The sequence below is a fragment of the Lathyrus oleraceus genome, chromosome 5, assembly GCF_024323335.1.
Source record: "Lathyrus oleraceus cultivar Zhongwan6 chromosome 5, CAAS_Psat_ZW6_1.0, whole genome shotgun sequence".
Classification (NCBI taxonomy): domain Eukaryota; kingdom Viridiplantae; phylum Streptophyta; class Magnoliopsida; order Fabales; family Fabaceae; genus Lathyrus; species Lathyrus oleraceus.
In genome coordinates this window covers 111,712,701-111,784,789 of record NC_066583.1, presented here as the reverse complement: position 1 = coordinate 111,784,789, position 72,089 = coordinate 111,712,701, and positions in this window count along the sequence as shown.

Below are 72,089 nucleotides of genomic sequence, written 5' to 3'. Positions count from 1 at the left end.
CAAGATAGGGGCTGCTTTAGAGGAAAAGGTCAAGAGAGGGCTGATTGAAATACTGCAAGAATATGTGGATGTATTCGCATGGTCGTATCAAGATATGCCTGATTCGGATACAGATATTGTGGTGCACAGGCTACCTCTTAGAGAAGATTGTCCTTTGGTAAAGCAGAAGCTTCGCAGAACTAGTCCTGATATGGTTGTCAAGATCAAAGAGGAGGTTCAGAAACAGTTGGATGCAGGTTTTCTAGCAGTTACCAATTATCCCCCTTGGGTGGCCAACATCGTACCCGTGCCGAAGAAGGATGGTAAAGTCAGGATGTGTGTCGATTACCGAGATTTAAACAGAGCCAGTCCAAAAGATGACTTCCCATTACCTCACATTGATGCATTGGTCGATAACACTGCTCAGTACTCGGTTTTCTCTTTCATGGATGGATTTTATGGCTATAATCAGATCAAGATGGCGCCAGAAGACATGGAGAAGACGACATTCATTACACCTTGGAGCACGTTCTGTTATAAGGTAATGCCATTTGGGTTGAAGAACGTCGGTGCTACCTACCAAAGAGTTATGACGACTCTCTTTCATGACATGATGCACCAAGAAATTTAAGTGTACGTGGATGATATGATTACGAAGTCTCAGACAGAAGAGGAGCACTTGGTAAACTTGCAAAAGTTGTTTGAAAGATTGTGAAAGTTCAAACTAAGGCTGAATCCAAACAAGTGTACATTTGGAGTGAGATCTGGAAAGCTGTTAGGTTTCATTGTCAGTGAGAAAGGGATTGAGGTTGATCCAGCAAAAGTAAAAGCTATTCAAGAAATGCCTGAACCAAGAACGGAAAAGCAGGTTCGTGGGTTTTTAGGGAGGCTGAACTACATTGCACGGATCATATCTCACCTAACAGCTACGTGTGAACCGATATTTAAATTGCTAAGAAAAGATCAAGCAATCAGGTGGAACAATGATTGTCAAAAAGCTTTTGATAAGATAAAATAATATTTGCAGAAACCTCCAATTCTTATACCTCCAGTTCCTGGGAGGCCTCTGATAATGTACCTTTCAGTAACAGAGAATTCGATGGGGTGTGTATTGGGACAGCATGACGAGTCTGGTCGAAAAGAGCATGCAATATACTACCTTAGCAAAAAGTTTACCGACTGTGAAACAAGATATTCACTGCTCGAGAAAACTTGTTGCGCTCTGGCATGGGCTGCTCGCCGACTAAGACAGTATATGTTGAACCATACTACCTTGTTGATTTCTAAGATGGACCCGGTAAAGTATATCTTTGAAAAGCCGGCTCTTACCGGACGAGTGGCTCGTTGGCAGATGATTTTGACAGAGTATGATATCCAGTACACGTTGCAAAAGGCCATCAAGGTTAGTATTCTGTCTGATTACCTTGTTGAGCAACCAATTGATGACTATCAGCCGATGATGTTTGAATTCCCCGATGAAGATATCATGTACTTACAGATGAAAGATTGTGAAGAGCCTCTTGTCGAGGAAGGACCGGATCCCGATGATAAGTGGACACTGATGTTTGATGGGGCGGTAAATGTGAATGGAAATGGTGTTGGGGCAGTACTCATTAATCCTAAAGGTGCACACATACCTTTTTCCGCCATATTGACTTTTGAAGTAACCAACAACGAAGCTGAGTATGAGGCCTGTATCATGGGGATTGAGGAAGCCATCGATCTAAGGATCAAAACTATGGACATTTATGGAGATTCTGCTCTAGTGATTAACCAAGTCAATGGAGACTGGAATACTCATCAGCCGCATTTGATTCCTTATAGAGATTACACCAGAAGGATCCTGACTTTCTTTAAGACAGTAAAGTTGAATCATGTACCCCGAGATGAAAATCAAATGGCTGATGCCTTTGCCACATTGTCTTCCATGATCAAAGTTCATTGGCAAAATCATGTGCCACACGTTGTTGTGAATCGACTCGAGAGGCCCGCGTATGTGTTTGCAGCCGAGTCTGTTATTGATGAGAAGCCGTGGTTTTATGATATTAAGAATTTCCTCAAAAGCCAAGAGTATCCTGAAAGAGCGTCAAAGAATGAAAAGAAGACACTGAGAAGGCTAGCTGGAAGCTTTTACTTGAACAAAGATGATGTGTTGTACAAGAGGAAATTTGACATGGTTCTGCTCAGATGCGTGGTTAGACACGAAGAAGACATGTTAATGCAGGAAGTACACGAGGGATCTTTCGGTACCCATGTTGGTGGTCACGCAATGGCCAAGAAGTTGTTAAGAGCCGGTTATTACTGGATAACCATGGAATCTGATTGTTTCAAATACGCTCGGAAGTGCCACAAATGTCAGATCTATGCAGATAGAGTGCATGTACCACCAAACCCTCTGAATATTATGAATTCTCCTTGGCCATTCGCGATGTGGGACATCGATATGATTGGAAAGATTGAACCTACTGCTTCCAATGGACATCGCTTCATCCTAGTCGCGATTGATTACTTTACCAAGTGGGTGGAAGCAGCTTCCTATGCCAATGTTACCAAACAAGTGGTTGCTCGATTCATTAAGAAAGAAATTATCTGTCGTTATGGGGTTCCTGAGAGAATCATCACTAACAATGGTTCGAATCTCAATAACAGGATGATGAAAGAGCTTTGCAAAGACTTTAAGATCGAACACCACAATTCTTCTCCTTACAGACCAAAGATGAATGGTGTTGTAGAGGCGGCAAACAAGAACATTAAGAAGATTGTGCAAAAGATGGTTGTGACGTACAAGGATTGGCATGAGATGTTGCCTTTCGCTTTGCATGGGTACCGTACATCAGTGCGTACGTCAACCGGGGCAACTCCGTTTTCACTTGTGTATGGCATGGAGACAGTCTTACCAGTGTAAGTTGAAATCCCTTCTTTGAGGGTGATGATGGATGTAAAACTTGACGAGGCTGAGTGGGTTCAAGCCAGGTTTGATGAGTTAAATTTAATTGAGGAAAAGCGATTAGCAGCTGTGTGCCATGGACAACTATATCAGAGAAGGATGAAGAAGGCCTTTGATCAGAAAGTGCGTCCTCGAAGCTATCAGATAGGTGACTTAGTTTTGAAGAGGATCCTTCCTCCCGGTACAGATAACAGGGGCAAGTGGACTCTGAATTATGAAGGTTCATATGTTATTAAAAAGGTCTTTTCGGGTGGAGCCTTGATGCTTACAACTATGGATGGTGAAGATTTTCCATCTCCTGTGAATTCAGATGTGTAGCACCTCAAATTTGCACCTATCATTATACATACATTTTCATATTAGGTCATAGCATATCATGATCCATTGCATAACATTTGCATTGTCTTTCAGTTGCCTCAAGAGCAAGCAATCAAGAACTAGGTCAAACTAATCTCCTGATCAGTCAATCAAGCAAGCAAAAGAATTTTTCATTGAACAAAGGCCTTGGGGTTTGTCCAACAAGTTCACATGACTTGGAGGTCTATTTGAAGTGTTTTGGTCAAGGGTTGAGGGCTCAGAGGTCAGCAGTTCATGCCCAGACAGTCAAAAGTCAAAGAAAGTCAACTGTCAGTCAAAGCAGTGGATGGTGGTCATTCTTGCGGAATTTGGGCACCATGGTCAATAATCAAGAGTTCATATAACTTGGGACATCATTTGAAGTCAAATTCTCAAGGAATTAGGGTTTGGAATTCATCAGTCAATGCATAATCAGACAAAAACCCTAATAGTCAACTGTTGGTCAACTGTCCATTTAATCAGTGATTGGATGATTGGAATTGGTTTGTGAGAGTTCATTCATGTCCAAATAGTCATCATGCATCATGCCAAACACCATCATGGAAGAATTTGAAGCCAGATCATGAATTTCCCAAAATGGAAACTGGGCCTGTAACTGAAACTTACCAAAAATGGAAAGTTTTGATCCTCAAACTTACATTGTGATACAAGCCTCAAATGAATTTTTGCCCAACATGAAAGTTGAAGATCTTGTTCTCCCATTTCCAAAAAGTCCTAGAACTCTCAATTCCCATGTGTGGTTGGCAAGTTATGATCGAATCGATTTTAGAAAATCTTGAACTTCAAAGGGCCATATCTCCCAAACCGTTTGGCCAAATTTGGTGGGGTTTTTTTCCTACAAACCACATTTTTCATCCTCTTTCCAAAAATATAAATTTCATGACCCAAAACTTTACCAATCAAAATGGCATTTTTTGACCTTTTTCATTTAAATGTAAGTTTGACCAAGAGTTGACTTTTTGACTCAAACATTTTTTCAGCATTTGGCCAATTGGAACAGCTCATAAATATCATTTTAAGTGTGTTTGCAAAGCCAAATTATGCAGAACATGTGAATCTTGTTTGGTTGCTTGAATTACAAGAAAAGTACCATTGCACCATGCTTGTCCTTGCTTTCCACAACCATGCCTTGGTACCTTCAAACAGCAATTATGCAGCAAGTTTTCTGCCATAGTAAACCTCATTATGCAGCCATACTCCAACATTACACAAAGCCATGCTTGCTTGCTTGATTTTGGAGAAAAAGTACACTAAGCAACCACATCCATCCATACCTCCACACTTTACTGTGTACTATGACAGCAGAAACCCTGCAGCATCCAACAAAAACCAACATTTTCCCTGCTACAGCAAAGAGAACAAAACTAACACCTTCTCTCAAAAACTAACCTAAGCTACTGGCTTTGCAAAAAGTTCCCTGTCCAACATAACAGCTCCATACCATGCCTTGCCACCAAAAAACAACAGTTAATAGCAGGTTTTGAAAATATATTTTTCTGTCATGTTAAAGATCCAACAGCCACAAACCAAGGGAATCTCTCAAAAAAAAGAACTGACCACACTGTCAAGAACCCCTAAGAAAAACCTGGCTTTTGGCTCAACATCATATCTTCTTCACTTTCTGGCCTGGCATTGGCAGCAGCTTCAAGAACACTTTTCACTCATTCTCCAAAACCTCTCACTTTGCCTTGCTTCTTTCTGTCGAAAAATTGCAGCAACATCCCACAGCAGACTTGGCTTGGTATTTCTATGTTTCAACCAAAAAACTACACCTTCCTGTCATGATGGGCCCTGCTAATCTGCAACACACAAGCACACGATACTGCAGCAGGAGATAGAAAGCCTTGGCAATTTCTCAAAACAATACTTCCATACCATACTTGTGCTGTCACATGGCAGATTACTTCATCCATCATTTTCTGTCATACACACACACATAGAACAAGAACAACCCTTGGCATTTTTTGGTTCTTTCTTCTAAAAAGTCTGCCAACACAACCAACAGTAAGAGCATCACACAAAAACCATTTTGGCCTAGCAGCAAAATTGGACTTCACTTTTTCTGTCAAAGAGAGTGAACAAGTAGCAGTAAAGGACCATACCCTCTCACACCTCATCCTGCTGTACAATTCAAAAGGACTATACCTCTACACAGCAGATGGTGGAAACGCATCCTGGGCCATTTTAGACAAGGAGGTGATCAAAACTTCCAAAGAATACAAAAAAACTGCTAAGAGCCAACAGCAGAAGTAACAGCAGCATCACAAGATTTTTGGCATTAGGCTTTGGCTGTCAAAAAACTGAATAACCTCAAAACAGACCAAACACTCTTCATTCACTCTCAAAAAGCCTACCTAAACCTTGCCTTGCCTTGTGTGTTAACATCCTGCCTAACTCTAAACACTGCCTTGCCAGCCATGATAGTTTTGTCATCTCTATTCCGCATCATTTCCAAGCTTTGCCAACATAGCCAACAAGCCACAAACCTTTTGGCCAAACAGTGAAAAGGAGCCACGCTGTCAAAATCCTGCAGCATCAAAAGTCAACATCCTGCAGCAAACACCATTGGCATTTTTCTCCTCAAAATTCCCTGTCACCATACCCTGCAGCAGAAGAAAAGCATGGCATTTTGATCTTTGTGAAAAAAGGAGCAGACCAACCAATCCTTCATTTCACCTTGCTCTCACTTGGCCTTGGGATTCTTCAAACTGGCTGTCAACAAAAACTTGGCTATGACCTAACATCAGACCCCTCCCTCATTTTCTGTCATGAGCCAACCAAACCAACATGACAGGACCTAACCTCATTCACTCATGCTGAACCTGAGTAGCATTCTCAAACCTATTTGCCTTGCCTGTTCAAAAAACTGTCTTGCCAATACAGCCACCTTGCCCTTGCCTTGCATTTTCTGCCCAAGTTTCCAAGTAATTCAAACCTAGCATACCACAAAAAGAACCTTCACTGAACTTCCAACCAGAAAATCCTTGGCCATTTCTTCACAAACCTGCCACAAGCCAACATGACCAACTGCACTCACCCTCATCTTGCATCTCATTTCTCCTGTCCCAAGGCAAAGCAACCAAACCTGCCATACCATAGAGCAGTACCCAACAGCATGGCTTGACTTGGATACAACCCAAAACCTCACCTGCTGTCATCTTTTGAATCACAATTACCTTGCCACGACTAGCATAACATGAACCAGCCAACAATACCAACTTTTCACATTCCACTCAGCATTGTGAACCAGCAATAACCTTCATTGCTTTTGTCATATTGCAGCAAAAAACCAGAGAGGATTCATTCATTTTTCACTTGGCATTCATTCATTCATTTTTCACTTGGCAACTGTTTTCACCATACCTCCATGGCAATTTGTACTGTCACATGAGGATTACTACAGCCAAGCATCCAACAGCAAGGGAACCTTGCCTGACTGCACATCAAAAGACCTCATTTGGCATTTTACAAGAGAAAAAAACCTGAGCTTTGCATTTTGTGCTGAAACACCCTGCAGCAAGAAAACCACTTGCATTTTTTCCAAAACCTGTCACAGCATAACACTGCAGCAAGCATTTCTTTGGCCATGTCCAAAACACACCTGTCATGAAACCAACTGCCAGCAGCACCTAGCCACTACATTCACCATAAATTCTTGGCCATTCCTCAAAATAACCTAACCAACAAAAACTCACCTCACTTGCAAAACCTGTCAAAACTGAAAAGCACCAAACCTGGCCTTTGCACCTTCCTAATCCAGTCACCATTTTGAAAGTAGCAGCAACACCAACAGCCAATTTCATCTCATTCTCTAAAAATCCATCTTTGCATTTTTCAACTTGGACAGTCCATGATCTAAACACTTCCAAGATGTCTTGAGCCATACCATCATCATTATCCATCATTGGCAAGCTGAAGGCACATCTGTTTTGGCAAGGCATCACAAAACAACACCAAGAACACAGACTGCCCTCCAAATTGGTAAGTTTTCAACTTCCACCATTTCTAAAATTGTTACATGTTCTGAATAGTTTTTTCAATGCTGAGTATCATGTTGTTTTCCTTTTTGAAAATGATTGCCTGTCCATGAAGAAATGATGAGATAAAGTTTGATGTTTGAAAATGTTTCTTGTGATCTCTTGTTGTATAGTTCAAATTGATGAAATTAGGGTTTGGATTGTTGTTGTATGGTGTTTGATGTTTACAATGATGTGCTCAATTGACATTTTTGGGAAGAATTGAGAAATCACAATTTTTGGATAAGAACCCTAATCCCAATTTGCCCAGAATTGCTCCCATTTTCGTGTTACTGTGCCATCCCCCCACTGGCCAATGAAAACATTTCATTTTGTGCCCAAAACGACTGTGTTTGGTTAAGTGAATCAGAAAATTACAAAAATGCCATTTTCTCAATATAAATTCAATTAATTTCTTCACTTTGATTACCAATCTTCCAAAATTCACAACTTGCTCATTGTTGGTCCAAATTGAGTGGGATTTTTGTGTTGTGCTCATCATGATCTCTACTTTTTTATCATTATTTTTCCAGAATTTTTGGATGGATGGTTTTTAAATGGCCTTAGGGTTTGTGACATGTGACCAAATTTTGTACACTTTGCCAAATCAATTGTGAAATGATGAGAATGTATCCAATGGCTCTCAAATTTTTTGTGCTTAAACTAGACACCTTCATGGTGATTTTGGTATAAAGTTTGTGGATTTCCCATTTGTGGTTTGCTGGTTATGATTTTTTGAAGTCATGTGTTACATTTGGTGCCATACCATGATCATGCATTTTCCCTAATTTTGTTCACATGCTTCCTTACGTCCAAATGACCCCAAATTTTGCATGAACTTACTCTTGTATGTCTAGTTGACTTGTGAATTTTCTTGGATTTATTTGAACAATTTTCCATTTGTTTGAGATTTTTCTTCCCTGCCTAGTCAAATGTGGACTTTGTGTGACGCATGTTCCCATTTCATTTGTGAAATTCTCATACTTTATTAGATGGACATGAAATTTGATATGTGATAACTAGACATCTCAAACTTGGCATTGGTGTTAATCTCATTCATTTCTCATCTGTTTTCAATTTGATATGATTTTTGAAGTTGACCCATGCTTGTTGACTTTCTTTGTGCATGCTTGAATTTGGTTTGACATCATGATTTTCATTGACTGCCTTCCTCTCATCCAAATGGGATGAAATTTGACATGCTTACCATGCTATATGTTAGGTTTGATCATGATTTATTTGGTGATTTTTGGAAAATGTTTAGATTGCTTTTGATGCAAGTCTTTCTGTTGATTTCTATGAGCTTCTGTTTGCCATGTTTTGACCTAAATGGTTCATGAAATGATGATGATGATTGATATGAGTGTGAGACCAATTGGTTTTGTTTCCTAATTGTTTGAACATGATTTTGGATACCTAACCCTGGCTGTTTTGACTTTCTCATTCACTTTTGACCCTAGGCTTGCCCTAGTGGTCCTGCTACTCACCTTTGAGTTTGTGTTTTCAGGATGACCATCAAATGACCATTAAGACCAATTCTTTTGACTGAGCTTACCCAAGTATCATTGCCTAACCTCTTTGTTTTGTAGGTGGCTTGGCTCACATGCCTTAAGCCTTGTGCCTTGCACATCCATGTGCCTCCAATTGACTGTTGGTTTCTATTTCTGTTTGTTTTGTTGCATACTAACATCTGCTTGACTGTTTCAGGTGTTTTAGTTGCTTAGTTCCTTGTGAACTTTTTGCTTTGCTTTGCTTGTATAAGCAATTTGCATTAAGGTATGTCTTTTTTACTTCATGTAGTCTGGAAGACCTGGCTTGTTACTTGGCCAGGCAACTGTCTGAAGTCCTCCTTAAGAGGCAATGTTTGTGGTTGTTTACTTTTGTCCTTGCATAGAGTCAAAGACCTCCTAAGTGAAGAGGCAATTGGTGGAAGGTAGGGATATGCAATCTATCCCCCACTATTCAGTGTGTCATCTGCTTTGCTCACACCACTGTGTTGATGCATTGCGGATACAAACCCAAGATCTTGTACAAACTGTACAGTTGAGTCAGTTTTAAATGTGTAGAAGGGTTCCCACTTTCTGAACCCACACATTCTTGTCTTGAGCTCTCCCAGACCAGGGATAAGAGCTGTGAGGTCTCATCCTCACTTCATCCTTTCATCTGCTTCACCTTAGCCCCTCAATGGCAAGGTTAAGAGCAACATTCACCCAGTTCCAGAGGTTTGTTTGTTGAGGTTGATATGACCCCTTGACTAAAACCTAACCCTTGTTTGAGCCACTTGTTTGTGTATAGCGTGTGCTATCTGTGCTTGTAGGATTGTTTGACTTGCTTCCTGTGCAAGTTAGGATTAGTTTAGACTTGCTTCCTGTGCAAGTTAGGTTTTGCTTGGCTTGCTTCCAGTGCAAGTTAAGTGTGTGTGGTTTGCTTCCTGTGTGAGCCATACTTAGGATAGGTTGGCCCTTGTGCCACTTAGCTAGAAACCATAACTTAGGGTTGATTCTGCATGATAACATCTAGGCTCGAGTCGTAGTCTCCCTAGTTGTGTCTCCCTCTGTTATCTGGTTAGGTTAGTCCTTTATCCCTGCGTAGGGGAACTACATCGCCCTGATCTTCATACCAGATGAAGTATGTAGGCAGGAGATTGAGCTGATCTCTCCGGGCGCCTTTTCTTTCTTTTGTGTGAGTTGTTTGACAGTTGCTAGGCTCGAGTGCCTGACTCCTTAGCAATTTGTTGTCTGTCTGTTTGAGTGTGTGCTTGACAGTTATAGGCTCGAGTCCCCGACTCCCTATTAACTTGTTATGTTGTTGCGTGCTTGGAAGCTGATATAAGTCCCTCGAGTGGCATTTGGGTTCCAGTGTGTGTGTGTTTTGGTTCGGATGCTGATGTAAGTCCAGTGATTGGCATTCAGGCTCCATGTTTGCCTCCTTGTGTGTGTTTTTGGTTCGGATGCTGATGTAAGCCCATTGATTGGCATTCGGGCTCCACGTTCGCCTTTGCCTGTGTTTGTTTGTGTGCGTGTCAGCCGAGCTACGAATGCTCTGATTCTTCTCTCGTCCGAGAAGATACGTATGCATAGGATGCGATATCCTAGCGAGCATGTGTCGTTTCCCCAGTCCGAACTACTTGGACTCTGATGTCTATGCCTGATAGACTAAGTAGGCCCAGGATGCGACATCCTGCCGAGTCAGTTTCAGTCAGTCTCTTGCGTTTCCTTCAGCCAGTGTGTGTGAGTATTTGAGCAGTGTTTAGCAACCAATATTCCTTCCTTTTGTGCGTGGATCCCGTAGAGTACTACGGATGCGTAGGGGTGCTAATACCTTCCCTTCGCATAACCGACTCCCGAACCCATTCTCTTTGGTCGCGAGACCATGTTCTTTCCCAGGTTTACTCTGAGCGTTTCCTTTCCCTCTTTTGGGATAAATAACGCACGGTGGCGGCTCTGTTGTTCTTTCTTTTCCCGCCGGTTTTTCGCGTGATGCGACAGCTGGCGACTCTGCTGGGGATATAGAGAAGTTGACCTCTGCTGGTCCATCTTCCCTGAGCGAGTCTCTCCTAGCGCTCTCTAGGTTAGGATTTTGGTTGCTGTTTGCTGTTGTATTTATTGCATTCATTGTATATATGTGCACTTATTGTTTGCATTTATTATTTGCATTAATGTTTGCATTTCATTCATATTCATCTGTTGTGCTGTCTGTTTTTCTCTGTTTGGGGGTGGGAGTTACTTGAGGTAAAAGGCCCAATACCCAGGCTATGAGTGAAATCTAGGAAACCTAGGAATAGAGTGATTCATGGGAAGCGGGTGGTATGGCGCCACTTAGCGGAACATTGATATCACGAGCAGTTCAGACCCTGGTGGGATACTGTCGTTACATACTTCAGGTGTGTATATGATGGTATTCTGCGAAAGGTTATTTATGCTGCGTTTCTCTTCGACTTTACCCTGGCCTAGACGACACCCGTGAGTGGGGAAGGGTTTGACCATTACAGGTACAGTTGCTGATTGTTGGTGACTTGTTGGTGACTCTTGGTACTGATGGTGACTATGAATTATGGGCATTTATTTCTGGGACGCCAGAGTTCTGTCCGTGGTTTATCAGCAGGGTCCGTTTATTTTGGATTCCCGGGTTGATTTGAGAGTATCTGTTCAGAGGATCTGTTTGTCATCCGTTCAGTGATTGTTCCTGTGAAGATAGTGACATAATCTCCGGTTCCGTTTATTTCAGAACCCCCCAAGTTGGATTCATGGTGACTGGATCCCACAGATTGACCGATTCAGAAAAGCAGAGGGTCTACAGTTGACTTGGCGGCACAGTGGCCTGCATTCATGCATTTGCATCATATCATTTCGCATTCATCTGCATTCAACTCATGTCCGTCCGTACTCAGGGTCCGTTATTTTTAATTAAAACTCAGGTCGAGAGACATCCAGATGTCAAAATGTTGTTGATAAAATTTTATCTGTCTCAATGAAACCAAAAGAAAAAAACAGGACTGAATATTCCTAGTACGGACAGACATTGCATGTGTGAGTCATTCTAACCCACTTGCTGTTTTGAAGGTTTCAGTATTCAACCGGTACGCATAGTTCGTCTGTTCAGATAACCTGCTGAGGGTCAACAAATCCAAGCTGATGGATCTTCTCAACGCCGATGTCCTTGAGCTGAAAGGGATGATGAGGGAGTTGTTCAGTGTTGTGCAAGGGCTTGCCTTGGGACAGAAGGCCATGTCTGAAAGATTGGAAAGGATTGAGAAACGGTTGATAATGGAGAAAGTTCAGGAGAAGGCTCTGTCCTCCGAAGTGAACAAACCTTCTGGTACTGTAGCAGAGAAACCCTCCGACAGTGGTCCATTCAAGAAGAAGGTTAAGCCAGTTGGTGTGCCTGCAAAGAAAGAACGTAGCAAAGATCGTTATCATCCTTATGCTGCCACTGTAACCACTCCTGTCAGCAATCCACCTGCTCAACAGCAACAACTGCCACCTCAACAGAAGACACCGGGAGCTAAGAGCCAGGTGAAGAAAAAGAACGAGGACCGTCAGTTTGAGGAACCACCGGACTTACGCCCTTCTGTTCCAAAGGTTGATGGATCTTGCTTTAGTACGGCCGAGGATTTTGATTCCTGTAGAACAGCAGCGGAGGCCTGCCAACTATGATGAGAGTGCCAAGTGCGAGTTTCACTCTGGGGCACCCGGGCACAGCATTGAAGGTTGCAGAGCTTTTAAGCATATCGTCCAAGATCTGGTGGACTCCAAGGCTATTAGCTTGGCCCAGATAATGAATGAGGATGTCGACCCCGCACTCAGGCAGAGACCAGCAAGAGTCAAGATGGTGAAGAAGGCCAAGAAAGGAGTAGAGATGATTGAAGAGGGTCAGCTAAAAGGTCCAAAGGCTATATTTCCAAAACTTCTGCTACAGGAAGGAGCCTTACCTGCTGTTGATAATGCTTATGCCGCCGTCACTACAGAAGAGTGTGTATTGATGAAAGACACGACCCAGAAGATGAAGAAAGTAGAAATGGACGGTGTAAGATGTAAAGCACCCAGTCTGGCGGTTGAAACCGTCCAGGTAGAGAAGGCCCTTGTTGCTGAGAAAGAGAAGAAGCTGTCCATTTCTTCTTATAAACAAGCTCTGGAGGTGGTGAAGAACCAAGAGGCCCAAGGCTGGGGAAGGATCATCGACATCGTGGCAAAAGCAGACATGTTTGGAGTCGGTTATCATCCAGATTTAGAGTCATCTAGACCAGACAGAGGATGTCATCCACTATACGCCTTCGTCAGTGCAGGAATGATGGATCCTGGTCATGCCCGTTCAGTGGGTGGAGATGTTGACAACGACCGCGAGCTTGAGGCATGGATACAGTCGTGCGTACCAGGCAACTGGAAGGCCTCCAAAAGCATCACTATCACTCATTCTGAAGAGTAGTATTTCTGTTTTTCAATTTTTGTTTGCATGCAAGCCATACGTTTTGCCCGAAACGTAATGGTCCATTGTAAGGGCCATCTCATGTGTTTCATTATGCAACATTTTGCATCAGTAATGAATGGATGTTTTTGTAGTTAAAAGCAGTGTTCCCTGTTTTTTATTTAATTTTGCAATTTAAAAAAGAAAAAAAACAAATAAAAATGGCAACGTTTTTTCATTCTCTTTCCTTTTGATCTTGTCTCGTTCCAAAGTGATTACTCTCCTGATCTCACCGATAACGATTTGGTTACACCTCTGTATGACTTCGACAATTCGACCTATCATGCCAGAGGAAAAAGGCGAAGAAGATTGTGATTTGCTGGAATTAGCCAGGTCATTGAAACAAGAGGAGGAAGTGATTCAACCGCACGAGGAGCGATTCAAGATTGTTACTCCAAGCTCCGCCGAGGTTAGAAAGCAAAAGCTGAGGCCGACAAAGGATGAGAAAGAGAGAAGGTGTGAATAGACTATCAAGATGCGAGCAGAGCTAATCTGAAAGATGGATTCCCGGTACATCACAATGAGGTATTGGTTGATTATATGGCTCAGGTCTCAGTGTTTATCTTCGTGGATGGCTTCTTGGCCAAGACCAGATGGAATTGTCGCCAGATAATATGAAGTAAACCAGGTCCATCACACGAGGGGTACCTTCTTGGTCTAAGTTGATGTCGTTCCGTCACATGAGGCCGGTGCCACGTATCAGAGGTCTACGGTGACTTTGTCTCGTGATATGATTCATCGTGAAAGCAAATGCCATGTTGATGACATGATGACAAAGTCCCAAGCAAAACAGGGGCATCCGGTAGACTTGGGGCAAGTTTGTTTGACCGGTTGAGATAACTCATACTTTTGAGTCTGAATCAGTGCACTTATGGAGTGTTATCCATCAAGCTACCGAGGCTTGTTGTGAGCGAATCAGAGGAATCGAGGTCGATCCTGCTAAAAAAAAAAAAAAAAAAAAAAAAAAAAAAAAAAAAAAAAAAAAAAAAAAAAAAAGGGTAAGTTGTAGGAACCTCTGATTCCGATATCTCAGTGAAAGAAATAACTGTTAATCCGGTACTTGATAACCCTCGAGGGGTCTACGAGGTGCGTATTGAGTCAGCATGACTAGTCTTGTCGAAAAGAGTATGCAATTTACCTAAGCAAAAAGTTTATCGACTGTGAAACAATACACTCACTGTTCGAAAAAACTTGATGTACTTCGGCATAGGCTGCTCGCCGACTGAGACAGTGTATGCTGATTCATACCACTTTGTGGATGTCCAAAACGGATCTGATCAGATATGTGTTTAAGAAGCTAGTAGCAACCCATGGAAAGGTTATCAACCAAGGAAGTTTGAGGTCCCTGATGAGGACATCTCGAGGTACTCAAATCGAAAGATTGAGAGTGACCGATCCCGGAGGAGGGGTCTGACCCCGAATCCGAACGGATTCTGATGTCTGAGGGGGAATGAGATGAGGTGAATAAGGTAGTGCTTCCCGGATCATAGTTGGTTGCACCAACAATGGTGGCTGAACATAAAGTCTGTATCCTGGGTATCGAGCCCTGGGATGTGCATCTACCTGGGGCAGTGTCTTCCTCACAGAAATATGAGAAATCAGAGAAAACTGAATGGATAAGGACTCGGAATGACATGTTGGGTCCAGCTGAGAAAAAGGGCTGACAATTACTTGACATGGGACAATTGTACCCAGTGAACGAAGCATGTTGTTAACCAAGAAGTGTGACCTCGCGTGTACCACGTGGAAGAGTTGGTTGAAAAAAGATCATTCCTCCTCAAGACGATTGTGGGGCAAATGGATGAGCAGTTATGAATGTCCATTTGTGGTCAAGAAGGTTTCCCCTGACAGAACCTTGTAGTTGACAACCACGGATGACGACGATTTTCCATCCACTGTGAGTGCGGACGCAGTTAGAAAATACTTCGTGAAAGAAACCCGCTGGACAAAAAGAATAAAGAGTCCAGGCAAAAAAGGGGCATCCCGGCGAACCAAGAAAAAGAGAAAGGTTCGGGCAAAAGTTAGGGATAAAAATAAAAGAAAAGAACTGTACACCCGGCAAGTTGAAAACCCGCAAGGGCGACTTGGGCAAAAAAGGGTATCCCGGTGGACTGAAACCCGAAAGGGCGGTCCAGGCAAAAGAGGGATTGAAACGAACAACTGCGTCCAGCATGATCATTTGTGCTCATGATGACTTGGATAATCTCCGACAGAGACCGATCAGAAGCGTCTTGTTCAGAAGACAGAAGGTGCGGAAAGTCCTGAGGACATATGAGGTACAACTGAGTTGGAACCCGATGAGATCGCAGTTTCACGTTGCCACTAGGATAGATTTTTCTTTTATGTGCAATCACCTCTTCCCAGGGTTTGCTTCCTGTGTGTTGCTCAATTGTGAGCCATCTTGTACTCCAGTCAAATAAAGCGTGTGTTCGGTCAAATAAATTTTGTTTTTGTGTCATTACCGTTTTGATTACGAAAACATCCGTTTGTTTTGATAAGAATATTTGCATTTTGAAACATAGAGGTCTCTTCCAATACATGCTTGTGAGATTGAAATCTGGAAATCTTACTTGGAAGTCTGAGTGACCTAAGTGTTGAAATATCAGAACACCTAGGGCATACCTGGGGCACGTTTTTATCTGACGATCTCTTGTGCAGGTGCTGTTAGACATCTTCATTCACTTGCCAGTTGTAATGTGAACCTTTTTGACAAAAGATCCCCTCAGAGTCCAACCAGGGGCAAGGGATAGATGAACCGTGAAAAGACGGTGAAGGATTACAACGACGATCCTGGAAAGTTAATCAAGAAGACTCTTCAAAGTCTGATGATTGGAAAGTATGTATGAATACCAGGAGCTCGATCCCCGTGGAGTACGGACGAGATTTGGAATACAAGATGATGGAGCAGAAAAGTCCAGAAGAGTCTGGGAGTTCTTAAAAGTGGAAAGTCAACACTATGGGTGGATGATGAGTCGACCGACATCCCCGTCCAACAAGCTGTATCTCCCCAGAGGATTGAGAGTGTAATCTCCCTGGTAGATTCAAGATCGTTGTCTCCTCAGCAAGCCTGAAGGTCATCACGTCCCCAGCCCAGGCCAGTATTGAAGCTATCAGAGTTATTTCCCCTGCAGAGATACCTGTGGACAGTACCTTCTTTCCCCAGCAGATCTAAGGATTGCTTCTCCCCAGCAGGCCTGTGCTTGCAGATTTCCCCAGTTGAGAATCCCCGCTGAGCGCCTGACAGTTATTTTCCCCGGGAGTCCCCTAGTGGAGTTTATCAGTAGACTGTTGGTGTGTTCCCCAACAATTGGTCTTGTGATGCTATTATCTCCAGTATGGCCGTGAGTGCCTATCCCAAGCAGGTTTGTGGGAATTCATCTCCAGTATGATATGACGTGTCATCATCCTCAACAGAGTTGTTACTCTCACCACTATGGTTTTTTCTCTCCAGCAGAATGGTGTGGTTTTTTCCTCAGCAAGTTCCCCGAGTGGAGCGGGTCTCATGAAATACATCTCCAGCAGTGATTTCTCCTACATATGGGTTGGTTGGGTCGTCCCTAGTGGAGTAGCATTTATTTCTCCAGCAGAGTTCATCCTACCAGTGGATTGGACGAGTTTCTGTAGAAGACTGATATCTGCATCCCCAGCTGAGTTGATTCTACCCATGGATCGCGTGGGTTATCCCTAGCGGAGTAACAGACCTTCTCCCAAGCAGGGTTTATCCTATCTGAAGGTTGGTTGAGTCTTTCTCCCAGTGAAGTCGTTGTACCATTCCCCAAGCAGAGTTCTCCGCAGAATATTTCCCCAAGAGGAGTCTCCCCACGGAGTCAGAGTATCTGGTCATTTTGGCTCCCTAGCCGGGGTTCATTTGCATTTTGCATGTAGTAATCATCGCATCTTCAAAAAATCGCGTAGCATTTCCATTCCCCAAGCAGAGTTCTCCGCAGAATATTTCCCCAAGAGGAGTCTCCCCACGGAGTCAGAGTATCTGGTCATTTTGGCTCCCTAGCCGGGGTTCATTTGCATTTTGCATGTAGTAATCATCGCATCTTCAAAAAATCGCGTAGCATTTCCATTCCTAAATGGAGCATTACGCCATAGAAAAATTCAAACATATGCATTCATGTGTTCGAAACCCCATCAAACCGTATTCCCTGCAGAAACGGATTTTTGTTCAACCTGTACAACGCATTGGCTACAGTTACTCCAGTCAACATTTGGTGTTTATAATCCCCACAGAGGTTTATTTCCTCACCTGTTGGTGACAGAAAGTTTGTTTCTCCCTAGTGAGGTCCCCTGCAAGTGTTCAGCCTAGCCCTGTCATCTTGAGAATGTCAGTATACCCTGTCAGCACCCGTGTCTGGTATTCTTTGGTGTCGGTAAATACCATCCTTCGGTGATTTCCAGTCATGCGTAAGTGTCTGGTCTTCTTTGGTGTCGGTAAACACCATCTTTCGGTGATTTCCAGTCATGCGTAAGTGTCTGGTCTTCTTTTGATGTCGGTAAACATCCTCTTTCGATGTTCATAACATCGCTATCCCTTCCCTAGTGAAGATTACTCCTCTCCGTTGGTTTCGATAAACGTCGAGTTTTTCCTAGTTATCCGATGATGTCTAGTTGTACCCCTCTCCATGCAGAGTTACCTCTCCGTTGGTTTCGATAAACGTCGAGTTTTTCCTAGTTATCCGATGATGTCTAGTTGTACCCCTCTCCATGCAGAGTTACCTCTCCGTTGGTTTCGATAAACGTCGAGTTTTTCCTAGTTATCCGATGATATCTAGTTGTACCCCTCTCCATGTGGACTTACCTCTCCGTTGGTTTCGATAAACGACGAGTTTTTCCCAGTCGTCCGTCGACGTCTGGTTGTGTTTCTCTTATTCCCATTCATCTGTAAATGTCTGGTCGATCTTTTTGGTGTCTGTAAACATCATCTTTCGATGTCTGTAAACGTCGAGTATTCCCATTCATCTGTAAATGTCTGGTCGATCTTTTTGGTGTCTGTAAACATCATCTTTCGATGTCTGTAAACGTCGAGTATTCCCATTCATCTGTAAATGTCTGGTCGATCTTTTTGGTGTCTGTAAACATCATCTTTCGATGTCTGTAAACGTCGAGTATTCCCATTCATCTGTAAATGTCTGGTCGATCTTTTTGGTGTCTGTAAACATCATCTTTCGATGTCTGTAAACGTCGAGTATTCCCATTCATCTGTAAATGTCTGGTCGATCTTTTTGGTGTCTGTAAACATCATCTTTCGATGTCTGTAAACGTCGAGTATTCCCATTCATCTGTAAATGTCTGGTCGATCTTTTTGGTGTCTGTAAACATCATCTTTCGATGTCTGTAAACGTCGAGTATTCCCATTCATCTGTAAATGTCTGGTCGATCTTTTTGGTGTCTGTAAACATCATCTTTCGATGTCTGTAAACGTCGAGTATTCCCATTCATCTGTAAGTGTCTGGTCGATCCTTTTGGTGTCTGTAAACATCATCTTTCGATGTCTGTAAACGTCGAGTTTTCTCCCATTCATCCGTTGATGTCTGGTCGAGTCCCCCCAGTCATTCATTAATGTTTGGTTACCTCTCTGTTGGTCTTGGTAAACGTCGAGTTTTTCCTAGTTGTCCGTCGGCATCTAGTTGTGATTTCTTTCCCCCATTCATCGTCGTTGCGATGTCTGGATGTGGCCGTACCCTTTGAAAACAAAAAACAAAACAAAATACCCAGTAATAAATATCAAATCCCAGTGGACGTTTCCATTGGTGGATCCCTGTATTGTGCAAATTCTACGGTTCTTTGGTATTCAATCCCTGTATACCCTGAAAGTCTGACAGCCGTTGCTATCATCCATTCGGGTTCCCAGCTGATTGAATAGGGGCAGCTGTAGCACCTCAAATTTGCACCTATCATTATACATACATTTTCATATTAGGTCATAGCATATCATGATCCATTGCATAACATTTGCATTGTCTTTCAGTTGCCTCAAGAGCAAGCAATCAAGAACTAGGTCAAACTAATCTCCTGATCAGTCAATCAAGCAAGCAAAAGAATTTTTCATTGAACAAAGGCCTTGGGGTTTGTCCAACAAGTTCACATGACTTGGAGGTCTATTTGAAGTGTTTTGGTCAAGGGTTGAGGGCTCAGAGGTCAGCAGTTCATGCCCAGACAGTCAAAAGTCAAAGAAAGTCAACTGTCAGTCAAAGCAGTGGATGGTGGTCATTCTTGCGGAATTTGGGCACCATGGTCAATAATCAAGAGTTCATATAACTTGGGACATCATTTGAAGTCAAATTCTCAAGGAATTAGGGTTTGGAATTCATCAGTCAATGCATAATCAGACAAAAACCCTAATAGTCAACTGTTGGTCAACTGTCCATTTAATCAGTGATTGGATGATTGGAATTGGTTTGTGAGAGTTCATTCATGTCCAAATAGTCATCATGCATCATGCCAAACACCATCATGGAAGAATTTGAAGCCAGATCATGAATTTCCCAAAATGGAAACTGGGCCTGTAACTGAAACTTACCAAAAATGGAAAGTTTTGATCCTCAAACTTACATTGTGATACAAGCCTCAAATGAATTTTTGCCCAACATGAAAGTTGAAGATCGTGTTCTCCCATTTCCAAAAAGTCCTAGAACTCTCAATTCCCATGTGTGGTTGGCAAGTTATGATCGAATCGATTTTAGAAAATCTTGAACTTCAAAGGGCCATATCTCCCAAACCGTTTGGCCAAATTTGGTGGGGTTTTTTTCCTACAAACCACATTTTTCATCCTCTTTCCAAAAATATAAATTTCATGACCCAAAACTTTACCAATCAAAATGGCATTTTTTGACCTTTTTCATTTAAATGTAAGTTTGACCAAGAGTTGACTTTTTGACTCAAACATTTTTTCAGCATTTGGCCAATTGGAACAGCTCATAAATATCATTTTAAGTGTGTTTGCAAAGCCAAATTATGCAGAACATGTGAATCTTGTTTGGTTGCTTGAATTACAAGAAAAGTACCATTGCACCATGCTTGTCCTTGCTTTCCACAACCATGCCTTGGTACCTTCAAACAGCAATTATGCAGCAAGTTTTCTGCCATAGTAAACCTCATTATGCAGCCATACTCCAACATTACACAAAGCCATGCTTGCTTGCTTGATTTTGGAGAAAAAGTACACTAAGCAACCACATCCATCCATACCTCCACACTTTACTGTGTACTATGACAGCAGAAACCCTGCAGCATCCAACAAAAACCAACATTTTCCCTGCTACAGCAAAGAGAACAAAACTAACACCTTCTCTCAAAAACTAACCTAAGCTACTGGCTTTGCAAAAAGTTCCCTGTCCAACATAACAGCTCCATACCATGCCTTGCCACCAAAAAACAACAGTTAATAGCAGGTTTTGAAAATATATTTTTCTGTCATGTTAAAGATCCAACAGCCACAAACCAAGGAATCTCTCAAAAAAAAGAACTGACCACACTGTCAAGAACCCCTAAGAAAAACCTGGCTTTTGGCTCAACATCATATCTTCTTCACTTTCTGGCCTGGCATTGGCAGCAGCTTCAAGAACACTTTTCACTCATTCTCCAAAACCTCTCACTTTGCCTTGCTTCTTTCTGTCGAAAAATTGCAGCAACATCCCACAGCAGACTTGGCTTGGTATTTCTATGTTTCAACCAAAAAACTACACCTTCCTGTCATGATGGGCCCTGCTAATCTGCAACACACAAGCACACGATACTGCAGCAGGAGATAGAAAGCCTTGGCAATTTCTCAAAACAATACTTCCATACCATACTTGTGCTGTCACATGGCAGATTACTTCATCCATCATTTTCTGTCATACACACACACATAGAACAAGAACAACCCTTGGCATTTTTTGGTTCTTTCTTCTAAAAAGTCTGCCAACACAACCAACAGTAAGAGCATCACACAAAAACCATTTTGGCCTAGCAGCAAAATTGGACTTCACTTTTTCTGTCAAAGAGAGTGAACAAGTAGCAGTAAAGGACCATACCCTCTCACACCTCATCCTGCTGTACAATTCAAAAGGACTATACCTCTACACAGCAGATGGTGGAAACGCATCCTGGGCCATTTTAGACAAGGAGGTGATCAAAACTTCCAAAGAATACAAAAAAACTGCTAAGAGCCAACAGCAGAAGTAACAGCAGCATCACAAGATTTTTGGCATTAGGCTTTGGCTGTCAAAAAACTGAATAACCTCAAAACAGACCAAACACTCTTCATTCACTCTCAAAAAGCCTACCTAAACCTTGCCTTGCCTTGTGTGTTAACATCCTGCCTAACTCTAAACACTGCCTTGCCAGCCATGATAGTTTTGTCATCTCTATTCCGCATCATTTCCAAGCTTTGCCAACATAGCCAACAAGCCACAAACCTTTTGGCCAAACAGTGAAAAGGAGCCACGCTGTCAAAATCCTGCAGCATCAAAAGTCAACATCCTGCAGCAAACACCATTGGCATTTTTCTCCTCAAAATTCCCTGTCACCATACCCTGCAGCAGAAGAAAAGCATGGCATTTTGATCTTTGTGAAAAAAGGAGCAGACCAACCAATCCTTCATTTCACCTTGCTCTCACTTGGCCTTGGGATTCTTCAAACTGGCTGTCAACAAAAACTTGGCTATGACCTAACATCAGACCCCTCCCTCATTTTCTGTCATGAGCCAACCAAACCAACATGACAGGACCTAACCTCATTCACTCATGCTGAACCTGAGTAGCATTCTCAAACCTATTTGCCTTGCCTGTTCAAAAAACTGTCTTGCCAATACAGCCACCTTGCCCTTGCCTTGCATTTTCTGCCCAAGTTTCCAAGTAATTCAAACCTAGCATACCACAAAAAGAACCTTCACTGAACTTCCAACCAGAAAATCCTTGGCCATTTCTTCACAAACCTGCCACAAGCCAACATGACCAACTGCACTCACCCTCATCTTGCATCTCATTTCTCCTGTCCCAAGGCAAAGCAACCAAACCTGCCATACCATAGAGCAGTACCCAACAGCATGGCTTGACTTGGATACAACCCAAAACCTCACCTGCTGTCATCTTTTGAATCACAATTACCTTGCCACGACTAGCATAACATGAACCAGCCAACAATACCAACTTTTCACATTCCACTCAGCATTGTGAACCAGCAATAACCTTCATTGCTTTTGTCATATTGCAGCAAAAAACCAGAGAGGATTCATTCATTTTTCACTTGGCATTCATTCATTCATTTTTCACTTGGCAACTGTTTTCACCATACCTCCATGGCAATTTGTACTGTCACATGAGGATTACTACAGCCAAGCATCCAACAGCAAGGGAACCTTGCCTGACTGCACATCAAAAGACCTCATTTGGCATTTTACAAGAGAAAAAAACCTGAGCTTTGCATTTTGTGCTGAAACACCCTGCAGCAAGAAAACCACTTGCATTTTTTCCAAAACCTGTCACAGCATAACACTGCAGCAAGCATTTCTTTGGCCATGTCCAAAACACACCTGTCATGAAACCAACTGCCAGCAGCACCTAGCCACTACATTCACCATAAATTCTTGGCCATTCCTCAAAATAACCTAACCAACAAAAACTCACCTCACTTGCAAAACCTGTCAAAACTGAAAAGCACCAAACCTGGCCTTTGCACCTTCCTAATCCAGTCACCATTTTGAAAGTAGCAGCAACACCAACAGCCAATTTCATCTCATTCTCTAAAAATCCATCTTTGCATTTTTCAACTTGGACAGTCCATGATCTAAACACTTCCAAGATGTCTTGAGCCATACCATCATCATTATCCATCATTGGCAAGCTGAAGGCACATCTGTTTTGGCAAGGCATCACAAAACAACACCAAGAACACAGACTGCCCTCCAAATTGGTAAGTTTTCAACTTCCACCATTTCTAAAATTGTTACATGTTCTGAATAGTTTTTTCAATGCTGAGTATCATGTTGTTTTCCTTTTTGAAAATGATTGCCTGTCCATGAAGAAATGATGAGATAAAGTTTGATGTTTGAAAATGTTTCTTGTGATCTCTTGTTGTATAGTTCAAATTGATGAAATTAGGGTTTGGATTGTTGTTGTATGGTGTTTGATGTTTACAATGATGTGCTCAATTGACATTTTTGGGAAGAATTGAGAAATCACAATTTTTGGATAAGAACCCTAATCCCAATTTGCCCAGAATTGCTCCCATTTTCGTGTTACTGTGCCATCCCCCCACTGGCCAATGAAAACATTTCATTTTGTGCCCAAAACGACTGTGTTTGGTTAAGTGAATCAGAAAATTACAAAAATGCCATTTTCTCAATATAAATTCAATTAATTTCTTCACTTTGATTACCAATCTTCCAAAATTCACAACTTGCTCATTGTTGGTCCAAATTGAGTGGGATTTTTTGTGTTGTGCTCATCATGATCTCTACTTTTTTATCATTATTTTTCCAGAATTTTTGGATGGATGGTTTTTAAATGGCCTTAGGGTTTGTGACATGTGACCAAATTTTGTACACTTTGCCAAATCAATTGTGAAATGATGAGAATGTATCCAATGGCTCTCAAATTTTTTGTGCTTAAACTAGACACCTTCATGGTGATTTTGGTATAAAGTTTGTGGATTTCCCATTTGTGGTTTGCTGGTTATGATTTTTTGAAGTCATGTGTTACATTTGGTGCCATACCATGATCATGCATTTTCCCTAATTTTGTTCACATGCTTCCTTACGTCCAAATGACCCCAAATTTTGCATGAACTTACTCTTGTATGTCTAGTTGACTTGTGAATTTTCTTGGATTTATTTGAACAATTTTCCATTTGTTTGAGATTTTTCTTCCCTGCCTAGTCAAATGTGGACTTTGTGTGACGCATGTTCCCATTTCATTTGTGAAATTCTCATACTTTATTAGATGGACATGAAATTTGATATGTGATAACTAGACATCTCAAACTTGGCATTGGTGTTAATCTCATTCATTTCTCATCTGTTTTCAATTTGATATGATTTTTTGAAGTTGACCCATGCTTGTTGACTTTCTTTGTGCATGCTTGAATTTGGTTTGACATCATGATTTTCATTGACTGCCTTCCTCTCATCCAAATGGGATGAAATTTGACATGCTTACCATGCTATATGTTAGGTTTGATCATGATTTATTTGGTGATTTTTTGGAAAATGTTTAGATTGCTTTTGATGCAAGTCTTTCTGTTGATTTCTATGAGCTTCTGTTTGCCATGTTTTGACCTAAATGGTTCATGAAATGATGATGATGATTGATATGAGTGTGAGACCAATTGGTTTTGTTTCCTAATTGTTTGAACATGATTTTGGATACCTAACCCTGGCTGTTTTGACTTTCTCATTCACTTTTGACCCTAGGCTTGCCCTAGTGGTCCTGCTACTCACCTTTGAGTTTGTGTTTTCAGGATGACCATCAAATGACCATTAAGACCAATTCTTTTGACTGAGCTTACCCAAGTATCATTGCCTAACCTCTTTGTTTTGTAGGTGGCTTGGCTCACATGCCTTAAGCCTTGTGCCTTGCACATCCATGTGCCTCCAATTGACTGTTGGTTTCTATTTCTGTTTGTTTTGTTGCATACTAACATCTGCTTGACTGTTTCAGGTGTTTTAGTTGCTTAGTTCCTTGTGAACTTTTTGCTTTGCTTTGCTTGTATAAGCAATTTGCATTAAGGTATGTCTTTTTTACTTCATGTAGTCTGGAAGACCTGGCTTGTTACTTGGCCAGGCAACTGTCTGAAGTCCTCCTTAAGAGGCAATGTTTGTGGTTGTTTACTTTTGTCCTTGCATAGAGTCAAAGACCTCCTAAGTGAAGAGGCAATTGGTGGAAGGTAGGGATATGCAATCTATCCCCCACTATTCAGTGTGTCATCTGCTTTGCTCACACCACTGTGTTGATGCATTGCGGATACAAACCCAAGATCTTGTACAAACTGTACAGTTGAGTCAGTTTTAAATGTGTAGAAGGGTTCCCACTTTCTGAACCCACACATTCTTGTCTTGAGCTCTCCCAGACCAGGGATAAGAGCTGTGAGGTCTCATCCTCACTTCATCCTTTCATCTGCTTCACCTTAGCCCCTCAATGGCAAGGTTAAGAGCAACATTCACCCAGTTCCAGAGGTTTGTTTGTTGAGGTTGATATGACCCCTTGACTAAAACCTAACCCTTGTTTGAGCCACTTGTTTGTGTATAGCGTGTGCTATCTGTGCTTGTAGGATTGTTTGACTTGCTTCCTGTGCAAGTTAGGATTAGTTTAGACTTGCTTCCTGTGCAAGTTAGGTTTTGCTTGGCTTGCTTCCAGTGCAAGTTAAGTGTGTGTGGTTTGCTTCCTGTGTGAGCCATACTTAGGATAGGTTGGCCCTTGTGCCACTTAGCTAGAAACCATAACTTAGGGTTGATTCTGCATGATAACATCTAGGCTCGAGTCGTAGTCTCCCTAGTTGTGTCTCCCTCTGTTATCTGGTTAGGTTAGTCCTTTATCCCTGCGTAGGGGAACTACATCGCCCTGATCTTCATACCAGATGAAGTATGTAGGCAGGAGATTGAGCTGATCTCTCCGGGCGCCTTTTCTTTCTTTTGTGTGAGTTGTTTGACAGTTGCTAGGCTCGAGTGCCTGACTCCTTAGCAATTTGTTGTCTGTCTGTTTGAGTGTGTGCTTGACAGTTATAGGCTCGAGTCCCCGACTCCCTATTAACTTGTTATGTTGTTGCGTGCTTGGAAGCTGATATAAGTCCCTCGAGTGGCATTTGGGTTCCAGTGTGTGTGTGTTTTGGTTCGGATGCTGATGTAAGTCCAGTGATTGGCATTCAGGCTCCATGTTTGCCTCCTTGTGTGTGTTTTTGGTTCGGATGCTGATGTAAGCCCATTGATTGGCATTCGGGCTCCACGTTCGCCTTTGCCTGTGTTTGTTTGTGTGCGTGTCAGCCGAGCTACGAATGCTCTGATTCTTCTCTCGTCCGAGAAGATACGTATGCATAGGATGCGATATCCTAGCGAGCATGTGTCGTTTCCCCAGTCCGAACTACTTGGACTCTGATGTCTATGCCTGATAGACTAAGTAGGCCCAGGATGCGACATCCTGCCGAGTCAGTTTCAGTCAGTCTCTTGCGTTTCCTTCAGCCAGTGTGTGTGAGTATTTGAGCAGTGTTTAGCAACCAATATTCCTTCCTTTTGTGCGTGGATCCCGTAGAGTACTACGGATGCGTAGGGGTGCTAATACCTTCCCTTCGCATAACCGACTCCCGAACCCATTCTCTTTGGTCGCGAGACCATGTTCTTTCCCAGGTTTACTCTGAGCGTTTCCTTTCCCTCTTTTGGGATAAATAACGCACGGTGGCGGCTCTGTTGTTCTTTCTTTTCCCGCCGGTTTTTCGCGTGATGCGACAAGATGTAGTCAAAAAATACTTCGCATAAACTGACCCGCTGGGCAAAGAAAGAAAGTCCAGGAAAAAAAAGGCATCCCGGCGAACCAAGAGAAAAAGAAAAGAAAAAGGTTCGGGCCAAAGTTAGGGATAAAGAATAAAAAAATAATATGTACACCCGGTAAGTCGAAAACCTGCAAAGGCGGCTTAGGCAAAAATGGGTATCCTGGTGGATTGAAAACCTGAAAAGGCAGTCCAGGAAAAAGAGAGATTAAAGCTAAGACTATAGTCTGAGTTATTTGTACTTCATCGCGTTTCAGTGTCTACCATCTTGAAGGATATGATCGGTCCAATCACTCTTCTCAGAAAGCAAAGAATTTGGGGGAAAGTGAAGATCTATGAGTCATAACAGAATTGGAAAATAGTGGAATGTCGTGTTCACATTGCCAATAGGATAGTTTATTTTCTCTTTTGGCGCAATTACCTCTTCCTAGGAATTGCTTCCTGATGTATTTGCCTTTATAGGCCATTTTCAATCAATAAAAGTCGTTATTCAGTCAAATTGCTCTCTTGCTTTTTTTAATTCTACTGTTTTATTTGCAAAAAACATCCGAATTTTTGATAAACATTGCATCTAAAAACATGAAGGTTAGACAATGACGTGCGGAAAGATAAAACATCTGAAAATCATGTTGAATGTTTAGTACACTTGAGTATATTTTGTCCATACGATCCCCTGGGGCATGTATGTCCTGCTGTTTTGCAGGTTACTATCTTTGATTGATGGCTAAAGCAGATGAGCCAAAGTTTATTCGAAGGAAGACCCTGTTGTTTCAACACTGTCCAGTCGTGTCAAAGGTTGGGTCGTCTAAGTCGAGTTTAGAATTTGTTTCCCCAACATGGTCGAGAGGTTGGTGTTTTCCCAACAAGTGACTCCCCAGTTGAGTTGGTTTCTCTACCGTTCCGAGAATGTCAGATCAGTAAGCATCCTCAGCAGAATTGTTGTATGTCCCCACAGAGTTGGAAGATCGAATCAGAAATTGTGTGCTCAGTAAAGTGATCATTTGCTTTCCCAGCAGGAGTTTTTCTCCCTTTGCATCTTACATGTAGTAATCATCATTTGCATTCGCATTCTCAAATCGCGTAGCATTTCCATTTAGTATGGAGCATTACGTCATGGAAAACTCAAACATATGCATACATGTATTAAACCAGATTGGATCATATCTCCGGAAGAGACAGATCATTTTTCAACATCAGCGTAGCACATTTGCAGCAGTTGCTCTTGGCAACATTCAGAATCGATAATCCCAGTGAGATTTATTTTCTCACCGATTCGTGAAAGGAAAGCTTGATTCCCTTCCGATTTAGTCACCAGTAAGTGTCTGTCTTATTTTGACATATGTAAATATCATCCTTGCGATACCGGTAAGTGTCATGTTGATCCCCGTACATGTCTGTGCTTTTCTTTGATGTCGGCGAACATCATCTTTCGATGTCGGTAAACGTCGAATTTCAATCGTTGGCCATCAGTAAATGGCATGCCTCTCATGGTGTCTACAAAAAATCGTTCTGTCAACACCCATGTGTGTCCTTGCCCTTTTTGGTGTCGGTAAACATCATCGTTCGATATCGGTAAACATCAGCCGCTTGTTAACCATCGGTAAATGGTTTTGTCGTTTAAATAACTGTGTGTTTTTGCTATCCGTAAATATCGAGTATTTCATTTTCGCCATCGGTAAATGGTTTCGTTTCATAAATGTATTCTTTCCTTGGTGTCTGTAAACATCTTTGTTCGATGTCGGTAAACATCGAGTTCCTTCCCAGTCATCGGTAAATGTCTGGTCTTGTTTCACTTATAAACGTCTTTGTTCGATGTCGGTAAACATCGAGTTCCTTCCTAGTAATCGATAAATGTCTGGTCTTGTTTTACTTATAAACGTCTTTGTTCGATGTCGGTAAACATCGAGTACCTTCCCAGTCATCGGTAAATGTCTGGTCTTGTTTCACTTGTAAACATCTTTGTTCGATGTCGGTAAACATCGAGTTCCTTTCCCAGTCATCGGTAAATGTCTGGTCTTGTAGCGCTCTCCTTGATATCGGTAAATATCAAATCTGTTTTGAAGCCGCCATCGGTAAATGGCCTCGCTTTCTTTGACATCGGTAAATATCAAATTTGTTTTGAAGCCGCCATCGGTAAATGGCCTCGCTTTCTTTGATATCGATAAATATCAAATTTGTTTTGAAGCCGCCATCGATAAATGGCCTCGCTTTCTTTATATCGGTAAATATCAAATTTGTTTTGAAGCCGCCATCGGTAAATGGCCTCGCTTTCTTTGATTCATCACCTACAGAGTGCAAATTCTCCGGTTCTTTCGGTATTCAATCCCTATTTACCTTGAAAGTCTGATAGCCGCTGCTTTCATCCGTTCAGGTTCACAGTTGATTGAATAGGGGCAGGTGTAGCACCTCAAATTTTCCCTCCTCATTCATGCATTCATTTTAGGTCATTTAACATTTCATATTGCATTTCATCATGCCAATCAGAATTGGCTCCAAGAGTTTGTCTTCCAAGAAGCTTGTATTCATCTGGGTATCAAAGTCAAAGTAGGATTCCTCAAGGATTGAGATGCATTATTTGGTTTGAAGGTCTTAGGGATGTTGTGTAGAGCTCTTGGGAGCTAGGGTTTCATTTTCAAAGGTTTTCTTTAAAGGATCAAGCTTAATGGGCTCAGTACAGTTCAAAATTCAACTGTGAAGTCAAAAGTCAACTGTTGGTCAACTGAGGGTCAAATGGCTAGGGGATGACTTGAGATACTTCCAGCATGTTCAAATGGGGTCTATTCATCATTCAAAACGTTCATCTTGAAGGGACAAAGGTCTGTTCCTGAACTGTCATGCTCGCTAGGCGAGCAATCCTTCGCTAGGCGAAACCCACGCTTCCTCCTTCGCTCCAGCGAACCTTCATGATGTTGCTACTGGAATTGCTCGCTAACCAGCTCGCTGGATGCTCGCCTAGCGAGTAAGTGTTAGCTATGTTTTTACCCAAGTCTGGGAGTGTTTGATGGAACCTTTCTGAATTGTGCTTTGCATGCTGTTTTGGAAAAAACAAAATCCTGTCATGTTCGCTAGCTGCTCGCTAGGCGAAGACAGTAGCGAGATGATTTGCTAGTTGCTCGCTAGGCGAAGACAGTAGCGAGCGTGGCAGAAACCCATTTAATTTTCAGAGGGCCACTCATTTGGGCCCAAAAAAAAACATTTTAAATTATTTTAGTCTCACTCTCGCTCTCACTCTGACTCACACACTTTTCACTTCCATCTCACACAAACCCTAACTGTTGCATTGAAAACCCTAACCCGTTACATTTCAAAATCAATCAACCTCTTCAATCAGGTTTGTTCTGTCTCCATTCTTTTATGCTTTCAATGGTGTAATTTCTGTAGAATGAATCATTAGGGTTGAATTTGGGAGATTGGGTTTTTAGGTTTGCATGTATGTTTAGAACGATTCTTAGCATGTTAAATTACTTTGTTTCTGAAATTTGGGAGATTGGGTATCATTAGACTTTTGGATTTCTGAAATTGGACTGTTATCAAGGAAGAACCCAGAACCCGTAGGCATTCGCTGCCATTTCGCTAAGCAAACCTGTAGCGAAGCTTCGCTAAGCCTTCGCTAAGCGAAGTAGTAGCGATCATGACAGTAGTTGGTTTTTCTGTTTGCTCTCTAATCTGTTTTGTGTTTGTTGTGACATGTTTTCTATTGCATCCGTGCACTGTTTACCTGACACTGTTGTTGCTATGATTCTCTTGTTTGGTGCAACTCTTGATTGCACCCCATCTTGTTATTCTAACTTGTTTGTTGAGTTTTTGTGAGGGCTCACATGACTCTTGAAGAGATAGCTTGCTTGGTATTCCACTTTATTTGTGGGATACCATTTGGAGATTTATTCTGATTGCTTTGCTGACTTGCTTTCTTTGATGGTGCTAGCCTGAGAGATCTCTGGGTTTCTTGTTTCTTTAGTTGCTGTTACTTCGGATCTTTATCCGTGTGGTAGATCTCTCGATCCCTTTTACATCTTTCCAGCATTTTACCGCTTTCTTAGCTGGAAGACCTCGATAGGAGGCAATGTTTTTGTGTGTTTACTTTTGTGCCCAAAGACCTCCAAGAGGAGGCACCGGTGCTAAAGACCTCCATGAAGAGGCAATTGACGGATAAAAGGGATTAGTAGTCAATCCCCCGTTATTCAGTGCGTCGTTCTTTATGCTCACACTATGTGTTGATGCTTCAGAACAAAAGCCTAAGATCTTTTGTCCGGTCAGTCAGTGGAGACGGTTCCATCTTTCTGAACCCCCACGCTTTGTCATGAGCCCACCCTGTCCAGGGTTAAGAGCTATGAGTTCTTATCCTCATTACCCTTTTGATATGCTCACCCTGACGTTCAATGTCAGTGGTTAAGAGCCCATTTGATTGCCTTTCCATGGCTTGTTTGTCGAGGTTGATATGACCCCTCTTGACTAAAGCCCTACCCACGTATGTTTGAGCCCCCTTGTTGGTGCGTTTACCTTATGCTATATGTTTTTTTGTGTGGTGTGATCGTCTCCCCATAGGATTGCTAGGCTTCGTATAGTCTCTCGTTTGCATGTCAATTAAGGTAGCACGGTTCCTTTGTCTAGGACTTCCTTTTTGCATGAGCATTCCTAAAACACAAACAAACTCTTTGATTTTCTTTTCTTAAGAACACGTTAACTCCTTCTACTACAGGTGAGTAAGTCTCCAAAGGTCGAGCATCCAGTAGATTGCGTAGTAACGCCGTTCATCTAAAAAACACAAAACAAACAAAAATAGGTTAGCCGAGCTACGGCGCTCTGATTCTCAATCCTTCTTGAGATACATATGCAGCAGGGTAGGGCCTGTGCGAGCAATAACTCTTTATTTTTCCTACTTTGATTTTCTCTCTTTCGCATCGCATATAGGACTTTTTATACACACACTTTAGACATAAATAGCAAGCGTGGATCCTGTGGAGTACCACAAACGTGAAGGGGTGTGATAACCTTCCCTTCACGTAACCGGCCCCCTTACTCAGTTTTCTTTGGTTCGAGACTTTGTTTTATCCGTTCCCTCTTGGTTATGCAGTACTACCTTTCCCTCCCCTTGGGATAAAAGTACATAGTTGACGACTCTACTCTTCTTCCGCGCCACTCTTTTTCGCGTTTGTACTTGGATTCGGGAAATCCGGGGAGCGACAGATATGTGTGAGGAAGTAGACTAGACTGGGTTTCCCCAGGACTATCATCATAAGAAACATTAAATGCCACACACATTTTTTTCCACTGATCCATCAAGCCTTATTAATTGACTGGGGTTTTGATTTGACTGGTGTTTGTATCCCTCAAACTAAAACACAAGCTACTCAGGATACACCTAGATATGAGGTGATGACTCACCCATAATTTGAGAGACTCTTACCTAACTGAGGGGCTCGCCCCTAGCTGAGGGACACACCCCTAACTATAGGGTTCAACTGAAAGAAAGATAAGTTTAAAATAGTTTACCCTTAACAATCCCTCGTGCTTGAGGGACTGTGTAGTGATATACTTGTTAGGGTCCACAACCAGAGCGACACATGCTTTGCCTTAACATGCGCCCTCATGTAGTGGGGGGCTCACTATAAGGGAAACATGGATAACGACGCTTACTTAATTCCTAACTACACGTACTAAGTCAAGCCCATGACTCCCTAAGAATTAGACAGATAATAAATTCCCTAGTCAAGGGAGCAATTACCGAATACTTAGAAAATACATAACTTCTCACTTCACATGAGCTTGTTCTCTCCATAATAAAAAAACCAACGAAAAGAGTTTCTCACCGCTGCAAGCAAGCTCGGACCCATAAAAGTTCACTAAGGCCTCTAGCCACCCCTACAAGCATAAGAGTGTCAGGCATTTTATACTTTTTGACAAATACAAATTTGATAAACTAAATTAATAAATATTATTATAAATTAAATAAGTATTCTAATATATAAAATGAATACTTAAAAATATATGTAATATTTTTTAAAATATATTTTTCTAATATAAAAATATAGAAATATTATTCTAATATAAAAATAAATAAGTAATAAAATATATGCGATTCGGCTCGTATCAAATTTTAAAAAATTAATTCATATATAAACAATTTTTCATAAAATAAATTCAAACACAATAAAAATTATTCATTTTTTAGATCAATTTGTAGTTTTCATCCCTAAGATGATATAATCCTCCTCATTTTTGCCAAAATATGAATTATTTTACATAGCACCTCTTCAAACTTATTCCAAAATATAATAATATAGTGAAGAATTTTTTCAAATTTTTTCAAAAATTAAGAAATTATATATTTGAATTTTAAATGTAGAGTCAAAATAATGAATAAATGAAAATAGAGAACCAAACTTATATTTAAGTCTATTATTTAATATTTTCTTCAATGACTACTATTAAATCAATTCTTATTTTCAAACCCTTTTATGTAATAACGATTCAAAGAATCTACCTCCTTTGGTGAATACTTTGTTGGAAATTCAACAGTTTTCCTTTAAGAAATTTACCAAAATCTATGGAGAATTCTGAATTGAATCTTGATGAACAAGAATCAATCTTTCTGATTGATTACTCCTCTTTTTCTTCACTTCTCAAGCGAATTAATCAACCAACATTGGTTGCAAGATTTTGGTGCACAATGGTAATGAAAAGAAAAATTTCGAACAAGGAAGAAGAAGAAGAAATTTCTGCAGAGTAACCCACTGCTCTTAAACTGAGAATTCTTATTCAACTGTGCAACTTCACTTATGTTGTATTATTTATACCATCAATAAGGGTTACTCTCTATTTCTAGAGTTGGGTTTTCTTACTCCTCAAGCAAAGCCCAAAATACCTAATTCTACTAACACTATAAAATATAGCTTAAGTAAAAATCTATGTTGAGGCTAACTCCTCAACACTTCGACACCTAGGTGTTTCGACAATAACATGCTTCAAAACCTAGAATTACATTTTCAACACACCACCTAATTCATTGTGTCTAAGCTATCCACATTCATCATAAATTTTAACTTCTTGAATACTTCGACCTACACTCCTTTCGTCATAATATATGCAATCTGATTCTTAGTTCTTCAGTGTTCCAAGATCAACTTTGCTTCTGCTACTTGCTCTCGAAGATTATTGAACCTCATTTCGATGTGCTTACTTCGCCCATGTACTATCGGATTCTTCGTCAGATTGATAGCAAACATGTTGTCCATCTTCATGGTAATCGCTCCATGATTCTTCCCTGTAATATCTTCGACCAAATTCACCATCCATGTTGATTGACATGCACAAAGAGAAGCAGCTATGTACTCTGCTTCAGACAACGATAGTGCTACTATTGGTTCATTCCTCTAACTCGAAGCAACTAATACACCATATAGCATAAACACATAGTCTGTTGTGGATTTTCTATCCTCAACATCACTATACCAACTTGAGTCGGTGTATCCCACTAGGTTGCATTCTTTTCCTTCATCAGTAACAGGAAATAATATACCATAGTCGAGAGTTCCTTCCAGATTCCTTAGTATTCTCTCTAGCGCTCTTAGGTATGATACCTTTGGCTTTTGCATGAATTTGTTCACCATACCCACACTGTTTTCTAGATAAGGTCTTGTGTGGCAAAAGTATCGAAGTGATCCAATGAGTCTTTTGTACTGCATTGGATCAATATCATCTTCATATGTGTCTTTCGACAGTTGCAATATGGGCTCAATTGGGGTTGAAGTTGGGTTGCAATCTTGCATCTCAAATCTCTTGAGTATTTCGCTTGCATATATTCTTTGATGCATCATCAAGCCTCTACTACTCTTGTAGAATTCAATGCTAAAAAAATATGAGAGATGTCCCAAGTCTAACATTTCAAACTCCTCACTTAGGTCATGTTTGAAATCTTCAATCTCCTTCTTGCAACTTCTTATTATCAACAGGTCATCGACATAGAGACATGGTATAAGCAACTCACTATTGCTTCTTCTTACATATACTCCATGCTCAGTTTTGCACTTCACAAATCCCTTCTCCCTTAGGAAACTGTCTATCTTCTTATTCCAAGATCTTGGAGCTTGCTTAAGTCCATACAAGGTTTTATGCATCATGCATACCTTGCTTTCTTCGCCATGTTTCACAAACCCAACTGGTTGTGCAACATACATTTCTTCATCTAAGAGGCCATTCATGAATGCACATTTCACATTCATCTGACATATGTGTCAGTTCTTCATGTTTGCTAGACCAACAACCAACCCGATCGTTTCAAAACTAGCCACATGTGCAAAAACTTCATCAAAGTCGATTGCTTCCTTCTGAAGAAATCCTTTAGCCACAAGCCTTGACTTGTGTCGAGTTACTTCACCTTTGGGATTTAACTTCACCTTGTATACCCACTTCACATTGATTACCTTCTTACCTTGAAACAATTCGACCAGTGACCAGGTGTTGTTGACTTCGATGGACTTCAGTTTCTCATTCATTGATTTCACCCACTTTGAATCCTTGAATGCTTCAACTACATTGACTGGTTCGACATATGCATAGAAATCATAGTGTACCATCTCACCTTAATTATCGACCATATCATCTGATGAAATCACACATTCTTGCAACCTTGTAGGCATGTATCTTATCTTTTAAGATCTTTTTGTGCTTGCTTGACCCCTGGCTTCTTCTTGTCGAACTTCTCTTTTGACCTCACTTGTTGTTTCTTCACATAAGATTCTTACTGAATCCTTTTTGACATTTTCACTCCAATCCCATTCCTTAACCTCATATATGATCACGTCTCTGCTGACCACTACTTGCTTGTTCACTGGGTCGAACAACTTGTAACCTCTGGTCGAATGATATCCTATTAGGATCATATGACTCAACTTGTCATCAAATTTTCTTCTCAACTGATCTGGCACATGTCTATATGCTATAGATCCAAATAATTTCAGATGACTCAAGCTAGGCTTTTCACCAAACCAGCATTCTTCTGGCGTGATTCCTTCTAGCTTCTTCGTCAAACATCTATTCAAAATATATGTTGTTATCGACACAACTTCTCCCCATAATTCTTTGGAAATATGCTTTCCTTTCAACATACTCCTCCCCATATTCATGATGGTTCTATTCTTCTGTTCTGCAGCTCCATTCTTATATGGAGTGTAGGGTGGCCCCACCTCATGCACAATCCATTCTTTTTGATATAACATATCGAAGTCTTTCAACACATATTCTCCATCACCACCAGTCCTCAGAATCTTGAGCTTTTGACCATTTTGTTTTTCGACCATAAATTTAAACTTGGCAAATACCTTGACCACTTCACTTTTCTACTTGATCAGGTAAGTCAATAGTTTTTTATTGAAATCATTTATGAATGTGACAAAGTATCGATTACCTCCAATCAAATACACCTGGATAGGACTACACACATCAAAGTATATGACTTCAAGAATTTCCTTCAATCTGCTTCCTACATCCTTGTTGAAGTTGTTCTTGTGCTGCTTCGCCTGCACACATTCCTCACATGCCTAATTTGGAATGTCAATTTCTGGTAATCCTGAAACCATATTTCTTTTCTTCAGATCTTTGATATCTTTTAAATTGAGATGACCAAGTCTATAGTACCATATCCATCCATCTTTGCTAGCTGCAGTTGCAAGGCACTTATGCTCCATCACATTAAGTTCAATCCTTAAAGTTCTATTCTGAGACATAGACGCCTTCAAGATTAATCTTCCACCTGAGTCGAGAACTCTCATCATTTTGTCTTTAATCGACACTTCGTAGTTCTTTTTTACCAACTGCCCTATGCTGAGCAAATTGCTTTTCACGCCTGGTATGTACAGTACATTGGAAATTACTGACCTTTTTTTATCCTTCCTCATAATCAGAACATCACTGATACCTTCAGCTGCTAAATCATTGTCATTTGCAAATTTTACCATGTTCTTAATTGAGGGTTTCATGTTGACAAACAAATCTTTTGTACCAGTCATGTGTAATGAGCATACTAAGTCTAAGTATAATTGGTCATGGAATCTTTCTTCATCTCTTGTTGTGACAATCAACAACATCTCTTCTTCTTCATGCTTTACAAACTTTGCATCATTATCTTGATTCTTTTGTTTTTCAGAACAATCACTAGAGTAGTGGCCATACTTCTGACAGTTGAAACACTGAATGTGACTTTTGTCAAGTTTTTGACCACCACCTCTTCCTCTACTTGCAACACGACCTCTTTGGTTGCTTTGGCATGCAGGCTTTCTCTGATTCAACCAACCCCATTCTTGCTGATTTCGACTAGTCGAATTATCATAGCCTCCTCTACCTTTATTGTTGAACCATTTCCCTTTTCCTTTCTTTTCACTTGTTGATTTTTCCTGTAGAGCCATATCACTCTCGAATTGCCTGTAGCTCTTTCAGCCCTTCTTTGTTCATGAGATTCAAGCATCCCTTGAAGCTCTTCCTTTGTCAATGTTGATAAGTCTTTCGACTCTTCTATGGCTTCTACCACATGGTCGAACTTTGGAGCCAATGACCTTAAGATCTTTGAAACAATTGATCTTGATGTCAACAATTCTCCATATATCTTGATTTAATTCACCAATTTCGTAACCCTAGTGAAAAAAATAAGTTATGCTTTAATTGTCTTCCATATGAAGTAATTGATATATTCTTTTATGAGTTTGTAACCTCACTTCTTTCACCTTTTTTGTGCCTCCAAACGAATTTTCAAGAATTTCCTATGCTTCTTTCGATGATTCAACATCACTATCCTTTTCAAAAAAATTTGCATCAACATATTAATGGATTATAAAGAGGACTTTATAATATTTCTTCTTCAATTCTTTGTGTACAACCTTTTCTTCATTCGTGGTGTTTGCTGCAAGTGGTTTCACTCCCTCCTTCACAAGATCCTAAAGATCTTGATAGCAAAAGATAACACTTATTTGCTTGCATCGATTCTCATAATTTTGATTCTTCATAATTAGGACACTCTCAGAAAAATGCCCGTTCAGATGATTCATCACCATCGTGTTTTGCTTCCCACGAATCGCTCAGTCAGTGCTCTAGATACCAGATGTTGGAAATTTCACCAATTTCCCTTCAAGAAATTCACCAAAACCTATGGAGAATTTTAAATCGAGTCTTGATGAACAAGAATGAATCTTCTAATTGATTACTCCTCTTGTTATTCACTTTTCAGTCGAATGAATTAACTAACCTTGGTTACAAGATTTCAGTGCACAATGATAATGAAAAAAAATTGAATTGGGGAAGAAAGATATATTAAGGTTTTCGAACAAGGAAGAAAAAGAAGAAATTTCTACAGAGTAACTCTTTGCTCTCAAACTGAGAATTCTTATTCAACTGTACAACTGCACTTCTGTTGTGTTATCTACACAAATAATAAGGATTACTCCCTATTTATAGAGTTGGGTTTGCTTGCTCCTCAAGCAAAACCCAAAATACGTAATTCTGCTAATACTATAAAATTGGATTTAAGTAAAAATCCATGTTGAGGCTAACTACTCGATACTTTGACATTTCAACACCTAGACACTTCGACAACAACATGCTTCGACACCATGAATTACATTTTTAATATACTCTAATATCTATGTGCGTATTTGGATATGTACCATCAATTAAATATTTATAGTTTTTTAATATTTATTTATATATTTTATAATAAGTTTAAAATTTGGGTGGATTTTGTCTAATATAAGAACTTAATATAAATATATATATATATATATATATATATATATATATATATATATATATATATATATATATATATATATATATATATATATATATATATATATATATATATATATATATTCATAAGAATCAAAATCTAAACTTATCTAATTTGTTTTGTCAAATGATTTATCAATTAAAATTTTACATCTTAAAAATGGATAAATAAAATATATCAAAACTCAAACTTGCACTTTATAATTACATTCTTTTATAACTATTAACAAAATTGTACTTACTAGCACAATTTTTCTAATTTATATGCATAAAAAATATTTTAAAATTATTAAGAGATTAAATTAAAAAAGAACTCATGCATTAAACACAATTGATCTAATTTACACCCATTAAAAATATTTTTTGAAATCATTAAGAGATTAAAAAACAACACCTAGCATACTTCTATTTACAAAAAAACAACGTATCTCCATTCAAAAATTTAAAGTATTAGATATATGAATAATTTTTTTTATACCCAAAACATTACTCCTTGTTTTTACAAACATTTCATTGTTTTAAATAGAGAGAAATTCTGAAGATTTAAGAATGAATATGTGTTTTGCATGTGAAGGGTAGAAGAGGTTGTCGGCCACGGTACATATTAGAAAGAAATTCAGATATCAATGAGAGATTATTTATTTTGGTGTGTTGACCTCGTTTTCGTCACTCCACTTTGAATTTCTGTTTGCAATCATATCATTATAAATGAGCTATCCAGCTGTATTTGTAGCATCCATTTGTGTTTATTTCTCTTTTCTCATTCTTCATAAATTGTTCTCAATTTTCCAAGCACTGTATTTTCTTTTCCTTTTGTCTTTTCTTGTTTTACCAAAAGCTTTTGCATTCTGCTATTGGTTGCAACTTTCAAGCATAATCAAGTCAAAAGAATTATTCAAAATATTTTTCCAACTTTATTTTTGAACAAAATTATTTAACTTTGTACATATAAACATATTGATTTAATAGTCTTGCTTTGTTAAAAAATAAGTTATAATTATTAAAGTATTTTCTACTACTACATACCAGTCTTAAAAAGTAGAATGTTTTTTTAAATAGTTATTACTAATTCTAAATTTCTAACTCTATTAATTCTGAAGTCAATTTGTCGTGGCTGAAAAATTATTCGTTCCTAAGAAAAAAAGAAATAATGATAAAATCTTTAGTTAAAGGGAAAAACTAAGGTCCGTGAGTCGGTTAAACAATGATAAGATATTAGGTACCTTTCACTTTCATTGTATTCAATGAGATTCTTCTCTAAATCTAAGGTTAGTGTGTTTGTCTAAGGGAAGTTTATTTTTGCTATTTCTTCTTGCTTAATTTATTTATTTACAAAGAAAATGCTATTATTTAAAGAAAATGATTGATTAATGAAGTTAGGACACATAAAAAGTTATGGTTATCGTACTTGCTAGAGTGTTACGACTTTATGCATACGTACCTCCATGTTAAATGAAGGATCAGAGCACCGTAGTTCTTCTATAAAATGTTTGTTTATTTTGGTTATTTTTATTTTGTTGAAAGTTCTCAACACATTAGAGACGGAGAAATGTTTGAATTGAAAAAAAATGAATCAATGCACAAGAACAAATGACTTATAGATTGACTGTGTGACGTTGATTTTGATTAATTTGTTAATTTCAAGAATATACTATTTTTAATTTAATTAGAAATTAGATTAAATGATATAATTCACTTTATTTGAGCTTTTAAATATAATTAGATAATGAAAGAAAAACAATACGATCTCGATTAAACCCTGATTAGCCTTAATAATATCCCAAAAGTTAGCCCTAAAATTAATCGTAAAATTATACTAAAACCCTAATTATTAAAACTTATTTTTGTATTTTCTTTGTAATTTTAAATATAAAATAAACTAAATTCTTGATTATCAAAATTAATTATCTTAATTAAATTAATTAATTATCAATCAAATACTAAAGATAAATTATTAATTATAAAGTTTTTTAACTAAGAAAATAAGTTAAACTAATAAAATTAAATAAATTAAGTAGGGGGTACATTTTATGTTCAGATAGTAATGGACCTATAGAGGGGAGGTGCGAAGAGCAACTGGAGAGAGGCTCATTGGCTTCTGAAGCCCACACATTGGGGTGAGTCCACAGGGAGATAGATAGATAGATAGATAAATATATATATATATATATATATATATATATATAATATATATATATATATATATATATATATATATATATATTATATATATATATATATATATATATATATATATATATATATATATATATATATATATAGAGAGAGAGAGAGAGAGAGAGAGAGAGAGAGAGAGAGAGAGAGAGAGAAGAGAGAGAGAGAGAGAGAGAGAGAGAGAGAGAGAGAGAGAGAGAGAGAGAGAGAGAGAGAGAGAGAGAGAGAGAGAGAGAGAGAGAGAGAGAGAGAGAGAGAGAGAAGAGAGAGAAGAGAGAGAGAGAGAGAGAGAGAGAAAGAGAGAGGAGAGAGAGAGAGAGAGAGAGAGAGAGAGAGAGAGAGAGAGAACGATTGACTCTCTCTGGGCCATGAGATCGTGATCAGACGGATCACGTGATGAGAGATTAGGACCTTCGATATTGATTACTACTATAAGCACAACAGATGGATCATATTGCATGTCAACGCGGGTGTATACTATGTGTGGGGCTTGGGAACATCAGTTGACTGGGATAGTCAACTGATCTGGAGGATCTCCGAGTGTCACTTGACACACATCGAAGCGGACGTAGAAGGAGTATTTAAACAAATCTCCTTCAAAAACTTCATTTCTCCCTCTTCTTTCTCTCTCTAATCCCATCCCTATACTTTTCTCTCTCTTCACTTTCCACCCTTAAACCCTTATAGCCACCATCCAAACCACCTAGTAACTCAGGTCTTTGGTTAATCTTCAGCCGAAACCTTCAAACACTAACTCATAAATGCTTCCCTACCCAGAAACCACCCCGAACCACCTTAGTCTCCAGATCTCTGGTTGAAATTCAACTGGGATGTTCCCATATTCAACCGTTCATTTGAATGATGAACACCAACCCAAAAATGCTTTGAACCCAAGAACCATAACCTTAATCCTCTAGAACCCTAACCCTAACACCCTATTCAGATGAACCCTAATTGGGTTCTTATGAATCCTAACCCTAACACTAGCCCTAACCTAAACCTGATGAACCCTAATTACCTTTCGCAACCCAAAACCCAAATCTTCATCGTATTCGTCATGATGAATATGAATCTTCATCTTCCACATACAACCCTAAACCTATAACCATCCTAAACTTGCCCATAAACCTATCAAACAACCCTTAAACCCCCAATCGTAACCTCTTAAACCCCAATCAACCATCAAAACAACAAATCAAACAACAAAATCCCTAAATCCCTCTGTTTCAAACCCTAACCCCAATCATCAAACAAACACAGCAATAACAACATCACAGATTTAGACAAGCAACAAAAATGTAATGGTAGAGTTGTACCAACCTACAGAGAAGATACACTCTCCGGTTAATGGTAAAGTATCAGTTTCTTTTCTTTTCTACTTATCTGATTCTTCTTCCTCGCCTAACTTCTTCTTTTTCTTTGTCTGCGAGGTACTTTTCGTCTGTGGGGGAGGTTGAGCTCAAGTTAATTAAGGTTTCAATGTGAAACCCTAAATACTTTAATCGAAGCTTTAGTATTTGGTTGGGATCGCAATAGCAAATTTGGTTCTTAGGATCCTTTTTTTCTTAATCCCTTCTTTTGAATTAGGTTTAGGTTTTTATAGATTAAATTAGGTTTAACTATTCACATAGATTGTTTATATTAGGAAACTTATAATTTTGAATTGATTTTGATTGAATTTTATTTTAGGGTTTTGAATTGTAACTACAATGTATTGAGTCTGATTTCATGTGTAATTTTGACTTTTGATGTATCTGTAAATAAATTTGGAAATGTTTAATTGAAATTCAATTTTGTTTTGATTCGTTAATTTCCTTGATTGCGTGAGTTCTAGGTTTTATGCAGATAGAATTAGGGATTGTGGAATTAGACCGGGTTATGGGTGTGACCCGATAAAATGATGGATTTGGGTTTGCCTAACCCAATTGGTTTGGACTTGGGTCCTGCGTTTGACCCAGTTGGACTTAGGCTTTAGTAATCCCTTTGACCAACCCATTAAGATACTAAAAAATAAAAATTGATTAAATATAAACCTAATCTTAATCTAATAATAATATTAATCGATATTTTTAATTAATTACTGATATAACTAATAAATATTAACCTAATTAATCATAATAAAACTTAAACAACTCTAGCTAATTATGAGTTAATCATAAATTATAAATTAAACCCCATTTTACTAATCTAATTGTAAATTAGCAAAAATCTAATGAACCCTAATCAATTCTACAAATAAAAGGTTATCAATTAATCAAGATGGATAAGGAAATAGTCAAAATGGACCTCCCTTGACTTTTTATGTCATTGGGGCTGGCCAGACGACTTATACCAGCTCCAGACATGTTAGTGATCTATGTTAGGGGACAGATGGTCAAAATTTGGGGTACGACAACTGCCCATATTTAATCAAATTAAATTGGAAGGAGGATGATCATTAGTCTTTACCCTCTTGGAAAAAGGTGGTTAAATATAGTTATGATCCCTAATTTTGACACTATAGTTAGTAAATCCTGGGATTGAGCACGAATTGAACAATCCTTGATGCTCTACTGGTATTCGAACCAACTTATGATGGAATCCTGGTGAGACTTTGTTAATTAATTTCAGCCCGTCCGGGTGAAACTGGCATACAATTTTTATGATCCTCTAATCATTGCTTGAAAGAATCCTAGTAGAACCTCTTATGATTAGTTTTAACCCCTCTGGGTGAAACTTGCATACGATTCCTATGATCATCCGATCATTGGACAATACTCTGACAATCCTCTGGTCGTTATTTGATGAAACCCTAGTAGAACCCCTTTGATTAGTTTTCGCCCTTCCGGGTGAAACTTGCGTACGATTCTTATGATCATCCGAACTTATTATGGAAATTGGGTAGGACTCTGACGATCCTCCGGTCGTTGCAATTCCTATGATCAACTGATCATTTGGAATCCTGGTAGGACTCTGACGATCCTCAGGTCGTTTGTTTGATAAAACCCTGTGTATTTGATGAAGCTTATCCCTTTTGCGGGATATGTTGTTAGGCTGGGGATATGAGAGATGAACACCTGCTCATTGGTTGATAGCAATCATCGAGATGACCAATTTACTGGATACGTTCTTGTGAAGACTAAAAGTGAGTAAGCTTGTTGGGGAGATCCTTTGTTTAAAGGTGCTCGTGGAAAGGTTACTTACAAGGGAAGGCCAATAAGTATCCCGACTCGGGGAATTATACTAGTATAATTAGGGATTAGAGTTCTAGGAGCAATCATAAATCCTATGTTATGTTATGCATGTTCATGTGGATGCATGTTTTGAGTTAATGTACGTGCTTATGCGTGATGCTTTATTTGGGCTATCACCTCTTTTATGATTTGTATGATGAATATGTGAAATTGTGGGAATGATGAGAACCGAGGTTTCTGTAACATTCTGACTCGACAACTCCTTGAGACTTTGAGTTGTCCATGGTATAGGCCATGATGCTCTTGATAGTTGAGAATGTGTTAAAAGGAAGAAACTTTTATGCTGATTAGATCGTGACTACTGATATAGGGCTCCCGCGTTTTGAGATGTAATGTTGGAAAGCTTATATGATCCTTTCGACGTTTCAAAATCAAAGTAAAAGACGTTTTCAAAAAGCTTTTTATTATGCCCGATGTTTTAATGTATTATTCACAAATAATTTATATTTTGTAATCAAGCGGACAAATTGAAAATAAGGCTGAAAAAACAATGTTATTTATTGAGAAATTTGACCCGTAAATAGACGATATTACATGAAGAAGCAATTCCCATAAGGGGATATTACTGAAAAGTTGGAAGACGTGAAAATGGAATTGAAAATAGATTATTTTATGTTCCTACTAAACTCAACCCATTCTATTTTCCCTATGTCTTCAAGGTTACAATACTTTGCTTTTGAAGAAAATGATTGAATTGTTTGTTCCCCTCTGAATTCCTAACTTTTGTCTGGACTGCTCTTTCGAGTCTTAATCCACCAGGATGATGTGCCCCTTTTTGCCTAAGCCGCCCTTTTTAGGGTTTTTAACTTATCGGGTTTTATTTATATATAAGTTCTGATTTTTTCCTGGATTGCTCTTTCCAGTTTTCAATCCATCGAGACGCCTAATTTTTTCCTAAGTTGCCCTTTTGGGGTTTTCGACTTAGCAGGCTTTTATCCTCTTTTTTCTAGGCATAATATTTCTTGACTGGGTCGGAGTTCATATATCGTGGTACCTCCGCTCCATGTATAGTTGTGAGTATTAGGCCCCGCCATAGAAGGCCTTTTTCACGACGTATGATCCTTCGTAGTTTGGAGTTCATTTGCCGTGAGGGTATTCATGGTACCTCCGCTCCATGCATAGTTGTGAGTACTAGGTCTCCTTCTTTGAATGAACGGGGACTCACTTTCTTGTCAAATTCTCTCTTCAGCCTCCACTGATATAACTGTCTGTGACATATCACATCCATGAGCTTCTCTTCTATGAGGTTCAATTGATCGAATCTTGTTTGTACCCATTCTGCCTCTTCTAATTTAGTATTCATTAGAGATCTTAGATAGCGGATCTCGACCTCAATAGGAAGTACTGCTTCAGTGCCATATACCAGAGAAAAAGGTGTGGCTCATGTCGAAGTGTGAACTGAAGTTCTATAGCCATGTAGTGTGAAGGTAGCATTTCGTGCCAATATTTGTAGGTTTTAACCATCTTCTGGATAATCGTTTTGATATTCTTGTTAGCTGCTTCTACTACACCGTTCATCTTAGGCCTGTAGGGTGATGAGTTATGATGTTCTATTTTGAAACTGTCGCATAATTCGTCCATTACCTTATTGTTCATATTCAAACCATTATCAATGATGTTCTTACTAGGAACACCATAGCGACAAATGATTTCCTTTTTGATGAATCGCACGAGCACTTGTCTCGTCACGTTAGTGTAAGAAGCAACTTCTACCCACTTTGTGAAGTAATTGATAACAACCAAAATGAATCGGTGTCCGTTCGCATCTTTTGGCTCCTTCGTCCCGATCATGTCTATACCCCACATGGAGAAAGGCCATGGAGCGGTCAGGATATTCAAAGGAGTATGTGGCACATGCATTTTATCCACATAGATTTGGCACTTATGACATGTCTTGACGTATTTGAAGCAATCAGACTCCATAGTCAACTAGTAATACCCCGCTCTAAGAATCTTCTTAGCCATGGTGAGCCCATTAGCATGAGTGGCAAAGGACCTTTCGTGAATGCCTTTGATAATCATGTTCGCTTCGTATCCATCCAGGTATCTGAGTAAGACCATGTCGTGGTTCCGTTTGTAGACCATATCACCATTGAGGAAGAATTGGGATGCCAATCTTCTGAGCTTTTTCTTATCTTGGCTTGAAGTGTTTGTAGGATACTCTTATTTATGTAGGAACAGTTTAATGTTGTAATACCAAGGTTTATTATCCACATCCACTTCCACTGCTACGCAATATGGTGGTTCATCCAAACGTTGAATCCTTATAGAAGGTGTTTCATTGTACCAATTGACTTTGAATATGGATGATAAAGTAGATAAGGCATCTGCTAGCTGATTCTCTTCTCGAGGGATATAATGGAATGTAATCTCATCAAAGTAAGTAATCATATTCTGGACATGGTTTCGATACTTGATTAACTTGGCATTAAGTAATCATATTTTGAATATGGATGATAAAGTAGATAAGGTGTCTGCTAGCTGATTCTCTTCTCGATGGATATAATGGAACATAATCTCATCAAAGTAAGTAATCATATTTTGGACATGGTTTCGATACTTGATTAACTTGTAATTATGTGTTCCCCATTCTCCCTTGATTTGATTGATAATGAGAGCGGAGTCTCCATATACTTCTAAGGTCTTGATCCTTGAATCAATGGCTTCGTCGAGTCCTAGGATGCATGCCTCATACTCTGCCATGTTGTTAGTGCAGATGAAACATAACCTAGATGGAAATGGAATGTGATAACTCATTGGAGAAGTTATGATAGCCCTGATCCACGTCCTTCTGCGTTCGAGGCGCCGTCAAATATGAGTTTTCATCATGATCCTGGTTCAAGTCCTTCGTCGGGACCTGGGGTCTCGCAATCCCTTATCTCCATAGAGTCTTCATTAGGGAAGTCAAACCGTATAGGTTGATAATCTTCCATCGACTAGTAAGCGAGATAGTCTTCCAAAATAATTCCCTTGATAACTTTTTATGTGACATATTGGATGTTGTATTCAGTTAGAAACATCTGCCACCGGTCTATTCTTCCAGTCACTGTTGGATTTTCGAAAATATATTTGATAGGATCCGTCCTAGATATTAGCAAGGTAGTATGACACACCATGTATTGCCTTATACGTCTAGAAACCCAAACTAGAAGGCAACAAGTTTTCTCCAAGAGAGAATATCAGGATTCATAATCGGTGAAATTCTTGCTTAGGTAGTAGATTGCATGCTCTTTTCTTCCGGTCTCATCTTGTTGCCCTAAAACATAACCCATAGAATCATCGAGCATTATTAGGTACACTATAAATGGTCTTCTTGGAACTGGTGGTATCAAGATAGGTGGTTCTTACAAATATTCCTTGATTTTGCCGAAGGCCTTCTAACAACCTTCATTCCACTCGATGGCTTGATCTTTCCTGAGAAACTTGAAGATTGGTTCACAGGTGGTTATGAGATATGAGGTAAACCTAGCAATGTAGTTTAATCTTCTCAAGAATCCACGAACCTCTTTTATTGTCCTTGGAGCTGGCATATCTTGGATGGCTTTGACTTTGTCAGGATTGACTTCCATTCCTCTCTGGCTGACTATGAACTCCAATAATTTCCCTAATCTTACTCTGAAAATGAACTTTGCAGGATTCATACTTAAGTTGAACTTCCTTAGACGATCGAACAACTTTTACAAGTTGACTATATGATATTTTTGGGTTGTTTTCTATCAAGTTTACCAAGATATCATTAAGGTGGATGTTTCAAATGATGTTACCGATTTTTTTTTCTCAATGGTTGGATTCTTCCAGGTTTTAATTCCAACTATATTGTGCTAATTCCTAAAACTAAGGGTGATGCTGCGTTGGATCTCTTTCGTCCCATTTCCATTTCAAACATCAAGTTCAAGTTGATCTCAAAAATCACCGCAAATAGGTTTGTGACTTTAAAGTCGTTTCTAGTTTCACATGATCAGAGGGTTTTACTCACGGAAGACAAATTCATGACTGTATTGGCTTAGCTTCGGAAGAGGTTAATTTGTTGGATTCTAAAGTTTCGTGTGGTAATTTGGTGCTTAAGGGGGATATCAATAAGACCTTTGATACTCTCAACTGGGATTTTCTCTTGAAACTTCTTAGCAATTTTGGTTTCAATAAAATTTTTTGCTTGTGGATTAGCTCTATTCTCCATTTAGCGCACATGTCCATTAATATTAAAGGAGTTTTGCATTGTTTCTTAGGTGCACTCGTGGTGTCTGTCGGGGTGACTCGCTCTCGCCGTTGCTGTTTTGCCTTGTCGAAGATGTTCTTAGCAGGAAAATTCTTCAGTTAGTGTCTTCAAACAAATTCGAGCTTATTAGTGGCCCAAAGAATATCATGGTCACTTGTCACATTATTTACCTAGACTAAGTCCTTATTTTATGCAAAGGCAAAATATCCAACATCAAAAATCTCATCTCTATCTTCCATAATTATAAGGTTATTTCTGGGCAGGTGGTGAACTGTGGGAAATCATTCATTTTCGGTGGCGCCATGTCGAATTCCAGGCTTAATATACTTGTGAGTATATATGGTTTCCAAAAAGGCTCTCTTCCTTATTTGTATCTTGGTGTTCCTTTGTTTAAAAGAAAACCAAAGAAGCTCTTCTTGCAGCCTATTGCAGATAAAGTTATAAACAAGTTGGCATCGTGGAAAGGCTCGCTGCTCTTTTCTGCAGGTCGGGTGGAGTTGGTTAAATCCACCATTCTCGATATGCTTACTTATAGCATTTCCATATATGATTGGGAGGTGTCTCGTCTTCGGGATCTTCATAGGGCGGTTCATAGTTTCATTTGGAGCGGTGAAACCTCTAAAAGCAAGAGTGTAACAGTGGCGTGTAATAATGTTTTTAAGCGTACTGCTGAAGGTGGGCTTGGTATTCGTTCTCTTCGTATGCTTAATGAAGCTTCCAACTTGAAGATTTCTTAGGAAATTTTAATTCTTCGTGTAAATGGGCTATTCTTATTCGGAAGCGAGTCATGCGCAATAATAAGTTCATCACTCATCATGTGTTCTCCTCTATTTGGTCCAGTGAAAAAAAAAAGAGATGAGGAATGTTATTAATAACTCCTCTTGGTGTCTTGGTAATGGCAAATCTATTAGTTTATGGTTTGACAATTGGTTTGGATATCCTTTATGTCTTGATGATGATGCCCCGGTTTTTCTTGATGACCAAACGGTTAACAAAATCATGGTTAGTGGTCATTGGGATTTTGCTAAGTCTTCTACCAACATTCCTCTTTCTATTCATCTACGCATTAATAATTGTCGTTATCCTTTTGATATTCGTCCGGATAAGAGATGTTGGAACCACTCCTCAAATGGTGATTTATCCCTTAATTCCGCATACGAGTTCAAACATAATAGAGGCACTATTAAGGACTGTTCGAGATGGATTTGGCACAAGTTTATCCCTCAGTCTAAATCTTTCATGGTGTGGTGGCTCCTTCATAACAAGTTGTCGACATATGAGCAATGGAAAAGATGAAGCTTCGCCTTCCCTTCTAGATGTGATCTTTGTGGTTTGGAAAAGGAAACAAACTCTCATTTATTTTTTTATTTTACTTTTGCTTCTAAGCTTTGGATTTGGCTGAAGAGTATGCTCAATCTTAGTTACTCTTTCCTTGGATGGTCGGACATTTGGAGAATCCTTAGAACAACAGGTGCAGATCATGGTATGGTGATATGTAAAGTTGCCATCATTTTTACTCCCAACTCGATCTGGAAGACCCGAAACTTGGTTAAATTTAATGACACTTTAACTTCATTTTATTCTTCTACTTCTCTTATTATGGTTGTCGTCTCCGTAGTGGGTAATGTCATCTCTGTTTGTCCCAATCTTTCTTTGCATGAGTTTGAGATTCTTAAGAGGTTTATCTCATGATTCGACCGCCTCGTGCTCCGAATATTTTAGAGGTTTTTTGGCAGCCACCTCTTAGGAATTGGTTAAAGTTGAATTGTGATGGAGCTTCCAAAACCCCTTCGGATCTTTCGGTTTGTGGGGGCATTACTAGAGATAGTGATGGGTCATTTTTGGGTGCTTTCGCTTTGTTTTTAGGAGTCTCGGATTCTCCCATTGCCGAACTCACGGGTGATATGCTAGCAATTAAGTTCGCTCATGAGAAGAATTAGCATAGTGTTTGGTTGGAATCAGACTCGACGACGGTGGTTAGAGATTTCAGTCCTCCTTTTTGTGTTCCATGGGTGACTAGAAATATATGGCTTAATTGTATAGATCTTGTTTCCAAGTGGAACTTTCTTGTTTCTCAAATTTTTATAGAGGGGAATAGTTGTGCAGATGCCTTTACTAATTTAGGTCTTACTTTGACGGATACTTCAATATTTTCTTCCATACCTTTGTGTATTCGTGCTGATTTTATAAAGATTAGACTTGGTTTACCTTTCTTTAGATTTACTTATTCTTTCGAGGGTCTTGTTTTGTGATATGTTTTATTTTTATTATAATCTTATTAAAATAAAATAAAACCATGGCTTCTACTGATTTCATTCTATGTTTTATTCTACGAAGACATGTAATTTCCTGTTTTTCAGTCCACTAATTTTTGGATTTTGCTTTTAATTATCTTTTACATTTTTATTTTCTCTTCTCATCCATATTTATACCATGCTTCTACTGATTTCATTCTCTGTTTTATTTTCTCTTGTCTTCATCTAATTCTTTATGCATCTTAGGATTTGATTAGTATTTTAGATTTTAAATTTGGAACTTAGATTTGTGTTTTAAGGATTTAGATCTGGATTTTTAGATTTGGATTTGAGAGATGGAAGAAGTCGAACAAACTCAAGCAGGTGGTGAGATGAAAGAAGTCAAACACAATCATGTAGGAATTGTTGAATTGTAATTGCTTGTGTCAAAGCAGGTTGCTCGGCATAATAAGGAAGTGTCGAACCACCTAGTATGTTGAGTTGTGTTAGTGCTTCGAAGTGTCGAAGCATGTTGCTTCCCACAGAATTTCGAATTAGGCCTATTTTAGTAGTGTTAGCTATTTTGTACTTATATAGTTTTGGGCTTTAGCTTGAGGTCCAAGTTAACCTAAATCTATAAATATAGGGAGTATCCCTTATTTTTGTAATAAAGTGAATAGAGCATTCATAACATTGTATTCACTGTATTTTGTAGTTGCAAAGTGAATAACAAGTTTTTTTACAGTTTGTGGACAGAGAGAAACTCTACAGAATTTAATTCTTCTTCTCCTTCATCGTTATTTACTTTCTTTCTTTCTCCATTATTTTTCTTTTATTGTCACTTGTGGGTGATAACAATCTTATTCATCAAGATTGATTGAAATTCCCCATAGATTTTGGTGGATTTCTAATAGGAACAAACACAATCAGATGCAGAAATCAAGTGTGAAAATCGAACAAATCCATCAATGTAATAAATCAAACACAAATAGATGCAGAACAAACCAATATTAGAATCAAATCAGAATAAATCTTAAATTTCATTTTCGTTTGGAATACCCACTAGAGGGAAAACCCAGATTCTGAAAAAACAAACAAACTAGAAATAGGTGCAGTAGAGGTTTTCGATAAATAATTAAGTCTACTGCACCTATTTGTATAAATAATTAATTATTTTTTTTTAATTTTAATTTTTCTAATAGAGAGTTTTGAGTAGATAATAGATTTTTTTAGTTTGTTGTTATCATAGCATCATTAATAATATTCTTATTTTATATTTTCTATTACTATTATTCTTTTTATTATTAATATTATTATTAAAATTATTATTACATATCATTTCTATTTCAATTTTTGTAAATTATTTTACTGTTTTTTAATTTTTTAACTAAATTAAGTTAAATAAAAAATATAAGAAAAAATAAATGACATGTTAAATAAGATATGATAGTTTGGCGTATACACATCACACAAAGTGTGTCACATATTAAAAAAATTACACATCAATCATTTTTTTCCAGCAAAAATGAAATATGGAATCAAAATTATTTAAGAATGGAATAGAGGGATTGATTCCGTGTATTAACTAAAATAAGGAGACTAATACTATAATTTAACCTTATAAATAATAGTTTTTCCTAAAAAATAAAATAAAATAATTTAATTTCTGACTTTTATTTTTTAAATTATAAAGGCCTCTTTCAAACTTTTAAGAATATTAGAATTTGTTTAGAATTTTTTTTTCTTTTTCAAAATTAATACATGTTTAAATAAGGTTGAATTGATTTTTTTTTTTTAATTTTAAAACAATTTTTTAATAAAAAATAAAATAAAAAAAAGCTTTAAAATTTATTTTTTGTTTTAAAGATTAGACATCACCACAAATTGTCGTTGACCACTATTTAAACCACCATTTTAACCACTATCAACCAATATTTTATTTTTAACTACAATCGACAACTACTCGGATCAAATTTAAAAGTCACTTTATCCACATATGATGTCCAATCTGACTACCATCAACTACAATTGTGATCACGGTTGCCCACAACCACCGACAACCACCACTCTAACAATATCAAATCGACACTTCAACTACCAACAACCACCATTTTAACCATCATCAACCACCACAATCTCACAACTAATTATCACCACTATCAGTCACTCTAATCACGACCCTGACCATCATAAACCGCCATTACTTATCACCCCAAATTACCACAATGATCATTAATCTGCCCTGCATTTCTCGATAATATATATTTGAAATATTTAATTATTGTACTAATAATATTGTATGAAATATTTGAATTAATATATATATATATATATATATATATATATATATATATATATATATATATATATATATATATATATATATATATATATATATATATATATATATATATTATTGAGTTAAAGTTGCGGAAGCTTCGACAAATAAGGAACAATAAAGTTAATATGAGACACAGGAATTTAACGAGGTTTGCCAAATTGCCTACGTCCTCAAGGTGAAACACTCTTTATTATATGAAGGATAATATCCGACAACTTGTACAGATCACAAGCTTGTCGTAGAAAAGAATATATTCTCACAAAGAAATATAAACCTCTCTTTGTGTTTAATATCCTCTCTCAAAGATGAACAATCTATTCTTTGTGTTTAGAAAATGATTTGATAATCTCTCTTCCTCCCTTTTCTCTCTTATATAGAAAATATCCCATATCTCAATTACCAATAAATAAATAGGAAACTCCTCCTATTTTGATGTTGCTATTTTTACCGATGATGAATAAGAGATATTCCTCTTTTCTTAGCTTCCTATTCTTAACCATGAATTATGCTCACAATTGGTTTCCTATTCTTAACCATGAATTATGCTCACAATTCTCCACCTCGTACACAATTTGAAAGACCTCAAATTTTGGACGAATAATGAGAATTGTGAGCATAATTCATGGTTAAGAATAAGAAGCCAATTGTGAGCATAATTCATGGTTAAGAATAGGAAGCCAAGAAAAGAGGAATATCTCTTATTCATCATCGATAAAAATAGCAACATCAAAATAGGAGGAGTTTCCTATTTATTTATTGGTAATTGAGATATGGGATATTTTCTATATAAGAGAGAAAAGGGAGGAAGAGAGATTATCAAATCATCTTCTAAACACAAAGGATAGATTGTTCATCTCTGAGAGAGGATATTAAACACAAAGAGAGGTTTATATTTCTTTGTGAGAATATATTCTTTTCTACAACAAGCTTGTGATCTGTACAAGTTGTCGGATATTATCCTTCATATCTACGGGTTTCTTATCCTTACCCAACAACGCCTTGTGTAACTTTTGAGATATTAGTAAATTTTTCATTTGCATCCTCCAATAGGAAAAATCATTTTTCCCATTGAACTTCTCAATCTCATATTTCCCAACTTTAACGGTTCCACTAGTAGAAGCCATTATCTTCGATAATAATAAAAAAAAAGTTTTACCACTCTATAATTTTACAATTGGCTCTTATACCAATTGTTGAGTTAAAGCTGCGGAAGCTTCGACAAATAAGGAACAGTAAAGTTAATATGAGACACAGGAATTTAACGAGGTTCGGCAAATTGCATACGTCCTCAAGGTGAAACACTCTTTATTATATGAAGGATAATATCCGACAACTTGTACAGATCACAAGCTTTTCGTAGAAAAGAATATATTCTCACAAAGAAATATAAACCTCTCTTTGTGTTTAATATCCTCTCTCAAAGATGAACAATCTATCCTTTGTGTTTAGAAGATGATTTGATAATCTCTCTTCCTCCCTTTTCTCTCTTATATAGAAAATATCCCATATCTCAATTACCAATAAATAAATAGGAAACTCCTCCTATTTTGATGTTGCTATTTTTACCGATGATGAATAAGAGATATTCCGCTTTTCTTGGCTTCCTATTCTTAACCATGAATTATGCTCACAATTGGCTTCCTATTCTTAACCATGAATTATGCTCACAAATCAAAAAAAAAACTGGGCTGCATCATTATACACATGACTGCCTACGTACCCTTTGATCGGGATCAAGCCATACCAAATTGTGAGTATAATTCATGGTTAAGAATAGGAAACCAATTGTGAGCATAATTCATGGTTAAGAATAGGAAGCTAAGAAAAGAGGAATATCTCTTATTCATCATCGGTAAAAATAGCAACATCAAAATAGGAGGAGTTTCCTATTTATTTATTGGTAATTGAGATATGGGATATTTTCTATATAAGAGAGAAAAGGGAGGAAGAGAGATTATCAAATCATCTTCTAAACACAAAGGATAGATTGTTCATCCTTGAGAGAGGATATTAAACACAAAGAGAGGTTTATATTTCTTTGTGAGAATATATATATATATATATATATATATATATATATATATATATATATATATATATATATATATATATATATATATATATATATATATATATATATATATATATTGTTTTCTATTAATGTAAAACTAAAATGGATTCATATTTTTGAAACTAAAATGGATGCATATTTTTGAAAATTTAAAAAAATTAATTTTAATTTTTAAAAATAAAAAATAGAAAACAACATTAAACGAGGTGACATATAGAATAAATGTAATTATTTCCTTCACTAGTAAAACTTAAAAGAATTACTCTTAAATTTAATCAAAGGTTTAGATTTATTATAAATAAAAGAAAGAATGTTTATATATTTGCACACATATCATTGCTCTATTTCTTGTTATTTAAATTCTTTTCTAATTCGTCAAAATTATACTAGAGGTATGTTATAACTGTTGGGTATAAGTGTGAGTGATTTAATCCAATATAACTTATGAATGAGTGAAATATTGGATTTATAAGAGAGATAACTCATTTATCTAATGTATCGAGGTTTTTAGTAGAGATGTAGCGTCTCTCTCTTTTGTGGTAATGGAACATTGATCTCGTATTTTCATTGGTGCTCCCTCTTTTTCCAGACTCTCCAAAAATGGTATCAAAGTCATGGTTCGGCTTTATGGGGGAGCGGGAGACAAATATTATGTTAGATCCTATTGTTATAGGATATGAGAGACTCACACTTGTGGGGGAGAATGTTAGATACAAGTGTGAATGATTTAGTTCTCTATCCCATATGAATGGATAAAATGTTGGATTTATAAGAAAAATTATTATTTACCTAATGCCTTAAGATTTTGGATGAAGATGCGACGTCTCCATCTCTTATGATCCGGAAGCATTGGTCTTATTGGTACTCTCGTCTTCCGAGTACTCCCAATAATAACTTATGAATACAACACTTAAGACAAATAAACTATTTTATATGAATTTTTTCAAATTGAGCTTGTTGAGACGAAGGAAATAGAACATAGGGTGTTAACTAGGGTAAATAAAATTGGTCAGACCATTGGTAAGATTGAAACAGAGATGATGATTACTTCTCCGATTTATTTTGTTTGGGTTTAGTGACACATATCACGGGTTAAAATTAAAATTTTCATTATCAATACAATCAAAAAGAGAACTTTTCAACAAAATCAAGCTCATTCTCAAATTGACTCATTACGGTTACTTATTCTGTTTTAAAATAAATATTATATTTAAAAAATTATTTTTCTCAAAATAAATGTCACATATAATTCTAATTTTTAGTATTCGATCATCTAATTAAAACGTATATTTATTATTCACTTATTTTATATTAATAATTTAGTAAAATTATCTTTATATCTTTTATTTATCTTAATCTATATAAAAAATATCAAGTGAGATTCAATTTGAGATGGAGAGAATACTATTTTGTAACAATTTAAAAAAAACATTTTCTTCTAGTATTTTATTCGGCATATTTGTTGTGGGTGAGAGTATGAAAATGGAAATGAGACATGGGTAGAATTAGAATTGTCTGTGAAAATTTCACTATTTTTAATAAATAAAAGAAATTTAAATTGTTAATTAAATCTAATGGTAATTTGTCTTGTTAATTAAATCTAATGGTTATTTGTCTAAATTCATGAGAGAATTAATTAAACTCTCACCCAAGATGTCACCATAATGAAGTACCTTTTATACTTTAAAATTCTTTTTAACTTTTATAATTTTTAATCTATCAAGTCTTCAATTCAATTCACATTTTATTTTCACACTTTCTCAAATTTAGTTTTACTTGTCATTTATTTCTTGCATTTTTAATTTCTGTTGTTTAATTAGTAGTCCAAATATAAAACTCATCTCCACTCACTAAAAATTACAAAGAAACTCTTCACTTCGAATTTAATTAATTTTGCTTAGACAAAAACCACGGTAACAACAAACAAGAAAGTGTAACTAAAGAGCTAGGTACTTTGAATTTAACAAAATTTGTATTATTTGAGTGTATTTTGCTTCTGTCTTGTTCATAGCATGCAAGAGACACCCACAAAATCCCCTGCATGTGCTTTCCCCCCTTTTTTTTTATCATTCAAGGGGACCAATACTTCACTTTATTCCTTTTATTTTTGTTCTTTATTTTGAGTTTTTTTTTTTTGTGGGGGAGGGGATTTGTGTATCGAGAAAAATTATGGCCACTTTTACAAAAATTTATTCAAATTCCATCAGTCACTATTAGTAAATAAAATAAAATATATAAAAGGAGAAATAAAAAGAATAAAGGTGTGGAATTTTGAATTGCAGACACAGTAGTGATCATCTTGTATTAGGTTGTAAAAAGACTGCAAAATGCAGTAGTGCGCCTTTCAACTAAAAGAAAAAGAGGAAAGAGATAGAGATTTGATAGAATAGTTAAAATGATTAGTTTATTTCTAATAATAGTTAAATTGTCATGCACCTAGTTTTTATACATGGGAAAGAGTAAGATAATATTTTTGAGACATTTTTTAAGTGTTTAAAGTGGTAAGATTTTTTAGAATGCGTATATTCAATAAATAAAAAATTAAAATAATTATTTTTATGAGGAATATTTTTTTATTTGATATTTTTAAAGAGTATCCCGAAATACTGTCTAGCATGATCTTTTATATATTAGTAGTAAATAGCTAGAGTTATTTGAAAATAAAATTAATTTATGGGAGATCGAATAATGACAACTAAAATAATTAAATAACATAAAATAATATAATCTATAATTAATGATAACAAATTTCTAACAAACAACAACAACAAGCTTTATTACATTAAGTGAGAGTTGATTATATGAATCAATTTTCATCATAATGTTCTATACAACATCACTTTTCTATTCAAATTGTTAATTTCAATATATTTTTTAATAACATCTCTTATAGTCTTTCTATGTTTTTCTCTTTCTCTAATTATTTGATCTCTCTCCATCTGATCTATTCTTCTTAGTACACAATCTTCCATTTTTCTCTACATGACCAAACCACCTAAGTCTTTTTTTCACATATTCATCCCATCACTTTCTCTAATATTTTCATTTCTAACCCTATTTTGTCTAGTCTTACCACACTTCCAATGCAACATTCTCATATATGTTACACTAACTTTATTCTCGTGTTGATTCGTAACCGCCAAATATTTTGTCTCGTACAATATCGCAGGTTTTATTGCATTTCGGTAAAAAAAAATTCCCTTCAGCTTGAATGGTGCTTTTGTGTCACATAAAACACATGAAGTCCTTCTCATCTTCAGTCACCCAACTTGAATTCAATGGATTATATTTCTTTTTATTTCTCCATCATTTTGTATTACGGACCCAAGATATTTAAAATATGTGACTTGAGGGATGATATAGTCTCCAACTTTCACCTATATGTTAGAAATGCTTCTTATTTTGTTGAACTAGCATTCCATATACTATATCATAGACGAAAACCATGTGTAGCGGGGTTTTCATTACCTTTAGGTTTATTGACTAAACCAAAAGTCAACATACAATTCGAATCGCCACCGCACTTTTATTTGTCCAAAGGAAAGGCTAAAAAACGAACAAAAGCCAAGGTAAGAAGTTTTTCATAAAAAACTAATAAAAATGTCAGAGATCTGGGTAAGGGGGTTGGTTATGAAATGAGAAGGTTTTACGCACCCAAATCATCCTTAGTACTCTAAGTGAACCTTTTTTGCAAATATGTGTTGTAGGTTGGTATTTGTGAAAAGATCTGTGCAAAAGATTGGAGGGATGAGAAGAGAATAGATTATATTTACAAATTTTGTTGTTTGAATGGATGAACTCATTGCCTACGTACCATCACAAAGGAGGATCAAAACCTCGTAGTTCGGGGTAAAAATCTCAAAGGTTGGTGAATTGATTTGACCAAAAGCCTTAAGGTCTTTTGTTATTAAAGGAAGAAAACTCAACCTAAACCAACAATCCACCATGTTGGGAAGGCTTCAACATGCTAGTGAGGGGTTAACCCTATAATAAACATGGAAGACTTATAATCCAATCACTAAGGATGAGGTGAGATTTACATCAACCACTATGATAACTCAAACCTATGACTAATGTTTTGAAAAGGTTTTAACAAGGTGGCCATTGGAACCACAAACAATTTGAAATGGGTTGTATTTACAAACTAGATTTATTTACAAAATGAAGTCAAAGTTGAATTAAAGTTTATTTACAATGAGTATTTATGAAAATGGTTTTGAAAAGTCAAAGGCATAAGGCCTAGGTTTCTAATTTGAAATAAAGTCAAAGTTTTGAAGATGATTCTTGGCTTGGTTAGAGTGGGGAGAAGAAGAGAAGGGCTATTCCTAAAGCAAACAAAAATAAGAGGGGAAAGAAAAACCCTTGGAGTTCCTTTCCTTGGAGTCATAGAGATGACTCAAGATGCTCCTTTCCTTTGGACGTATCACACAAACAAGCAATCAATAAATTGAATTCAAGCTCCTAGGATCTCCATTTGGCTTGGCTCTTAACTTGGCTACTCATGACAATGGTCCTCTTTTCACAATCTCAAGATGGGATCCCTATCACACACAAGCAAACATCAAAAAGTTCACAACACAATAAAGGGAATGGACAAAGAATAAGTTTGAGGATAAGTCCTTTGAGGTCAACTTTGAACTTTAGCATTCTAAAGGCATGAGGCTTGGTTGCTCTTCAACAAATTTTGCATTCTAAAGGCATGAGGCCTAGTTGCTCTTCAACAAATTTTGCATTCTAAAGACATGAGGCCTAGTTGCTCTTGAACTCCTTTAAACATGGGTAAGTCCTAATTCTAAGTCTTTTCTCCTTTTGCATTTGGTTCACACAAAACAAACACAAAGCAAAGCAAAATAACAATATATTTATATACAATAATGGGCTCAAATGAGCAAAAGAAAAATGACATAAACATAAAATATGTGCTCAAGTGAGCAAAGGGAAAATCAATATGAATAATGAGCAAGAAATAAATGACTTTAAAAGTAAATGACAAGAAATTAAATGCTCAAATTAAAGTTAGTAGTTAGTAAGGTTATGTTAGCTTGTCATAAGATAATATAACGCTATGTTAAGCAATCGTAAGTGGACTAATGTAGTAGTCACACCTATCTGAGGCCGGTCAATAAAAATATAGGCAAAAAACACAAGTTAGAGATCATAACTAGTAAGCCAAGCTCCATAAACTTGCCATGTCAAAAAAAAGGGGAAGAGCCTTGTATTGTCTTTAAGTTATTTGCTTGACCAAGAAGCAACCTATCTTGGACACAAAACAACTCACTTGATCATGGATCAAGTTGAGTTTGGCTTGGATCAAAGAAGGTTAAACCTCTCATTTGTCAAGACCAACCATAAGAACTTAACTCACTGGCCATTGATGGAAAGAATGGGATGAAGATGAAAGGGAGGGGAAAAGAATACATCAATCAATTCCAATTGATCAAATATGGATCAAACCAACATCAATCAACACTAAACAGAAAAGAAGTGAAGATTACAAGTCAACAAGTCAACAATATTTTATTTGGTATTTTTGAATTAAAATAAAATGCAAATAAAAAATGAACAATAAGGTCAAACCTCAAATTCAATTCAAATCAACTTCCACAAGTCCAATTAAATTCTCATAGGTCCAACATGGTCAAACAAACTTTGACTAATTCTTTCACAAATTTTTGAAACCAGAAAGTATTTAAAAACAATTAAAAGCAATTAAAAATAGCACAAAATGGAATAAAATCTCAAATAAATCTCAAATCAAATAAGAAATTGATGAGACTATTTTTCATTGATTTATCATGATCCTAAAATGCTAGAAAAATATTTTTGGATTTTTCAAAAGTCAGAAAGTATTTTAAAATGAATTAAAACTATTAAAAACCAAATAATTTACAAAAAATATTAAATGAAGTCACAAAAATAATTAAAAATCAAAATATGAAACTAGATTTTTCAAGAAATTTTTTGGAATGGATCTCATATTTTTATGACTTCAAATAAATTTTTTATGAATTTTTGAAAATAAAAGGAATTAACTGAAATTAAAAGAATAAAAGAATAAAAGGAAAAAACCACAGCCGCGTGATACAACTCATTAATTGACGTGGCAAGGATTAATGACTCAGATATGAGGGCGCAACGTGCATCCAAGTCAAACGCGTGATAACATGAATTAAATAAAGTAAACATAATGGATGCACACGATTAAAACGTGAGAACCAAATCCAAGGGCTGTGAAGGTGCACACGTGGTGATGGTGGTGGAAACCACCATATTCTCCGGTGAATCAACAACCTCTGGCCACCAGTTGCAGGAAAATGAAATTTAATAAAAATAAAAAACAAAGTCATGGAAATGAAGCTCGTGTGATGGAGATCACCACTGTATCCATGGATCTTCCTCACTCTTCCTATATTGAGAGAAATGTGAAGTGGAAGATCATGGTGTTCAAACTGAAAGTTCATGAAATGGAAAATTGAAAGCATCATAAGCTTGCCTCAAGTGTGAGGACTTCAGAAAACCACACAAACAAGAGAATGCTACATTGAATTTCAAGTTCTAGATCCAAAAAGTTTGAATGTATACCTCTGAATTGAAGTACTTCAGGTCACGATTCCTTCAAGATCTTGGCTCCTCTTTGCTCTAGGGATGTAGTGGAAGTGAAAGGTTAAGGAATTAAGCTTTGAAGATCAGCTAATGATGCTGAATTTCAAGCTCGAAAGTGAGAATTTTTTTGATCAATTCCTTTGGTAATGGCTATGGTTTCAATGCTGCAGCAATTCAGATCTCCAAAAGGTTGTTGAATGAATGAGAAGGAGCAGTTATTTATAGCTGAAATTGGTTGTGCATCACACTTCCCTCATGTGCATGAAATTTGAGCTTTGCTTGCATGGGCCTGTGCAAGCGTGTAACAGGCCCAATGATGAATGAAACACCTTGCTGAGTTCATATGGAAAGGATTTGGACGTGCATTTTGGAGGGAACTAGCTTGCATTTCAAGTTTTCATCATAAAATACCAAAATGTACATAAATGAAGAGGTCTTTGAAACTCCCAAATGGTGAGTCCAAAAGAGCAATGTGAGTAATGGTTGGAAAGCCCTTGAAATAAGGAACAAAATTCATGTTGGGCAAAAATTCATTTGGCATGTACAAATTAATGAAAACTGGCATGGAAGATCCAAGTACAAAACATATTCAAAGTACTTTGAAAAATTTCCCCAAAAGTAAGCTTAATCAAACCCCTCTGTTTGCATGATGCAAGCTTCAAATGTAAACTCCTCCAACATAAAAGTTGTATATATTTTCAAGATGATCAATTTAGACTCAAAGTTTGCATCATTTGGATTTTCTATGACAAAGTTATGAGCACTTAAAGTTGGGTACATTTTCAAATTCAATGAATTAGGTCTAAGATGACCTATAATGTTTTGTATTATCACATGTGTTTCTTTTAGGATTATGAAATTTTGTCCAACATAACGTTTGGATTAGACATCTCAATATTTCCAATTAATTTGGTCTCACCTCAAAATAATAAAAAATGAAGAAGTTATTCCCTTGGTAAGTTGACCCTAAAATTAGGGTTTTAGTCAAAATGACCTATAATGTTTTGAAATGAATGATGAACTTCCAAGTTTCAAATGTATTTTTTATGAACATTAAATTTGTTCATATGGTTCTTAGGAACATATTTTATATTGGGGTAATCTTCATTTTACAAACACATCAAAAGTTATATCTCAATGGTACTCAACTTAGTCAAATGACTTGATTGGTCAATTTTTCAAGGCCAAACTTCCAATCTTGATGAATAAATGATTGAGGATCCTCAAATAGGCTCATATATGCATAAAATTATGAATGAAAGAACTTCCCTTTATTAAATTTGATCATAGGTTGAGGTTGCTTCATGGGCAAGGCACAGTCAAAACACAGTTGAATTAGGGTTTCCTTGGGAAAAAATCCTCAAGCCCTTTGGTTTATCTTGACCAAATTGGAAAATTGAGACACTTGGGAGACATATATGATGATTAGGAGCTTTGTGGACCATTGTCATGCTTTTCCTCATCTTCATCTGGCCATTTCAATGGGCTTAGGAGCCTCATAGGAGCATTGTGGAGCACATGATCACTTGAGCTTCAAAACAAAAAGAGTTAGTGACATATTTTTGTGCTTTTGGTTAGTAATAAAATAAGAAAAGTAATAATATACAATACAATCATGCTTGGTGGTCTCAAAACAATCAAACAAGTCCCACCCCTAGGGTCAAGGAGCCAAACATGCTATGATTCTTGAGGCAATGCACTTGTGAAATAACATGATGCCATGGGAGATCTTAGGGTCAAAAATAGGATCTTACACCATGAATTTCTAAAACTCATCTTCAAGTCTCCAACCTCTTATTTAAATCCTCATTCGTCTCTCAAAGTAGGACTATATCATCTACAAAAAACATGCACCTTGGTGCTAGCTCTTGAATATGTTCCGTGAGTACATCTAAAATTAAGGTAAAAAGGTAGAGAATTAAGGTTGAACTTTGATGCAAACCTATTGTAATGAGAAAATTGTCTGTCTCTCCACCTTATATCTACACACTAGTCAATACCCATTCATACATATATTGAATAGCTCGAATATATGCAATCCTAACTCATTCCCTCTATTAGAGAATTCCATAAAATCTCTCTAGGAACTATATCATACATGTTCTCCAAGTCAATAAAAATTAAGTGCAAGTCTTGTAGGTTCATCTAATACTTCTCTATCATACGCTGTAGTAAATAGATCACTTCCATGGTCGACATACCAAGCATAAAGCCAAATTGATTCTAAGTGACTTGAGTCTCTTTTCTTAACCTTCGTTCAATTATTGTTTTCCATAACTTCATGGTATGACTCATAAGTTTAATCTCCCCTATAAGTTGCATAATTTTGTATACCCCATTGTTCTTATATATTGGAACTAAAGTGTTTATTCTTATTTCATTTGACATGTGTTTTGACCTCATAATTTCATTAAAGAGTTTGGTGAGCTACTCATTACCTCTATCTCCAAGAGTTTTCTACACTTAAATAAGTATGACGTCTGACCCAAATGCCTTACTATTACTCATCCTTTTCAATTCTATATTTACCTCATGCTTCTGAATCCGATGATAGTATTTATACTTACGATCCTCTTCTCTAATATTGAGTCTGCTAGAGTGTGACGAGATGTCATATTCTTCATTAAATAAATTGTATAAATATGTATTTCACATATCCTTTATATCGTTTTCTTGAACCAAGACTTTACCTTCTTCATCTTTAAAATACTTCACTTGATCCAAATTTCTTGTCTTTCTTTCTTGTCTCTTAGCAAACCAATATATATAGATTTTTCTCCCTCCATATGTCCTAAAGATTGGTATAATATGTCAAAAACATGGGTTCTTGCTTCACTCACTGCTTTCTTTGTCCCATTCTTAGTTTTCTTGTACTTTTCTTAAGTTTCAGAACTTTAACACCTAGACCATTCTTTAAAATAATAATTTTTTACTTTAACTTTATTCTGAACACTTTCCTTCCACCACCGCGATTCTTTACCCCTAGGTCCAAAACCTCTTTAGTCATTTTTTTTATCTATTGAGTCATCTTATTCCACATATCATTTGAACTTCCTTATGATTGTCCAAACCTTCCCTACAAAATCTTATGTTAGAATATTACTTGTTTTTCACCCTTCAAATACTACCACTTGATCTATGGTGCTCCCACATGTCTTATTCTCTTTTCTCTCCCATTGATTCTTACATCTATAACCAATACTCTATTTGGGAACATGTCACCCACTTTTATATGTGATAAGATGTTCATCTATTTTCTTAAACCTGGTATTTACTATGGTAAGATCTAAAGCCGACCAAAACTCCAAGATGGATTTGGCCTCCGCATTCACCTCTTTTATACCAAACCCTAATGCACACTCTCAAAACCTCTTTTTACGTTCCCTACATGTAAATTTAGATACCCTTTTAGAAAAAGTATTTCTCCTTGGGATATATTTTGAAGTAAGACTTTTAAATACTCCCAAAATTTTACCTTAAAGTGTTTTGCTAACCCAACCTGGGGTGCGTAAGCGCTAATAACATTAAAGGTATCTTCTTCCACTAAATATTTCAAGGTTATACTTTGATCTCTTACTATTTTCACATCCATAATATCATTCTTTCACTCGTTGTCCACTGTAATCCCCACCCCATTTCCCAATCTAACTATTTTGGTGTACCAAAGCATAAGATTCGAGTTATCTAATTTTCACTTTTTCACCCGCCCACTTATTTTCTTAGAGGCATATAAAATTTATCTTCCTCCTAACCATAATATCCACTATATCCATAGATTTTCCAGTAAGCATGCCTATATTCCATAATCCAAAACAAATCATACTCTCGTGAACTAACATTTTTACCCACAACTCTCTAATTCACTATACTTCAAATAATTGTTACAACAGATTACTAAAGAGTTACTAGAAAATAGTCACCCAAATTTTCAAGAATAAATATATTTTCAACCTAAGTGTTTCTCAGTCTCTTAAAATCTCTTTATATCTGAACCACACATGCCTAAAGTGCTTAGAAGTGTTTCTTAATCCTCTTAGATACCTTAAAAGTTTTCCTTAATTTCAATAACTTCAAGGAATTTACACCTCTATCTCTCCAAGTTTTCTTATTAGGATTGCTATTTCTACCCTTTGTCTTCAAACTAAATTCTGAACGTTATTATAGAAAGAGTTAGGCCAATTCAAGAGAAATGAAGTATGGGAACTGGTTCCAAGACCTGAAGGAATAAATGCCATTGGAACAAAGTGGGTGTACAAGAATAAATCTGATGAACAAGGGGTGGTTACTAAAAATAAAGCAAGATTAGTAGCACAAGGATACACTCAAGTTGAAGGAGTTGACTTTGATGAAACATTTGTCCATGTAGCTCGCCTTGAATCCATTAGACTATTGCTTGGAGTGGCATGTACTCTGAAGTTTAAAGTGTTCCAAATGGATGTAAAAAGTGCCTTCTTGAATGGCTACTTAAATGAGGAAGTATATGTTGAACAACCTAAAGGATTTACAGATCCAAATATTCCAAAGCATGTGTACAAGTTGAGGAAAGCCCTTTATGGTTTGAAACAAGCTCCTAGGGCTTGGTATGATAGACTCACAGTGTTCCTCACTAACAATGGATACAGGAAGGGAGGCATTGACAAGACCCTATTTGTTAAGAATGAAGGAGGAAAACTCATGGTGGCTCAAATATATGTGGATGATATTGTGTTTGGTGGGATGTCAGATCAGATGGTCGAACATTTTGTTAAACAAATGCAGTCTGAATTTGAAATGAGCCTTGTTGGAGTGCTGACCTGTTTTCTTGGGCTACAAGTCAAGCAGATGGAAGACTCTATCTTTCTATCTCAAAGCAAATATGCCAGAAACATTGTTAAGAAGTTTGGCATGGAGAATGCAAGTCATAAAAGGACACCTGCTCCTACACATCTGAAAGTCTCCAAAGATGAAAATGGTGTTAGTGTAGATCAAAGTCTCTACAGAAGCATAATAGAAAGTCTGCTATATCTCACAGCGAGCAGACCTGACATTGCTTTTGCTGTAGGTGTTTGTGCTAGATATCAAGCTGAACCAAAAGTCATTCACATAAACCAAGTGAAAAGGATACTGAAATATGTCAATGACACCAGTGACTATGGGATGTTGTATACTCATGGATCTGGATCTATGCTGATTGGATATTGTGATGCTGACTGGGTTGGAAGTGCTGATGATAGGAAAAGCACGTCAGGAGGATGTTTCTTCTCGGGGAACAACTTAGTATCATGGTTTAGTAAGAAATAAAATTATGTGTCCCTTTCCACTGCTGAAGCTGAATACATAGCAGCCGGAAGTAGTTGTTCTCAACTGGTTTAGATGAAACAGATGTTGACTGAATACAATGTCACGCAAGATGTCATGACATTATACTGTGACAACCTGAGTGCTATAAATATTTCTAAGAATCCTATTCAGCATAACAGGACAAAACATATTGATATTCGTCATCACTTTATTAGAGAACTAGTGGAAGAGAAAATCATAGCCCTGGAGCATGTTACTACTGAAATGCAATTAGGTGACATATTTATAAAGGCTTTGGATGCTAATCAATTTGAATGTTTAAGATGAAACTTAGTGATTTGTATCCATGAGAGTTTATAGCAATTGATTTGGAATGGAAAAGGTAATAAAAATATTGTCCACTTAAAAGAAAGTGCCCAATTTATGGTAAATCATTACCTAGTATTGGAACTTCCATCTATAGCATTTTCACACGCAACCTCAGCTCAAACATTTCCACCTTCCTCAAACTTCATCAACCTTCTCTGCTAGGGCAACAGAAATCCTTCCACAAGCTCAATAAGATGTCACAACATTCTTCATCTTCTGGTTCTAAAAATACCAAACCTGCGCACAAAGCTAGAACACCCTTTATGGACTTTCTTAATGAAGACATTTTGGAAGTGATTCCCCTATCAGTCATCCCAGGCGACGCTCCTGGTCCATCCTCCACTGCAAGACATACTCAAGGTAACAGTTCTGATAACCCTAGCTCTAAGGATGACATGCATCATACTGATCATGTCATTAGAAATCTTGTCACGAGGATCCTTAATGAAGGACACTCAGTAAAGGGAGTTTCGACTCCTCTATCAAGAAGGGACCCCTCTCATGAGGTTGAACCTCACAATGAGAAAGATGATGAGTCATCTAGGTCTGAAAAAGATATAGCTGCTGAAGGATTATGCTCTTTAGGGCAAACCTTGCCTTGTAAGAAATCTGTAGATGGTTCTCAGTCTAAGAAGCATGACTCTGCTAAGAAGGTGATTGACTTGGAAGATGAGAGCTCAGATGATGAAGATGATAGTCTGCTTCATCACTTGAAGCCAAGTGTTGCTAAGAGGATGAAGACCAGAAAGGGTAGGTCTGTGGCTGAGATGATGACAGCCAAAACTGGTAAGAAGGCTACTGCTGTAGGCCCTTCAAAGTCTTGGAGTAAAGTGGAGGTAAAGAAGAGAAAAGTAAGAGAAAGTTCTGATTCAAAGGAAGATGTTGAAGACGATGCCCCTGACATCTCTCCTGTCAAAAAGCCAACTGTTAGAAAATCCCCTGCAAAGGTTGCTGCTGTACACCTGGATAACATTTCCTTCCATCTTGAAGATTGTGCAGCAAAGTGGAAATTTGTAATCCAAAGGAGAGTGGTTGTGGAAAGAGAACTAGGGAAGGATGCTGTGGAGGTTAAAGAGGTCATGGACCTGATTAAGTCTGCTGGATTAATGAAGATTGTTAGTGGGTTATCTCAGTGTTTTGAAGGTCTTGTTAAAGTGGTGAACATCCTTGAGGACATTGCTGACAAGAACAACAAAGAATTTTGTAAGGTGTTTGTTAGAGGAAAGTGTGTGAAGTTTTCTCCAACTGTGATTAATAAGTTCCTAGGAAGAGGAACAAAAGGTGCTGGTGAACTAGATGCCACAGACAATGAAGCCTGTAGGGAAATAATTGCTGAACAGGTCAAGGAGTGGCCAAGCAAGAAGCATCTCTCTGCTGGAAAATTAACTGTGAAATATGTTATCTTGCACAAGATAGGGTCAGCAAACTGGGTACCAACAAATCACATCTCTAAAATCTCAAATGCTCTTGGAAGGCTCATATTTGCTATTGGAACCAAGCTTAATTTTGATTATGGTACATTCACGTTTGAACAAATTGTCAAACATGCTTCTACAAATGTAGTGAAGCTGCCCATAGCTTTTCCCTCAATAATATTTGGGATAATCCTGAGCTAGCAACCTGGAATTCTGAGCACAAGTGATATCCCTAGTAGAAGAAAACCTCCCTTGTCAGTTCATTACAAATTATTTGAAGGCAGTCATGTTAATGACATTGTCATGACATCTGCTGTAAAGAAGCCAGCCTCTCAAGGTGGTCTGATTGCTGAACAGAAAGAGACTTGTAAGGAATTGAAGACTGGGATAAGGCAGCTAAAGCCAGGAAAGAAGCTTTAGAGGTTCTGATTAATAGCTTGGAGCAAGGTGATAGAGAAAATGTTGGTCAAGCCAAGAAAACAGATGCCCACACCTCAAGTGAGAGGTCTGAATCTCAAGATAAATCAAGTGGCAGTTCTGGGTCTGAAGTTGATGAAGATGCTAGCTCCTCTGACTGAGTTTTGGTGAAGATTGTTCCCCTTTTGTGATGATGTGCTGTTCTGGATGCCTTGATGTTTGATGTTTTTTTGGCAGTCTTGTTTTGATGCCTTGATGTAATTGTTGGGTTCTCTTTGATGTCTCTGGATTTTATCTCAGCTTATATAGCTGTGTTTGTTTGTGGTTCTGTAACACCTGACAATATGTTTTAACATTTTATGTGACTTTCTCTTTGACTAATAGACATTTATTTTGTCTCATTGGTCTCTTTGGTCTATTTTGACTAAAAAGGGGGAGAAGTAGTAGCTAAAGGAGAGCTGCAGTTAATATGTGCTATGAAGTAGCTAGGCTATAAACAGATGGCAGATGATGTTGAAAAGGATGTTTTGTGTAGTACAGGTGATGTTGAAGGTGATGTCAGATGGGGTGATGTATGTTACAGGTGTTGTTGAAGGAGATGTCTGTGTTGAACAAACTTAGGGGGAGAAGAAGCACATATATGTGTTCAATGTGTGTTTACTAGTTGCTATTTTAGCTAGTAAATGTATGGTTTATTACTTCTGCTGCTAAACTGTTGATGTGTTTTTATTGTACTCTTGTGAACAAATGGACTGATATATGTTTTAGCCAAAATTTGCCAAAGGGGGAGTTTGTTGGTTCTAATTGTTGACAATAATTTTGGTAAAACCTAGAGTGTTCACAAGTTGTTACAAGTGTTATCTTGACATAAGATAACATGTACCTGCAGGATGTTTAAAATGTGAATATGCAGGATTTTACTGAGATGTCAGACCCGATGTCATGACATCTGTATACAGAACATTCAGTCTGAATGTTATGTATTGTGTGATTGCGTTTTTAATGCTAATCTATGTATGATTGAAGATATGATTAAACGCGCATTCAATAAGTTATTACAACTAGATTGACTTATTTTTCAACGAGATATAATCAGCTGTCATGAGAAGATATGAATGAAAAATAGTTTTAGGGTTGTATGATGTCCAAGCCCAGCCAAACGATTCTATAAATAGGGCATGGAAAACCTAATTTTATACACAAGAAATAACGAACGAAATATTGAGAGAGAATAAGGGTTTTAGTCTTGTGTGGTCGTGTGTATTGTAAGCCATTCATTCATCCATAGATGATTGAATTGGACTGATTTTTGAGTTGTAATTTGTCCACTCTAAGCTTTGAAGCATGAGTGTGTGTTTACTTGATTGAAGCTTTTAAGTAAGATCAAGTATGTGTCTTTGAAGAGTGTCTTCTTTTCATTGTAATTCTTGTTTTATATCACTTCTGTGATTGAGGGGGAGTGAGTAGGATCTCATATTTAAGAGTTCTTAGGTAGAAGTTACACGGGTAGAGATTAGGTGAAAAGACTGTAATTTGAAGTTGTTTACTGAGAGTCTTTGAACTAATTCTGTTTAGTGGATTTCCTTCCTGGCTTGGTAGCCCCAGACGTAGGTGAGTTTGCACCGAACTGGGTTAACAATTGCTTGTGTCTCTTGCATTACTGTTCTTTATCTTTTATCCTGTTTGTATTGTTCAGATATTAGTGTCGTGACATTACCTTCGACATCTCATATCTGATACCAGAATTTCACATAATGATACCCAAACATGACCCATTAACGCTCGAAATACAAACTGAAACAATCAAGCTTGATACATGCAAACTACATGAACTACTCTATGTCGGAGGACTCCCTGCCACCCGGACCCGACTGCGGCGACCAAAGTCCAGACTCTGATTACCCGGCTCCATGCCATGCAACTCTAGAGGCCTTCATGCCAATGCACCACTTCCTACTCTGACCACCCTACCACCTCTCGCGGCTCTGGTTTCCTTTGTCGACTTTTTTGTTGCTTTTTGGCATTGTGCAAATTCTTTTGTATTTTAATCATCATTTTACAAACTTTATCAAGTTAAAACTACACTTGAACTTTGATCTTGTCACTTGCATCCTGTTGCTTCCAACCACCTTTTCCGACTTAGGTAATTTAGCAAACCCATATGTATGATTCTTTAACCATATTTTACTCCATTTGCTTGTGAATGTCTCCCTAAAAGTATTTGTTTCTAAGTTTTGCAATCATTCATCCACATTCTTAGCATAACTACCAAGGCTAAGATAAACGTTTTTTTGAGGTGGAAACATCTCATTCCTTACCTTAACATGAGGCTAATGATAATTAAAGACTTATATAACGGTTCCCTCCCTACTACTAGTATTCTTAGTAGAAACATCCACCTCAAGTCGAGTCTTACCCATCATAGTTTCTAAGATTTTCATTTCTAGGTCTTTACTCTTCCTTAACTTACGAGACTCACTAAAAGTGATACATCTGTCAATGATGAATTTTGATCACCTAGGTTCAACTTATCATATATCATACTCCTCGTCACCTAATGGATAACCATTGAAGATATAATCTACAACTTTACCATCAATTTGGATTAGCTTACTTTAATAAATAGGCAAAGCTTTGACAACTTTCAAAATATAGTAGTTTATAAGTTTCTTACTCTAAAGCTCCTTAGGCATCTAGAACTCTATTCTTGTAAATGGACATTTGCCGACTAAGTAAGCTGCTTTGGCATTAGTCTTACCCCATAAAACTCCTGGTAACTCAGTGGTCAAATGTTTTTTAATCTCTTGTCTCCAACAAAACTCATTAAAGTGTTATGAAACGACCTCAAGGCTTTGTAAATGCCTTGATCTCAAATCTCATAGCTTGTTCTTGTCATGAATGTCTTTACTAGTTGATTATAAAGGACAAAAACATTCTAGCCTTCTAAAATATATAATCTACATATTTTAGACTATTTAGCCGTAATTATTTCGCCATGCAAAATTGTAAACACATCATATTCAAATCTAATGAAATTTCCTAGATCATTAAATATTCTTGTTCCTTTAAGTAACCAGAATTGTTGATGAACCAATGAGGCAAACACTCGACATGGTGGTGGATGTCTCTAACACGGCAACATGGGGGTGGACCTTCAGGACAAAATAGTCATTGTCCCCCTCCTATCTTTCATGAAGTCACCTGGTTTTTGACAAATAAAACATTTTAAC